The sequence below is a fragment of the Vidua chalybeata genome, chromosome 10 (genome assembly GCF_026979565.1).
Source record: "Vidua chalybeata isolate OUT-0048 chromosome 10, bVidCha1 merged haplotype, whole genome shotgun sequence".
NCBI lineage: Eukaryota > Metazoa > Chordata > Aves > Passeriformes > Viduidae > Vidua > Vidua chalybeata.
The window spans coordinates 24241994-24309242 of NC_071539.1; the positions used below are offsets into that span (position 1 = coordinate 24241994).

At 40.1% G+C, this 67249-nt stretch overlaps 1 protein-coding gene across 11 annotated transcripts; it reads left to right on the top strand.

The window, feature by feature from the left end:
- Positions 1–13611: 13611 nt before the first annotated feature.
- Positions 13612–60400, top strand: PER2 (period circadian regulator 2). 11 transcript variants are annotated; one of them, XM_053952171.1, is made up of 27 exons: positions 14224–14447; positions 20572–20628; positions 21498–21561; positions 23514–23674; positions 26824–26978; positions 30368–30857; positions 31623–31691; positions 34779–34933; positions 35440–35561; positions 37069–37270; positions 38747–38798; positions 40128–40270; positions 40472–40550; positions 44863–44969; positions 45640–45793; positions 45972–46080; positions 46617–46748; positions 47884–47980; positions 48511–48667; positions 48750–48877; positions 50360–50533; positions 50785–51048; positions 51787–52649; positions 54387–54573; positions 55087–55279; positions 56855–57005; positions 57936–60400. In XM_053952171.1, exons 6-27 carry the CDS (start codon positions 30586–30588, stop codon positions 58083–58085), a joined length of 3960 nt encoding a protein of 1319 aa, XP_053808146.1. In that variant the 5' UTR covers positions 14224–14447; positions 20572–20628; positions 21498–21561; positions 23514–23674; positions 26824–26978; positions 30368–30585; the 3' UTR covers positions 58086–60400. The 11 variants fall into 11 exon arrangements, with proteins under 11 accessions (XP_053808143.1, XP_053808144.1, XP_053808146.1 ...); XM_053952168.1 differs by lacking the exons at positions 14224–14447; positions 26824–26978 and adding an exon at positions 13612–13801; XM_053952169.1 differs by lacking the exons at positions 14224–14447; positions 26824–26978 and adding an exon at positions 14041–14099.
- The last annotated feature ends 6849 nt before the right edge of the window (positions 60401–67249 follow it).

The following is a 67249-nucleotide window of genomic DNA, read 5'->3' on the forward strand; positions in this document are numbered from 1 at the left end:
TTCCAGAAATGAAGATTTTCTAATTCACACTGAGTTTTTACATGTTCAGTGTAATAGAAAAGAAAAAAAAAAGCACTTCTGTTGTATAAGCAGTAATGAATCCTGTACAAAAATATCCAAACATTAACAAATGGTGAATAGGAGCAGATGAGAAAATGTATTTAGTGCATTTGACCATATTCTTAATTTTCTTAATGGTAACATGGGTTTTCATTTTAACAGGGCATGGGGAACTTGGGGAACTCATTGCTATGAAATACTGATAGTTCACCAATTTGGTGTACGTTGGACAGATTTTGGATGAAGAAAGAAAGATTTTCAGCGAGGGGAATACAGACTTTAGCAGGGTCCTCTCCTGCCTTAACTTGAAGCAGTTGGTGCTGGCCACTTGTGTGATGGAATAATGGGGCATGGTAACTGTTGCCATGGTTATTCCTAATGAGCAATTAAGCCCTTTGAAGGGACAAGGGTTGGAAGCTGCTTTTCTCCCCTTCCTAGTGCCTACACCTAAATTTTAAATTGCATAAGCATCACAGTAACTCCACATCTTCAAGGCATCGGGGCATTATTCAACAACTTCTCTAATTTTGTTGCAAATGATCTCAGAACACATAAAAGGCACATTATTGTCTCTCCCCACCCCAAACCCAGGTAATGTCAAGATGCCTGTTTAAATGAAGGTTCTTTATTAGCAAAACTATAGATTTGTCCTTGGTAACTCAGTGCACCTGGCAATCAACTGGGGACACTTTTGAGTCTAAAAGGAGACAAAGCAATCACTGATTTCATACATTTCACATTCTGGTCTATGTGAAACAGCAAATAAGGATGAAAAAAGAAAGTTAATTATGTTGACTGGTGCATGTGAATATGATATTAAAGAACACAGGAAACTGATCAAAGCCAAAGTGAGGCTCATTAAGGGAGTACAATGGGCTGGTGCTCCACTAGCACTCTTACAGCAAGGTTGTGTAATTAGCTCAGTTTTATTGAAAAAAAAATCCCAATTTCTGATTTTTTGAGCTTGCATAGAATTCTAGTAGATGATAAAAACAAGTGAAAATGAAGTTATGTTTAAAATAATGGAGATATTTAGATGGGTGTGGAAGAATCAGTAAGATTATATGAAAAATCTATCTCTCATTCTGGTCAGATAGATTTGCATAATTCATGGCATTTCAGGGAGCAGAAAGAAGAACTGCTTACTAGAGATTATTAAATTATGTGGGGTGATGAGCTCTTGGGACATGCACATGCTTTGGAAAGTCAATACAAGACAGTTCAAAGACAAAACAATCCTTGAAGTGACTGCCTGTACACTTTGCTTTGTAAGCTGAAGTACCTGAAGGTAAGTTAATGAATAAGTGCTTGTAAGTGCTCCTGACAGTTTTGAAATGAAAAAAAAAAAAAAGTCTCACATGACTAAAGATGGTCAAAACTGCAATCTGAGAAGAAAAGTTGGTAAACTGCTCAAGTTCCATAAGAAAGAGAGCAAGGCAGTGGTAACTACTGTAGAGCCAAAGCAGCCTTTTTTGCTTTCCCAGGAGTTTCTAATCTAGAGGAACATAATCTTGTAACACTGCCTGTGGTTGGGCAGCTATCATCAAAAGCTCTTGCCAGGCTGTGGTAACCATAACCAGTACATTTTACTGGGGGAATTTCCTGGCAGTGAGCTATTACACTTTCAAGGGGCAGTTTTTGGAATGATTCTGCAGAACTAACACCCTTGTCATCCGAACAGTGTAATTAGAATTTAACAGCTGTTGGCTGACTGCTTTACAAAGGCAAGCAAAGCCTGGTGTTTCTACATCCTGTTGGCCATAATGCAGATGTACTCTGTAGAATGTAGTCAGTGGGTTGGATAATTTGACTTCTAGTACTTACCTAATGACAGACAGGTTGTTCTTTTTACTGGAAAATGTACAATACAACATTAAGCTATTTACACCTTCCCTGGCTCAGCCTAGAAAACACCTGCTCCACAGTCCAGTTACAGCAGGAGTTGGAAAGGCTCCCCAAAACTATCCATTGCATGCTCCTGTGATATAATCTGTAGTGATCCATATGGACAGTGCACTGGAAGAGCTGCCTGGATTGGCCCTGCACCAATCCAGGTTTTGTTAAACTTCCTCTCTAATGATCTAAGAAAGGTGCAGAAGAGAGAAAACCAAAAATTCTCACTAGTGAGTCAAACGACCAGGGAGACAAGGAAGAATTCCTTCTCTCAGATCAGACTGTCCAGTGAGACAGTTCAATTTTGAATAGGATGCAGAAAGGAAGCATCTGAAAGTGTCATGCCCCAAGGAACACTAGGGTTAATAGTGATTGAGGATCTGGGAATGTAAACCAGTAATTACAATGCAGACATTGCCCTGGCAAAGAATACTTTTAATCTCCTTTTAATGTCTGACTCTGAAGACACCTACAAGTTTCAGTGACAAAGTTCAATCATTTTATCACCAGGAAGTGTCTGGATTAGTTTTGCTATCCTTTTACCTGCTTATCAGTTATCATTTCATAACCACACACACACTCTTGGCATGCTTCAGTCCTCTAGAAAGCTCGATCTGAGCTTCATTTCTGAGCTGGCTCAAAACTTCTTTTTATTGTTCTGCTTACTGGGCACAATGTATAGCTCTTACTCTTTTGTTCACTGTTCTTCTTCAGTTCGACTGCCCATGTCCTTGGGCATCCTGACAGTACATCCATGCACATTTGCCAGTTTCATCTTTTCTGATTGTTGTAGTTCTCAGCTCTCTGCCCCGAGTAAAGGTTTGCCAAATGCTGTATGTGGTAGCACAAATGTTTTGGTGTCTGCATTGAAGAAACCTGAAATATCTTACTACCATCATAGAATTTCTCACAACTGCCTTTACCCTTCAGCCCCATGGCAGTCATCCTGATCATCCTGTTACACTTGCTGCGTCTTTTAATCTCTTTTTCTTATCTCTATAGTTTAGGACCAACAAAATTATCATTGCTGAATCAATAGTAAGCGATATCCTCAACAATGAATTTGATCCAAATTTTCTGCCTTTATCACCAAAACAAATCCTATTGATACATCCAGTGCTCAGCCAGATGGCAGCCAGGGGACCTGAGACTGCCTATCAAATAATCTAACAGTTTTATTTCAGTCTTTTGTTTTACTCAAAAGTCTCACAGCTTACATGACTTTTTATTCCCCCAGAGGTTTTTTATACCTAAAGTAAAACTTGCCTACTGCACTCACCAGCTGAGGCATTTCTTGACTACTCAGGCATCTCTTTTCTTTGAATGCCTGTTGAAAATACTGTTCTTTCAGGATGGCTAGGGTTGGCAGCTAGAAGGAAAAAATCCACAGTCTTTGTTAAGGAGAAAAGGCATCTTTGGATAGCTGCAAGCACAAGTATCCTCAAGGCCTGTCTTTAACACAGACAGAGAGCCAGCCCACATCTTCTTCTGCAGCTGAGCCTGGAATTTGAAACTGTATGGAGTGAGAAAGCCAAGCTGGCTGTGTAAGTGGTGGTGCTGTGCCCGTTATGGGCTTCCCTTGCCTATATGTAGATTTATCAGCTCTCATGTAGGATATTGAAGTGACTTCTGTCTGGACTCAATTAAAAATGGCCTTTGGGTCATTAATACACAATTAAGTGCAGTCTGAACACTCCTCCAGCCTTGTACAACACATCATGGCGTGAGACTGGAAAAAGAGGAAGTAAAAGGCACATAATCACTAAAAAGGACCTTGTCAGCATATAACCTGTCTGCTCCTATTTGGCCCAGACATGAGGGAGGAGTCAAAATTCAATCCACTCAAACTAGCAGCTTCTTCTCCTTATTGTTTTCTCTTGGCAGCCCACAGCACAGTCTCTGGGAGCTTTCTGTGAAGATCTGCAGAACCACCTCTGCCCCTCAAAATACCCTGAGACAAGGGTGGGCACATCACTACATATCTGCAATGCCAGAAAGCAGGCTGTCTTTCAACTTTCTTTCCCCATAGATAAATAAGTAAATATTTAAAAAGAAAGGTTGTCTTGATTTTAAAACTGCCTTTATGGAGGGAAAAACCCCAAAAAACAAAAAGTCCCATGTTTTTTTGTTTCAGCTGTCCAGCAGTGCAGCCAGCTGGCCGCTGCAGCTCCCTGAAGTGATTCTGCTGGTGTCAGAGAGCAGAGCCACGACCACCCCATGGTGCCAGTCTGGGAATGTCAAACAGGGGCAGTCGGCGCAGGCAGCACTGCAGTGTGACAGCAGGGGCTCTGTCAGTCACTGCTCACTGCTCTAGTGGATTTAGTTCACAAATGATGCCAACATAGGCTAAGAGGGTCAGGCGCAATCTCAAATGCAAAATAAATTTGGTCACAATTCGTCTGTATGGGATTAAACTGCATTATCCACCCCTTGGGTTAGTTATTCTGCTGTAAATGGCATTCATCTTAATAGTTTTTCAGAACTCCTTTTCGTCTCTTGTACATTAGTTTCTTTAGCCAAGGCTTTGAATTTCTCAAGTGTTTTCAAACATAACTGAATTTTTCTTTGTGGGTTTGTCATTGTCTCATTCTTCCTCTCTGCTTCATCTCACCTGTTCTCTGTTTCATGGTGCTGAACAAAATGTTGTTCTCCCTCTTGTCTTCAACAGCTATTACTTCTCAAGTAAGTTCATTAACTCTTAAATTCTCCACTTTCTCTATGGAAAAATGTAATCAGATGATTTGTGTCTAGCCACAGAAGTTGCACACTTTGCCTAAGCCATCTTTGCATTATCCTGATGCTTCCAGGGCTGCTTCCTACACATTGACATTCTCTGCTTTGGTGTTGCTCAAGATGACTGATCACGTTGTCTTGTTTGTCATTAATAGAATCTTTCAAGTATTTTTTAAAAACAAGTATAAAATATAAATGCACCTTGGTCTTCAAATGAAAGACTGTAAGTTTTTTGTGTGTTTTGGGCCTGTCCTGTGCTCTTGCAAGCATCAGAAAATTCTGCATCAACATGAAGTACCTGTTGATCCCTCCACTGACATCTCCAAAGTCACAAGCCAAGGTGAAGCACATTGCCTGCAGCTGTACAAAGGCTTCCTGTGTCATGTGTTGCACAGGACTGACCTCACCAGCTGAATGGAGCTACTGAACCAGTTACAGATGCAGTCTGACAGTCACAGAACAAACATGACTCATTTAAGAACATTCCCTACCTTCCTTTTTAATAACTGGTTTCTCCAAAGTCAGTAAAGTAGAACTGAAGGGAGAACAAAGAGTTCTTCAGTGAGCTCTGCACAGTGTTCTCACACACCCCTTCCTGCACTGCAGGAGCATGTGTGAAACAAGGGCTCCACAACAACTCCCTCTTCTCTGGTGGTGTCCAGCTCTCACACTGTAATCACCCCCAGCAGCAGATATGGACATGCCAATACTTACAACAGCAATACCATTACTAAGGAATGGATGGTTCTGTGTCCTGGATCTAAAGCCAAAAAGCTTTAAAAATACTAAATGTTGGTGTGCTGCAGAGATCATAATCCATTATTATGATAATGATGGTGTTGAGATGAGAACAAGATTCTGAAAATAAGGAGATTTGTGTCTAATTTGACCATCAAAGCTTGGTTGTGTAACTTCACATACAAGAGTGTTCAACTTTCACACTCAATTTTCTTAAGAATGAGCTAAGAAATTAATTCCTGGTATGCTTTTGCTTTTCCACCTTGCAGTAAATCAATTATCACTTCGATAAAACTTTTGGACAAAGTAGACAATAGAAATTACAATATATCACGGTAAACTTTGAAAATTAGACCTTTACTTGTAAAATATTTTTGATATTACAAAATCTTAACTCCACCAGTGCCATTGACAACAAAGAAAAAAATCTTGATTCTATAAGGGGATCTGAGGCTTTGTTTCAGATGAAGCTATCAAAGTACGCAAACAGTAACGTAATACACAGGTCCTCATACTAGGTCTTCTCCTGTTGTTTCACTTTGATTGTAGTGGACTGATACTACAGGGTTGCCATGGCATCCCAAACTGGAAACAAGGGAATGCATTCACCTCAGTAGCAGTGGCTGTGCTTGGATGGGGCCAGTGCAATTTTCAAGTATATTTTGTTAATAATCTCCCTATACAATTCATTGTACTGTAATCCAACGTGTGGCTGGGGAAAACTTCATTCAAATAGATTTGGCTTCTGTAACTGGCATTTGACATTAACTCAGTGTGAATTGCAAGATTCTCCATCTCACAATTCGAGGTGTAGTGTAAGGGCCTCACGATGTGGGAAGTGCCCTGTCTCTGGTCTTGGGCACTGATTTGTATTTCTGGGGGATCTGAGTCCAAGTTCAAATGATCAAGTTTGTACTCAGGTAATAGCTTATAGATATGGACATAATGAGCTTTAATTGCAGTTTAGAACTTGAGGAGATGTTTTCTCAGTAGTAAGTCAGTGTATGACAAGAAAAGTTGATTCATTGGTTATTAGGTTCCAGTGAAGTCTAAAATCTGTCATTTAAAAAATATTCCCTTTTTTGGTTTGATTTCTGAAGTGCCTTGAAGAGTAGGACAACATCATTGATTAGGCCAAAACACAGCTGAAGTAGATTAGCCCTGTCTTTAACTATGAGCTGTTAAGTTTAGTCAAAACACCTGTTTGCTTTTAATCCTCCTCTTAACGTGTTAGCTAACTCTTGATAGGGAATCCCAGATAGGACTACAGGGAAGCCAGCACAGAGAAGGTGCAAAGTCTTTCTGCAGAGGAAAATTCTCCTCGTTCTAGCAGTGCCATGAGTGGGTGACCGCACAAGGAAACACTTCAACAGACTTCAAGGCACCGTGAATTAGGGGGGCAGCAGCAGCACAACTGCAGCCTGCCCACGCTGCTGTGTGCTCCCCAGCTGGAGCAGGGCACAGGCTCCATGATTCAGCACTCCTTGGTTCCTTGGGTGGGCTTTCCATCCACTCTGTGCCTGTCCAGGGGGTGCCACTAGTACAAAGCTGACTTGGGTATGCCCTCACAGGCTGCCACTACAACGCAGATGTATTCTAAGGCTGCCCCAAGTCTTCCTTGCACTGTGTTTGCTTTACAGAGACCAAGAATGCTATCACTGCATGAGAGGAACCAGTCTCCCAACTAAGCACTGCTTTCTGCAGTGTTAAATGAAGACAGCAAAGGCTACCAGCATTGTTACCAGCCACAGCTGGTGGGTAATGCACAGCAGGAGAGCAGGGCTGGGGAAACAAAGTGATAATTGTAAATTACCCATATCAATAAAAGGAATGAAAGATGGCTTTTTTAGATGTGTTTTTTACACCCACTAGAAAGAAAGAAACCCCAATGCTCCCTTAGTTCTCTATCCAGACCCAAAGAAACTATGAGCAGCATTTTTACAGATGTGTATGGAAGGCATATCTCACAACTAGTTTTTTTTGGCAAGGTAAGATTTCTTTCATCTTTCTGTTTTGTTCTAGTTACTCAATTTTTCTCAAATATAGTTCCTTTGTTTTCCTGTAGCACAGCCTTTCCTCTAAGGAACAACAACTAGCTAATATTACTTAGGATTACTAATTCCTGCATTTTTTTATGTCCTTTAACCATTCTCCTTTAAGAAGTAAGGGTTTGGTTTGGTTTGGGTTTTTATTTTTTCTATTCACTGACTTAAACTACTTGTTGGTTTTTTTTTATTTATTGTGAAGTTGCACAACAAAAGCATTGAATTCCAGAGTTCTTCTACTGCTAATGAAGTATGACATGTTATAAGTGGATAGAGTATGTCTCATTATGGTAATGAGTACTATATTTTAGTGAGTTTCTGTGTAAAAACAGCTCATGTGATTGTTTTGGTTTTGTCTGCTTGTCTGCATCGCTCCATTCAGATGGTAAACTTTAAATTGGCTACTGACAAATAGCAAAAAATCCCAAGGATATTCCAGACAAAAAAATTTCAAGAAATTTTACACCCAGGAAATGGGAAAGATTTCAGCCCTCTTTGGTTTAGTTACTCTCTTAAGCAAATTGCCAAAGCTGTTTATATCAAAGGGATTTATCAAAACACACTTTGTATCAACCCTTCACCCCCTGCTTCTATGTTTCAATGACATGTGCAAAGTGAGCTGTCCTTTATCTTTTTTTCCAATTGATTAGAATTAAACCAAAAGAATTTCTGATCGCTTATCAGAAACTTCTATTTATTGATAGCATCTGTAAAACTTTATTTACTGAAGTCTCCCTAATTGACTTAGTACAAGGGACTTTTGCAATGCCTGATTATTAAAATCCCTGCTTTGTTTTCAGTAGTGTGGCCAGGTACATCAGGTTTTCTTCCTGAAGCAAACTCAGGCAGTCACTAAACACCCTTTCCTGAAAACAAACCCAAGCTTCCGCTGACTTCAGTAGCAGCAACGAGCAGTTCAAAACAGCTCAAGTGTGAACGAAAGCCGGAAAATTAATTGACACAGAGGAGTAATGGGAAATCCAATCTGAAAATGGAGTGTTTTTAATTAAGAGACACTCTCCAGAATTATACAGAAAGACACTCTTTCCCATTTAGAATTTGGCTCTTCCTTCCTCAACAAGTACAAATCACCGGTCTATAATTAGTACTGTTGTGGAAGGAATGGCTGAATGTCTGGCTGGAGTCAGGCCTGTGACTGTGACAGGGATGCTGCACCATTCTAGCTAGTTTGCCACTTAGCATCCAGTTTCTTACAAATGTTTCTGTTATAGTCTGTTAATGTTATCATATTTGTTAAAAATGAAAACAAAGTAAGGAGGAAGGGTGCCTTAATTCCCAGTAGCTGAGAGCAGCAGCACGACTACCTTGGATAACGACTGTCAGTTTATCTGTGAACAAGTCCAGCTCCAATCCCAAGCCAAGACCTAATCCAACACTTTATGTAATGATTATTTAATAAAAATAAATGCTCACTGGTGGGGAAGTCCGTACCCAGATGTTATCTCTCTACCCTTATTCCGTTTGTAAAGGAAGGTATGTCTCACTGTGTCTCTGTAAGAGATTGGTAACATTTCACTCTGCAGCAGTGAGCCCAAAAGCAGATCATAAATGAGACAGAGGGCAGTAAACTGACTCTGGTCAGCAAATGCAGCATTTAAATCAATGCAAAGTGTGTGCATTAGGAACCAGTGGGGAGATGAGGGTTGTTATACACTGTGGTACAGGTACAGAACCATGTCCTAGGCCTGGATGCTCAGGTGTCTCTTGAAGAATTTGGATGTCTCAAGAACACCTGCTAAATATGGGCACATTTAATCCAGAAAGGAGTGCGCCTCAGGTATCAAAAGTGTGGAAATATTCTCTGCAGTCTCACTGCCTTTAAAAGAGCTTTTCAATGCTGTATCCATGCTATATCTGGACTTGGGAATGTACTTTCTCACCAAGGAATATTCAGTTTACAGGCAGGAAACAAACCCAGGGAGTTTTCTGAGAGATTAACAAATGGAACTGGCTTGCTGAGGGGCCAAGGAAGCAGCAGAGTGGGAAAAGGAACAGTCAAGACCACATAGGCATGAGTACTTGGTGGCAGTGGTGCCAACCCCTTGATGGAAGTGAAATGCTAGATCAGCTCAGAAATGCTGTGAAAGCTGTCTTTGGCATAAATGGCTGGATGCTTTTGAATGGTGAAGCCCAACCTTATGTAATCACTTTCTTTCAGGGCAGAAGAGGATGTATAAATCCAACACAGCAGGCAGGAATGAGGATGCACTTTCCTGCTTAGCATCTCTTACTAGCTCTCTTATGCTAATCTAATGACATGCAAATTTCATTTTAAGTGCCTAACTCTGTAATTTGATGTTCCTCTTGGTCTTGGATCCTCACTCTAGCTCAAAATATGTTCTTTGATCCTGTTTTGGTTTGGCTTTTGTCTTCCCACAGCTGTGATGTAATCCAACCAAAAACTTCTTTCATGGGATATTTTCAGTCAAGTTGGTTTCCTAATCTAACTAACAGTACAATTGCATAATCACTGATTTTTGACTCAGTGGAGGTGGTAGGACTGTTCCTTTTGGTGGATGTGTAAGGACTTTGATCACCTTAGGCAGACCGTGAAATCACAAACTATCACTCTCTGAGTTATGCAGGAAGCTTTAAACCCCTTTTCAGCACTGCGAATTCAATTTCAAGCTCTCTTCATTCAGCCTTCTGTGTGGCTGACTGCAGAAGATGAGTTGCTAATACACACTAAACAGCAGGATCTCAGACCTGGAGTGCTCTGAGCTTTTGCTTCTAAAATCATGCTCATGGGCTTGGGGATAAGCACAGGGGAGGTACAGTTTGTATCCTTCTAAAAGAATTCAGACCTCCTTCATGTGTCAATTTCAAGATATTTGGAACATAAAATTACACTGCATTTGCCAATAGAAACTGAGTTTTATAAGAATAGTAAGAAAACAGTAAGAATAGGAACAGAATGAAAACCTACATTCCCCAGAAGTTGTTAGCAAAGGTTTTCTGTCTAGTGACAAGCAGACACTTGTGCAGAGGACTTTTGAACTGCAGCATATTTCAGGAACCTGCTGCTTGAGTTGAAGCTCTTTATCGCGTTTTTTACATTCCTTTACATTTTAATCAAAGCATTTTCAAAACTGTATGATATTGCTGTGTATTTGTTGCAGTTCGTTCATACGCTCTGCAATGCTTTTAGAAAAACCTGTCCATATATTTATTGGTGATGAGCAAAGTGGGTTTTTTCCTTTCCTCCTCCTTTGTCTGTATGGAGAGCAAGTGTGATGACTTTTGCTCATTAGCAAAAAAAGCCTTTCCGGATCTTTGCAAGAATCAATGACTGTCAGCGTCACTGTAAATGGTGAGTAATTAGACCTAGGAAATGAAGAATTAGACGTGGGCTCCAGCTGTAAAGTATTGATTGTTATTTTTAATAATACACAGTTCCGTCAGTGCTGTGGAGTATCTTTGAACAGGCGGCTTCTACAAGTGGATAGGGAAGCACAGTTTTTCAAAAAGAGGAGCCTTATTTCCTTAGCAAACCTAAGCAAGCAGTCCTCAGGTAGTTTTTCAGGTGGTCTCAAACTATTATTTTTCCATATTGAAAGTCTTGGATTTTTCCCCCTTTAAAAATGTAGGTACTGTCAATACGTTGCTGCTTATCAGAACTGACTGAATTGCTTCAGTTAAGCAAAAATTCTACTTTTTATGTATGCTGGGCAAAGGTTCGGCATTTGCGTGTGTGCCTAACAATCTACTGCTGTACGTGTGAGAAGCAGCGGGATTCCATAAAAAGCCCCACAAGGAGCAGCATTTTCCTGGCGGGGCCGCACGAGGGAGCCGGGCAGCGCTGGAAGCTGTGCCCCAGCTCGCCGGGGCAGAGCCGCCTTGGGGCAGTGCCAGTGTGGGACCTGTGTGCGAGGCACACGCACAAAGGGCTCGCTGAACATAGCAGTGATTTGTTCTGCCATGCTCCAAGAGTTACAACTGAACGCGCGCGCACACAAAATAAACAAAGCTGGGAAAAAACCACAACCATTTAAATGCTTTTCTTACAAGCTTTGTGTTCTGTAGAACCATTTGTGTGTGCATATAGGTATTTTACTCCTGCCTATCAGACAAAGTCACCTTAAAAACAAACATGTAGAACCCATAAAATTTTGCAATAACTTTATTTTGCTCTATTCCTTAGTAGACGAGTCAATAGCAATATTCACTCCTTTGGAAGCCATGTGCATGCACTCTTGTTATTTCAAATTGGAGATGTCTGGAATAATTTGTATCTACACATATGATTTCTCTTGTGCCAATTTTCTGGAAGTTGCAGAATTTGGATCGAACTTGTTCAGAGTGCATAATTGCATTTTGAATAACACAGCTTACCCTGTTTTTTGGTACATTAAATATAAAGCTGTAACTACTAAAAGGTGATATGAATAGAACTTAAAAATTATTCCCATAAGCTTGACTGAAACAGCTGACTAGTATCCCTTTAAATAAGCAGAACTCAAGTAATGCCTCTGGTAATTACTAGGGTGGAAAAGGTACAGGCTATTTGTGGTGGTGGGGGTTGCCCTTCTGCCAGGACTGGCATGTCCTGCTGCAGGGGGGAATGTGTGCCCCGGGAACTCATTTAGCTCTAACACAGTGCCATGGTTTGCCATCCTTCTCATATTTGCAATCTGATGGGGTGGGGGACACTGTGGATCTCAAGGTTTTGCTTTGGTTGAAGTGCCTTAGTTGGAGTCTGTGGTAAAAGACCAAAGCCCTTAGCACACAGCCAGGGACAGGTATTTTTGGCACGTAACACGAGAAACAACATCCCATGGAAACCAAGAATATTATTCTACATCCCATTAACCCTAAAGCAGAGAACTTACAAAAAGACAATGAAATTCTGGATGTGAAGACCTACCAACAACAAGTTGAGCAAACTACACAAAGACTGCCTAATTAGGATTAATCTTAAAATTAGACTCCTCAGAGGAGCACAAACTAAGAATGGTATCCTGGTAAGCTTACTTGTGCATTGCAACAAATCCAGTTGCAGAATCTGGTCCTAATGCTTCCGCTGCCCACCCCCTCTCCTCTCCAGCCGTTAAATACTCTACAGTCCTTTACTCACAGGCTGTTTCTGTAACAGTCAGAGCATAAATATCTGTGTACCTAATGGACTTATCCTTAACACCGCAGTGAGGGAGGGAAGTGGCATTAACCTCATTTTGCAGATAAACAGTGGAAGCACTGATGGTTGTCCTGTGCTTCATCCTATGGAGCAACTGCATGCATGCAGTGAGTGTAAAACGCTGTCAGCCTGAATGTGGCTTTGGCACATCCTCTGTTCCTTCTTTGCAAAGCCATCTACTACAGTGGAGACAGAGGAAGCTCAGAATATGCATAAAGTAACATGAATTTCTCAGTTACTGATTGCTCTGCTTAGCCTTGGAAGATGTGGAGACTGGAGCAGGGCCGCAGTGTTTAGCCATGGGTTATTGGCTTATCTCACTGAACTGCTCAGGTTCTCTCACCAGGGTAGCGTGGATGGTGCAGGGGCCCGAGTGCGAACCTGTGCGACCGATGTGTAAGAATTCATTAAATTCTTTATTACTGTAAGATGGGAAGTGTCGATGGTCTTCGAATGTTTTGCTTGAACAGAAGCGGAAAAACTTCTTTAAACAGAGAAGTTTTTAAACATGACTCTTTAAACAGTCGGAATGGAAAGCAATTGTATGGTAACGTGTTACCATGGAGAAATAGTGTTGCCGAGAACAGTATATACGTTTAATAAGAGCTCGGAAATTCTTACTTTAATCATTGTTGTAGCTGTTCAGACCGATGCTGCCGGCCGGTGCGGGAGAAAGCTGCAGCCCTACGCTCTGCTGCGCTGCCCTTTGCTTTGTGACCCGGCGCCTGCTGAACAATACGCAGAGGCACTTTCGAAACTTCAGGGCGTGCACCCAGCGCGGGCGACAGCACCAGGAAACGGGATACGGGCGCTGCTGCCTTATGTAAGCGAACCGAGCGCCGGCGGGGTGACCCCCGAGGGCTGCGGAGCCGCCTGCGCGGGCGCTGTCCGGGCGCGGGCCGCCCCCGCCCTCAGGGCGGGCCGCGCCGCGCGGAGGGGCCCGCTCCGGGCTCGGCGCGCGCGCCCCGGCCGCCAACGGTCCTTGCCCGCGCGCGCGCGACACGTCACGCGCGGCTCCGAGCGGGCGGGGGCGGAGCCGCGCTCCCTGAGGGTGTCACGTGACCGCCGCCCCCCAATCCATCCTCCTCGGCCCGGCGGTCCCGTGGCGGCGGCGGGCGGGGGGCGCGGGCGAGCGGAGCTACCGCGGCTTCGGCGGGAGGCGGCGCAGGGGCTGGCGGTGAGTGCGCCGCGGCGGATCGGGGGAGGGGCGGGCCGGCGGCGGGGAAGGCTCTGGAGGCGGCCGCGGCTGTCGGTGGAAACATGGTGCCACACGTGAGGCTTATGTAAAGTGAGCGGCGGCCCGCCCGGCCAATGGCAGCGGCGCGCGCCCCGCCCCCGCCCGCGCGTCCCGCTGGCGTCACGCGGCCGCGGCCAATGGGAGCGCGGGCGGGGCGGGCGCGCGGCGGCCGGTCACGTTTCTGCCCGTATGAAGCCCGAGCCGGGACGCGCCGGGCCGGCGGGACGCGCCGCGCGCGGTGAGTGGGGGCCCGCCGGGCGCGCTCCGCGCGGCCCGAAGGGGCCGGGGGACCCGTGGGGAGCGGCGGGAGGGGGCGGCGAGCGGCGGTCGCGGGGGGCACAGCTCTCCCGCTTCCCCCGCCCGCCGGGCCGAGGTTACGTAACCCTCGCGCCTGGGCTCTCCCGTTGCCGGGACGCTGCGCGCGCGGGTCGTTCCTGTGCCTCGGGGTCCGTCCCGCTGCCGGCCCCGGCCCGCCGGGGAGGGGGCACGCGGGGCTCCCTCAGAACGGCGGCTGTGACACGTACCCCCCCCCCCCCCCCCCCCCCCGCTCCCCGTGAAACCGCAGCGAGGGAAGCGGCGGCCGGCTGTGAGTCGCTCGCCGGGGCGGGGTGCGGGGCTGAGTGCGGCACGGCCCCCGCCCGCCTTGGACGGGGAGAGCGTCCGGGGGTGGGGGCACAGACACCCCCACCCCCAGCGGGGCTGGGACGGCAGCTGGGCTCTCCGAGGGGCGGCCGCCTGGGGCCGGGCAGGGGCGCAGCGGGGGCGGCGCTGGCCCTAGCCCGGAGCGGGGGAGGAGGCGGCGGGACCGGATCCGGTCCCCCGGCGGGGCTCCGCTCTGCCGTCCCCGCCGGCCGCGGGCTGCGGCCGCGTCTGTGCGAGGGGGTGTGGAGCGGGGGGAACCGGTGGAGAGCACGCGTATCCCATAGGAGCGCTGAGCGGCAGTGCGGGGGGACCGAGCTGGGTCCCGCTGGCCGGGCGGGCTGCTCCACGGGAGGAGCTGTGTGGCAGTGAGAAACAGAATCTCAGCGCCGCTGAGATGTGTGAGCTACAGGTAGAGTAGGCAACAGGTGCTGTCCATTTGTTTCTTGTGTTGCCTATAGTTGTAAGGACGCACTGTTCCTTGAGACGGTGTGGTTGTGCTGCTGTTCACATTAGGTGCATAGTATTACATGCATGATTACAAAACCCTTTATGTAAGTACAGTTTCATGCAAATAGGTGAGCAGCACGGTAACAGTCAAGCTGACGCTTTACATTTGACTTTTCGTAATAGGGTAAGCATTTCGTAAAGGGACAGCATTTCTCTGTGTACCATAGGAGCTTAAAAAGGCCTCCCAGGAGGCTGGTGTGAGGTCTAAGATACTTGGGAAACTACAGTGCTTTACAAGTGTATTCCAGTGAAAAGGTAAGTTGGCTGAGACACTGCATTGATCTGGATCAAAGAAACAGAATGATTAAGTATGGAAAAGACCTCTGAGATCCTTAAGTCCAACTGTTTCATCCATATGTCCAATCTAAATCTGCCCTCTTGCAGTTTCAGACCACTGTCTTTCATCCTGTCACCACATGCCCTGATAAGAAGTCTTTCTTCATCTTCCTTGTAAGTTCACATCTTTCTTTTCCAAATGCAAGACTTTGAGATTTATTGTCTTGGACATCTGAGATTGCATAGCTATCAAAAGTAAAGGGAAAGAAGTGGAAATTCTCTAATGAATCTAGTGGTAAGAGTATCTATCAAGTTAGAAGTAGAGTAAAAACCTGATTAGTAGTAAGAAAACCTTCCAAGTTGCCACTATTGTTTCAGCCACAGTTTGATTTGTGTTAGGGAGAGTGCCCACATTGTTGCACTGTAACATCGAGTTCCTTCTTGCTTATGCTTGTACGTGTTTGAGTGCTTTTATGATCTTTCTGTTTTGCCTTTGTCTCTGAAACTTGCATTATTTCTGCAAAGTGGGGAAGTTTCACTGAAGGACTGGACTGTGTCCTTGCTGCATGCAAAGCTAGATGTTAGCCTTGTGATGACAACACTATCCTGAGGTGTGGAGTCCTGATTCTGAACTCTGGAGGTTGCTCACCTCAGTAGTAACACACAGAGGACAAGAGCTGGCCTTTGGCCTGGAGTAGAAGAAAAAAAAAAAGTCAACCAAAACCTTCAGGTTTTGACTTAAGGTTTTGGTGAGGTTTTGGCCATTTCAAGTGTGTATTTCAAGGCAGAAGGAAGATACTTTAGCTGGATGTCATAAATGTCAAACACTACAGTGAAAGAGGATGGTCTGTCCTGTAAAGAAGTGGTTTGGCTTGATGTAGTTTAGAAGGCAAAGGCGTGGAAAGCAGGTTTTTTGCTTTTGTGCACTTCTTCAGATTTGGCAATTTTTTTTGTTTCATTTATAATTCAAAGACTGCATGGTTTTGCTTGGAATATTTGTTTATTTGTCTATTGGTGGGACTTGTTATAGACTTCCTATATTCATTTTAGCAAACAAATTCTGTTGGTGAAAATCTAAGTAATCCTAATTTTTACAGTTTTCTGTTATTCATTTTGGATTTCCACAGAGAGGCATTAAAGAGGCAGCATATTCTTGGCATAATGCCTTCTCTGCTTTTTCTTCCTCCAGTCATTAAAGTGTGTAACAACACAGTTTACTTGATAAACTTACTTAAGCCTCTCCCTGAACAATACGCTCTTACAGTAATAAGCTTTTTTAGTAAACTGAGATATTGATGGAGTTTAGCCTCAAAGTATGAGAACAGAATGAAGTGGGGAAAGTGATTGGCAGTAGAGTTCTGGATGATTCTTCTACTTCAGACATTTATTATGACCAGGAAGTGTTTGGCTTAGATTCAGACTGATAAACAGTTTTCTTTTTCCTGGGTTCTTGCCACACCCTTATTTCTCTTAATATCTTTACAGTATTAGAATATGCTTTGCTGCATTAAAAAAAAAAATCTTTTGCTGCATAAAAAAAAAAAAAAAATCACCTCTGAAAGAATAAGGAAATTAGCAAGTTACCATGGGATGAGGTATATTTGTTACGGTTTAAAAGCAAGAAGACTACCAGTAGCCAGTAGAACAAGTAAATTATCACTGGTCTAGATCAACTGTAGTGTTTTCCATAGGGTTGCTATGGTTGGCCTATGTTAAAAGGAACGTCATGTTCTTAGCAAGGCCTTGTGTAATAGCTGGCTTGAGTGTCCTGTAGACACTGTATTATACTCATAATATTACCACATCTTAATTACTAGATAATCAGGTGTTTCTGAGGAGGAATTTTTGTCTCCAGTTTTGATTGCACAGCTATAATTCCTCTATAAGGATGGAGGATTATTGAGATTTTTAACTGGATTATCTTACTGCATTCATACTTTCCACATTCAGCTACATCCCTGTAGTGCAAGTTCTAAACTGCCTAAATATTCATTATGTTAACTTAGCTTGTCAAGCACTGAACAGCAAAGGAGTCAATTAATACCCATATTATTCTTTATGATATTGTTGTGCTACTCAAAAGGGCTTTTACTTGTTCTTTTGCTTATGGATGATGTTGGATGCAGAAAGCATTGGTCTTGAAAGTAATGCTGCTGGTGTTTTGTGTCCTGTGTAGAAAGTGTCTGTCTGCTTTCCTGCTTTAACTGCTGCCTTAAACCCTGCTGTGGGGTCAGACTGGAATATTATTGGTTGCTGTTGGTTAGTGAAGAAGGTTTTTTTTTAAGTAGAACTGACTTTTTAGAAGTAGAACCAAAGCTACATTGCCTTTGCTTGTAGAGCTCTGCCTTCTGACACTTAGAGCTTTGTTTGTGAGGGGATGAGGGTGTTTTTTAGACTTCTTTCTGTGAAGTATGTTTAAAGGACATGGGAAAAGAGAAGGTAGCAGTCAGAACCACAGTTCAGAGGGTGATAGTTTTCCTATCTCTTGCTGGGATTTCTTGCGGCCCCAAGCTCCTTTTGTGAAATAGTGTGGCAGAGACGACCAGAATGAGGAAGAGTGGGATGATTTGAGTGTCTGTGAAGCGAGTGGCAGTCTCTGCAGTGACACTCTGAGCACGTTCTGTCGTGCTGCCGGGAGCCAGCAGCCGTGTGTAGTAGGCAGGCACTGAACACATGGGACCCCGCATGCCTGGGCGTCCATGCTGGGATCTGCTGCTCTGCTGAGTGGCTTAGCACATCACCAGGCACGCTCGTGCAGCCTGCCTGTACTCTGCCTGCCAGCACTGGGACATGGGCAGGCTCTGGGCCTGTGCTTTGTGTTTCTAGGCTACCTTCAAGTGTACATGGGATCTTTGTCTGAACGGCTGCACTGGGCTTGCACCAGCACGGAATCCTCTCACTTGGTGCTCTGTCCCTCATGAGGAGTTACCACGGGGCAGCAGCAATACGCTGAGTTTCATGTGAGCTGCCCAGGTAGTGGTTCTGAAGTGCACTTTTTGTTCCTGCTTATCCACATATGAAAGGGAAGTTATGAGACTTTGTGTATGTGAAAGCTTTTGTAAAGTCAAGAAGTTTTTGTACAGATGTTCTGGTGATCTGCTGCTGCTGAAGTGGTATGTGGTAGTCCTAGAGGAGCCTTATGAGTTCTCTTATGTTTTTTGGTAGTCCGATTTAGACAACTTTGCTTGTAGAACACAATCAGAAGTGAGGCTAAATTTATCTTCCACAACATATATAAGCATGGAATATGGTTTTCATTTTTCCTTCATTTTCTCCCAATAGGAAGGAAAATTTTATTGAGGATGCTGAAGGGGTAGTGACTAAAAATGGTGCTTACATGGAACATGAAATAAACAGAAAGCATTTCTTGGGGCAAGAGGATGAGGAGATTCTGCAGATGGTGTGAGCAGGCTGCAGAAGTTCAGTAGAAGCAGTACCAGTGTTGATCCTGACAGGATTTGGTGCTGGGAAAGAAACTTCATCTGTATGCCAAAATGTCTGGGAAAGACTGTCATTTCGCTTCCACCTATTTTTGAGCATACCATGCTAATTCTTAACACTTATTTTTTCTTATAGGTAGAATAGGTAGAGATAGGCGGAGATTTCCTTATATAGATGGCTTTTTAAAAGTAGAACTGACTTTTAAAAAGCAGAACCAAAGCTACATTGCCTTTCTAACGTCCTGTCCTGAAACAGAGGCAATTCACTGTTAAATAACACCTGCAATTTATTGTAATTGAAGCTTAGGGAGACAAGGTGAAGTGGTGAGGATGTCTAGTACTTGTCTTTTTTCTTGGTTTGGCTTCCTATCCTCCTTATTCCTTGCAGCTTTTGTATCTTAGTACAGTTTTTGTGCTTGACCTTAATTCATGTACTTTTATGTTTCTGCTTAGTTTCTTTAATTGTACAAAGATCTTCAATGTATAAAAGCACTTACTTGATTTCAGTTACATCTCTGCCATGGTTCTCCTGTGACTTGAGCTCTTATTTCAGTACTAATACATCCAACTCCTAGGACAGGTACATGGTGTTTGTTAGGTTGCTGCACTTTTTGGAGTGGATTGTTGATGCGATGGGGACACGGATTTATTTGGCACAGCATCTTCCAGAAGGGGACTTTGATTCTGACTGAAATGTTGAATAGGCTGTGAACCACGGCAATGTCTGAAGAGCAGCATTAGCCTAGAATGACAGTAAATGTGGTGAAAGTATGTCCTTTTTCTTAAAGGAGAGGAGGAAAGTATGTCCTTTTTCTTAAAGGAGATATGCAAATATACTGCTTAATGGGGATGTCAACAAATACTAAAGTTGATGTATGGTATTGAGATACTTTTAAATCTAGTTTCACCTATAATAAAGGTGAAATACATGACTGCATGGCGGGACATTATAATTTTTCTCTCCTTTCTGTAACAACACTTGGCAACCTTAAATGTATAATTTTCCCCATTTTTTTTCGAAAAGGGGCAAGAGTTGACATGCAAAAGTTAGAGTTCTGACTGTTGATGTTGTACTTAATTGTCTCTCCAGTTCCACTTGGGAAGACAGTGGCATTTTCTGGTTACAGAGAAAATAAGGTGTTTTTTAAGATTCACACTGCATACAAATAATTTTATGTACCTTTAAGAAGGCACCTTTTTTTAAGACTGGAAGCTGGAAAGAAGGATGTCTAGAAATCAGCATGGGGCATGTGAAAGAGATGGTGTTTAGTGTCTTTACAGGATGTCTCAGCACAGGCTGCTTTTTGGGTTTTTTTTTAATGGCAAATACCCAACCTGTTGGCAATTACACTTGGCTCTGTGCCAAGTCTCTTATTCAAGGTGAAAGAATCAATTTGAGAGACAATTTCTATTTGCTCTTGGGGATGATCAGTTCAGATCCACATTGGACTCTTGAGCACAGGTGGTGGGTTTAACAGCACAAGGAATACTTAGCTCAAAGGGTAAAATAAGCTTTATTTCTAGTCTGGCAGAAATGAGAATTTGGGGTGGTTTCTTCTGTTTATAAAGGGAACAGAATTCAGTGAGTAGTTATTCTGGGCATTGCTCGAGGAACCAATTTAGAAGTTAGGTTACTATAATAAATACTTTTATCAGTAAAATTTTGTTTAATTTCCTCTCATCTTGTATTTGTAGTCCTTATAATTGTTCTTTACCTGTAGAGGACATATTTTGCATGATTTGACTTCTATTACATTATGAAATGGACTTGATTTATCTTTTATTATAAAACTTTTATCTTGCTTACAAAACCTGATATACTTTTTTCTTGTTTTTTTTAAATAGGAATATATTGATGACACTTTGAGATTTGGAAAGACCATGATTAGTACATTCATTGAGGTGAGTGTTTTATGTTGTACCCAAGAAAGTGATTTGTGATATCAGTTCTTTCTTAATGACTCTGAACTTGGGAGTGTGGGAGGTGTCTCTGTGATTTTTGTTATTGCTCTTTGTGTACTTCCTTTGAATTGCAATGTCAGAATGCCCAAAAATAGGGATCTTCAGGGCTTTAAATTTCCAAAGACCTGTTGCACAAATCATGAAGTACATGGAAATGCTATGGCTTCTCTAAATCTTTATGAAAATGGAATTTAGTGTAGTGTCAGTATCAAGTGGTGCATCTGCATTGTTTGCTGGGCAGGTGTTTATTAATAATTTCCATCTTTTTGATTGCTGTTGCAGATGTTAAGGAACTTTGAATTATGAGGAAAATTTTGGGGTCCAGAAAACCAAGTACCTGCTGTTACTTAGATAATCAGAATGATAGCTCAGGAAGAAAAGGGAAAATATTATGCTCCTAACCTGAATTTAAAAAAGCCAATCGTAACTTCCAACAGTATTTTGGTCAGTTCTGCTCTGCTTTGAAAATAAAGAAAAGTTGATTGTTATTGGAGCAAAAAAAAGGAAACATAATTAAAGGAGAATAGTGGAGGAATGTAATCTGTGATGTGAAGAAAATTGATAATTGCTTTCATTAAATGTGATCTGATGATGCCACAGTACTGGTCCTAGATAGGAAAGACAGCTAATCTGGATAATACTGTAATATTGCAATAGAGATGGAATTGTAACTGAGATTTTGAGGATTAACACTACAATGTCTGTTCAGTCTAAATGATTGAGAAAAAAACCCAAACAATCCTGTTTTTCTATAGCTGGAAAATGTGATCTGAATAGGTTCTAAAATCTGACTCTTTTTAATGCTGCAGGTGTGACTTCAGTTTTCTGCAGAAAGTGAACCTGGTTCAACTTGGTTTGCCTCCCATATCACAGGTGTGTTCCTACAGCAGGGTTTTCACTCCTTTGTAATATTTGAAGTCTTCTGTGCTTAGAATAGAGATACATCAGTATGGAAGGAAATGAGGAAATGTCACAAGTTCCGTCTTCTTTGTGAACTGAACAAATTAGGCTTCCTTCTGTGGAAAACACTTTACTGGAGATGCCATCTGTAGATAAACTCTTTTAGTGTTTTGGGACTTGGGCATATTCAATCACCTGTACATTTCTTCTGAAAAATTATAGAAAACAGGTAAAATTGGCTGCCTCTAATTCTGTTCAGACTGTTTAAATACAAGTCACTCAAACCAGGCATTTGTTGCAGATAAAAATCCTGTTGGTGTAGATTTGTCTTACTTTCTGTTAAATTGCAGAAAGGCTTATCATGAGAATTTTTAGTAGTTTACAAGGACTATTCTTTCTTAATGTTTTAATGTCTTCTTAAATATGTTAAATACATGAAACCAATATGATACACAATTAAAATGGTACATGCTGCCACTGTGAGTATATTTTCAAACTTAGACTTCTGAAAACCTTTTTAACTTTTTTTTAATTGAAATTTCATAGGGAGTTGAGTTAGTGTAAAGGAATTGCAAGAGCTGTCTTTAAACAAGGATTTAACTGGTGCTGAAAGACATTCCACATTTTCAATGTTCTGGCTAAAAACTGTGAAATCTGCAAGTAGTTCTGGCTACAGCAATTTCTAACACTTCTTTTGGTCAGAGATAAAGCCTATAATTTAAATCCTGTATTATCAGTTTATAAAAACAGAAGCAAAACATTTAAAGAAGCAGTGCATACAGATTTATATCATAATATGAGTATTTTAGAACTTGTATTGGCTTCATGATGTCACGCAGGACGGAATGTTGTGAATAAATTCTTCCTTTAGTCTGGCCAGCACAAATGTACTTTCAACAGTTGGTAGGCGTGCAGCCTGTTAAATTAAGGCATGTTAGCATGGCTGTCTTCCAGAGTGGTTAGCTTGGGATTTGAAAACTGTTCCAAACCTTTCTTCTGCGTATTCAGATGAAGCACTTAGAATGATGTAATTGTCTGCCACACAAATGTTGGTCTTCTGAACTTCTGATTTCTTTTGTACCATTTATTTGTGCCACATGGCAGTGGCATGCACCAACAGACTTAGTTTCTTAGATTTCCTAGAACAACTTTCAGTTTTTTTGTTTTTCATCAAAATTCCCAGTGTCTCTCTTGAGAAACTTTTTATTAGGAAGAATAATAATGTTAATGGGCTTTGTTAGTACAGACTTCTGGCCATAAAGAAACACTTTTTTAGGAGTGTGAGTGAGTACTGGAACAGATTGCCCAGAGAGACTATGGAATATCCATTTTTGGAGATAGCCAAAAGTCATCTGTTGGTGGTCCTGAGCAGCCTGCTCTTAGGTGACTCTGCCTGAACAGGGAGTTGGACAAGGTACCTCCAGAAGTCTCTTTTGCTCTCAATCATTGTGTGAATTGAAATTTTGTAACTGCCTGGTAAAATCTTTAATGCTCTTACCAATCCTACTGACAGGGAGCCCTAACATTACATTGCAACCAAAACTTGATGAGCACTTGGAGCTCCTGCTGACCACAGCAGGCACTTTGTTCTGTGCCTTGCTGGGGAGACCAGCCCTGTGTTCCCAGTGGCTGTGTCAGACCATGCTGACTGTACATAGTGTGATACCACTCTGATTGTGAATCCTAAGGGTTATTTTATCTAGTGAAGAACATGCTATTACTTTAAAACTCTTTAAGACCTTATTTCAGAGCAAAAGTGTTTAAAATGCAAATTTGTGTCTTCTTCCTTTGCTGTATGACAGTTTCATGTTTAACCAACATTTATCTACATAGGAGTGACATAGCTGTGAGCATCTCTCTGGTATCAGTTTGAAGAGGACACTGTTGGGGGGCCCAGGTATTTCTTTTATATTTTATAGTTATAGAGGTGTCCGGACTCTGTAATGGTCAAAGATTTCCAGTAGAAGAGGATGAGACAAGAATTAAATGCATGTGGGAGACTCTGGACCTAGGCACCTCATGCTTTTGATGCTAGCTGGGAGGGAGCTTGATAAACACTTTTGCCACCTTTTCATAGAAAAAACAGGTAAGAAACACACATAATTATTATGATTCATAGTAGTAGAAAGATGCTTCCCCTCCTGCTCCTCTAGAGCTTATGCAGAAAATATATTGTTCTCTGTTTGTTATCTTTAAACTGGGGTTTCAGTCATATATATGTACTCATTCCAAACAATATTTTGGGTATAAACTGGGAGTCAAAACTTATTTGAAGCTAAAACATTTTTTAGCCTTAAACCATACTTATTCTTAAATTCAGGTTTGAGTTTCTTCAGCAAGGAAACAATCTGGTTGGAAGCATCCTCACTGTGGATGCCAGGGCCCTGATCTGATGCTGACTTCTTCCTGTGTAGGTGCTGCTATAAATTCAGGGTGGCACTCGGCTGGTTCTGGAACAAGGCTGTGTCTTGATCAGTTCCCTTTGTAGAGTGGCAGCTGAGAGCAGTGGTTAATGAAGATGACCCTTATAAGAGTCTTGTGTTCAGGATTTTCTTGAGCTGAAAGGTGAATCGTGATCAAAAATTTGTGAAATTAATATTGCGAAATTCAGATTTTATGGGAACATTTCTGGTATACTAGATGTTGATAATTTTATTGATACTGACATCTCATTGCTTGTTTAGAAAAAGAGCAAAACTTGTTCATGATTACTTGGCGTGAGTTAAGTAATCTAGTAAAAAAGTTCCCTTACTTTTTTTAAGTAAAAAGATCTTGCAAGAAATGATTGAGCATCTTTGTTATTGTTTCCTATAATCTGAGAATATTGCCATCTTTTTCTTTTCCCCCCTTCCTAGAAAAGTCCTAGTGAAGGTATTCTTTAATTGCTTGCCAGGAAAACACGAAGCTCTCAATGTTGGTGAAGTTGCACAGTTGAACAAGTCACTTCCTGGATTATTGTTTGTTTTCCAACATTTTCTCTTAACATTTTTTGACTCCTAAGCATTTAATTATTGTCTAATTGCACAGAGAGAATGCATTCATTGTAGATGTTAATTTTCAATCATATCTAGAATTGCATGATCTGACTAAGCCCTTGCTAGTTATTTGTCATCTAAATAAGAAAACTTCTATAATTTTGCACAGCAAAAATCCAGAAGACATTTGGAATTCCTTCTTGTTGATAAGATCTTCAGTAAAATTTAATCCTGACCATTAGGAATGTCTCCCATAGGTTCTAGTACAGTTAAGAGTACCTGAATATTCACATGTCTATAGGCATAAAATATAGTGTGGATCTTGCTTTTTTGGGAATATTGGTAAGTTGATAGTAGTTGTGAATTTACACTCAAATAATGAGATGTTTGCCTCTTACTCAGTTCTTGAATTGGATAATTTTGACTCTGGATTGTTGGTTACTCATCCTTTATATGCCAGTACTAAACATGATAGTTTTTTGTGTGAAAAGAAATCTGGAAAAATCTGTTCTCTGAATATAACCAGATCTCTGCTGAAACAAGATTTTTGGGTTTGAAGTTACTGTTCCAGAAGAAATCTGCCTCCTTGGTGTTCTACAACCCTTCTTAAGGGTGTTTTTCAAAAACAAGCTCAATTACTTTTTTCAGCATTTGTCCATACACATTTCAGTGTGGTTTTTTTGGTGATGTTCAAGTTCAGGCTGTTTCCTGTGTCTTACTGCAGAATAAAGGAGCAACTGTAGGTACTGAATAACCAGAAGACCTTTGCTGCATATCTAACCTGGCAAATCAATGCCTACGTTTGTCCTTAGTGCTCAGTGGAATCATGGTGCCTTTCACACACTGCATCAGGATCTTAGAGAGCTCTAGTCTTTGCCAGAGGGAATAGAATTGGGTTTTTTTTGAGCCAACTGCTGTAAAACCAAGCTTAACAGGTGCCAGTTTAATTTTTAAAAAGTTTTTATTTATAGAGTCAAAATAGACATCCCTTAAAAGTTTAGAAGATGGAGCAGAAAATAAAGAAAAGCCTGGCTTCTTTCAATATCAAACCTAAAAGAGCTCTTTGTGTTTCCATGTTGAGATGCTTACTGAACTTGGTCTGGGATGTAATTACCTTCCTCAAACTGGTAACAAGAGAGAACCTCAGACTGGGAAAACATGCAAGCTTTTGCCTTCCAGTGTTGTTTGGTTAGTGATTGGGAATTTATTCAAGCATATGAGTGGGATGAATATGTGCAATTTATTATGTCATTTTCCCTGAGATTAGTTTCAAAGATAATTAATCTCTTTGTGCTGTCTGACCGTCTGTGCTCCTGAAGTGTTCTCGCAGTGCTGGTGTCTGCATGCAGATGTTCCACTTAAGCTCTTTCTTTGCTCAGAGTGAAGTCTGGCCAGCTGCATCACTTCTTATCTAAATTGCAGAGCATAGTGGAGGGTTATTGCCAGCCTGAGCTTTTTTCACAGTTACTTCTATCTCTTCTAAGAAAATATCTCCAAAGTTAGGGCATATATTAACATCATATTATAAATTAAAAAAGCACCAAAATTCCCCCAAAGAGGTAAAGTCTTTTTTTAGGAAGAATTCCCTTTCTTCAGAAGCTCTTACAAGTTTATCATAATATTTTTCTTGTTCCTTCCTCTTTAGTCTTCCTGTATTCCTTACTCTGGTATGTGCCTCTGGCACTGAGGCTTTTGAGATTTTGAAATTGAAGAAATTTTGTGCAAGACTGACTTTCAGTGACGTTAGTCTTCCAGTCTTGCCTAAGGAACCCATTCCAGCTCAAACTGAGCCAGTTCTTTTTGAAACATACCTTTACAGATGACGAATTTGTGTTTTCTCCATTACTCAAATACTCGTTTTGTTTTGTTTTTTTTTTTTTTTCTGGTTTGATTGTCCTTGTGTCCTTGTGATCCAAATTGTAGTCACTCTAATGTAGTTATTAGGTGTGGACAAAGCTGCAGAAGTTCTGGCATGTTGTTAGTTAGAACCAGAAGTAATATGACTGAATTGCTTCTTGACACAAATTTCTGCCAGGTATCAAGAGGAAAAAAATCCACATAGTATCTTCTAAGGGTCAGTATCTATTTCTTTTCTGTTGGTGGCTCTCTTAATTTGTACTCATTGCTTAAATTAATTTTTTTTTAAACCCTAAAAGCATGATTGTTATTGAATCAATCAACTCTTGTTTCAGGAGTTACAGGAAATTCCTCAAAAGTTATTGGATAGCATACAGATTTATTTATTTATTTATTTATTTAGGGAACCATTCTCTCCCACCTAAGGAAACACTGCTGGAGTTTCCTACAGATATCTGGCAGAAGCTAGCCTGAGTGTCATGGAAAGAAGGGAGGAGATGATATTTGGAGGTGGAAAAAATTACTCACCAGAGGTTTAACAGCTCCGATTTTCAAACTGTAAGACTCTACATGCTAGCTATGGCACATTTTCATTGCCTCTTAGGCTTCCAAAGATTACAGAAAATACTTTGGGAAAATAATTTTCCAAGGAAAGGTTGTGTCAAAAAAGTATTTGTGAACAATTCTCATGGCTGGAAATACTACAGCACATGTAATCCTCTCTGGCATCAGAATTCAGGAGAAGAGGTTTCTTGTGCCTAAAGACTAAACCATAGCATATGTACATCAGAGTAGGAAAGCTGGGCCCAATTATTGCTCTTTCTATAAATAGCACAGTTTTGCTAATACTGCATTACTGCTATATTGGGCTAATTACCTTTAGAGAATTTAGGGCTATTCTGAGAGTCTATCTATGGTAGCTCATACTTATAAACCTATCAGTAGCGATTTACATAGTTTTATTTATATGAGTAAATATAGCAGGCCAAAGTTGGGGTCTTTTTTCTTTAGTTTTTTATTTTGTGAGAGCTCTTTCCCCCTATCTCTAAAGAAAACATACGATTTCCTAACAGACAGTGGTGTTTTGATTATGGCAGTATTTTTTTCTCATGTATCTAAAGCTCTTTCTAAGTAGCATTTTGTCAGGAAAATAGGAAGAAACTCCAAACTTGAGTACAGAATATAGGATGAGAAATTGTAGATCTTACCTTACATTTGTACACCTCAGGCCTCCTTTAAGGTGTTGCTGTGAGTGCCTTTTTTCTTAAAGCTTCATTTGAATCATGATGGGGTTAATTACCTTCACTCATGGAACTCTCCATGGAGCTGTACAACCTCCGTGTCCTCTGAGAAGTAACAGGATAAATGACACGTGGGAAATGGCTTTTGAGAGTGGCTGCAGTTACTTAAGCAGACGTGCTCCGATTTACACAGCAATGGGAAGAGCATCCCCTGGGTGCAAATGGATCAACACATTTATGTGGAAAATGAATTTGTAGAGAATTCTACAAGATGGCCTTACAAATAAGATGAAATACTTTAGAGAAATAGAACTATGAAAGATGCATTGTAGTAGGACTTGTGAGAAGTAATTTTAGATGATTAGCTTTAAAACATTTACAATATAATGTGACTAAAGCTGAAAGGCCAAGAAGCATTTATAATGTACTGTAATTAGGAAATAGTTGACTTCTGATTGTGATGGTGTGAATCTGTATTGTCTCACCCTTCTCATGAGAGTGAAAATGGAATAAGGCTGTTCAAAATGCCTCTCAGTTGCCCCATGTCTGGGTCAGAAAAGGGCTTAATCCTACACCTTGACAGAGCACTCCTCCCCTGTGCAGTCCCAGGAGGTTTGTCCATGCAGGAATTCCCCGTGCCACGTTCCATGGTGCTCTCCGCGGTGCTTTTGGTCCCTGTCACACCCAGCCAGTCTGGCTGAGCTCGGCCGTGCCCCTGCAGCCCTGGACAGCCCTGGGCCCACGGACCCCGCGTGGCCGGAGCCGCGGAGCTTCACTCAGAGTGGCCCCAGGAGGGCAAGGGACGTGTCAGCTCCTTCTGGCACAGAGATTAAATCAGAGATGAACCATCTGACCCAGTTAATCATTGGCCACCAGAGAATGTGCCATTGTGACATAATCCTGCAGTTTCATCTCAGAGTAAATACTCTTTTATCGCATGCTCTGGTTATGTAATTTTCAAGACAGAAGTGGTTAACCTTAGTCCAGGGAAAAAACTGTCAGAGCTCCTGGGGGGTAATTCAGTGCCTGGGTATAGTGTTCAATACAAGAGCATCACAGGAGGTCTGCTTTATCTGCATTAAAATACCTGAAGGGATAACCTGCAGAAGGAAGAAGTATATTTTACTCTACTGAAAGGCATTTTTCTATTATCACTTATAATAATATAATTCACTTGTGAATTATGTAATAATATATAATTCACTTGTGAATTATATACACCTATAATTATTCACCTATAATTCACTTGTGAATAAACTTGTAAGGAAAGAAAATTATTTATAACTTTATACCATTACTGATAGCTTAAATGAATGTCCTTAAACTATACTTTTAAATGAAAGCAGATATCTTGGATATTATTTGGACCAAATGAGGAGACTAGTGATGTTTTCTGGAAAATGCTAAATAAATGTAAAATGCTTGGAAAAACATCAATTAGGAGGGTAAGAAAATACTTTCATGTGGTGTTGCTTTGGAGGGAGTTGAATCATGGGGTGTTTTAAATTACTATTGTGAATGTTTTCCATTACAGTCTTTTCTCAAATACCTAGATATTTGTTTATTTGTGTTTAAGACAAAACTGCTGTAGTTAATATTAACAAAACTTGGTTGTGAATTATTTTTATTCACTGTTATCCCAGTCAAAGGTTTATTAGTTAATAACTGTAATCTTGAATATTTTAAAGGAACAAAGAGAAGGAACACACATTGTTTTATTGTCTTGAAAACAACAAAGATTCCAACAAAGAATCTTAGTTCATGGTTTTACATTATTGTTGTCTCTGAGTTGCTGAAATGGATGAGGATGTGAGTCAGATTAAATATGATCTTTTTAAAAGATAGATAAAGTTTAACTGCTCTCCAGTACTTCTCTTTTGATGATACTTCAATATTGGTCTGTCCTTGATTCATCTCTGTATACACTCTGATTTTTGAGCCTGGTGCATCAGAATTTGGTTTAAAAGCAGGGATATGGGGTTTTTTTTTGTTTTGTTTTAACTTACTTTTCCAAGCAATTTTTATCATAGCCTCCAGATTAGTGGTAATCAGTAGATAAAATTATTCTCAGGGTTATTCATGCCTTAGAATTTTTGGTGGTGGTGCTTAGGTGTGTTTATGTGTTTAGTTTCCTTGTACCTGCTCTATGTTCTGTCTGCTCACCTACATGGCTATTGTATAAAGAAAGAAATGAAGAGTACAGCAATTTTCCTTCCCAACTGATCTTAAAAAAAAACCCAAACGCCAGTATAAAACAGAAGACCAATCCAAATTACCTCCAAACCAAATAAGCAATGGTCTGATGTCTGATTAGAGGATTTTTCTTTATCAAGGTAAACTGAAAGGCAGTGGAATGGTTTCACTGGAAATCATAATAGCGATTATCCAAATCTGTGCAGCAATACTGACAAGTATTAAGTAAAAAAATAGAAAACAAGGAAATATGTGAACTCCTCAGGAGTTTTTCCATGTTTATTCAGTTTTCTTTCTTATGTGTGGGTTTTTACTAAAAAATAAATACCTTCTTCATGATAAAACATTGTGAGATTTTCAATTTAACTGAAACATTTCACCATTCAAATGCTGAATATATTAACCATCATGTCATTTTTTTACTTTCTTCAAATCAAATATCAGTGTAAATTCCAGTTTGTCAGCAAGGCAAACAAGAGAACAATTTTTTTTTTTCTTCCTTCCCTTCCTCAGATTTGTGCATCTGTACTTCCAAACAGAATTTATACAGAGGGAAAATTCTGAATATGGCTTGATTTGCTCTTGGTCTTGGCAGTGTTTCTGATGAGTGTCCCACGGACTCTGTCACGTTCTGGGGGCTCTCCTCTAGCACTGAGGAGCAGAGCCCTGAGCAGCAGCCTGGCATCAGTGGAAACATTTCTCTGTCATTCTCCTTAAAAGAGCAGCTCAAGATGTGTGACTATTCTGGACTTCCAAGTGACCACAGCCAGATGATTGCTGAAGACTCAGAAATTCAAGCAAAGCCTGAACACTCTCATGAAGTTCTTCAGGAAGATATTGAAATGAGCAGTGGTTCCAGTGGAAATGACTCCAGTGGAAATGACTCCAGTGGGAATGACACAAATGAAAACTATTCAAGTGGGCATGATTCTCATGGTCATGAATCTGATGAAAATGGGAAGGATTCAGCAATGCTCATGGAATCTTCAGACTGTCATAAAAGGTAGTAGCTATTATTACATACATTTCAGTTTTATTTTTGCCTCTAAAGACTTTTTACATTTGAATCAATATTTCTGAATAATAACTAAGGTATGAAACCTCTTCAGCACGGAGCTGAGTGTGCTACTTAAGTTGTACTCTCATGTGAAGTAAATTATGTAATATATTTCATAAAGAAAAGGTCTATGGTGTTGGTGTTTGCATTGCCAGCATAATTTGCATCTTTTTTCTCATCACTGAGTGTTTAACTTGCATTATTCATTTATTTTCTTGTAAACCAACTTTTAAAACCTGATAAGAATCAGTTGATTCTTATGTGTGAGGATGCAACCATGCTGTTTTAATATTTTCAATAATAGTTTACTGGACAGAGCAAAACTATGTTAAGAACCACCTCTCTAGTAGACCTGTGAGGACCAAGGTGTTGGGACTCAATGATCCTTATGGTCCTTTCCAACTAAAGCTATTCTGTGCTGCTTAGATAAATGTTTACAGCTTTAGTGCCCATTTGTTGTACCATGCAGAAACTTTTCAAATTTGGGGGTCAGGGTTCGGGGCTTTTGTGTGTTTTTGTCAGGGCGTTTTTTTGGTGGTGGTTTCGGTTTTTTTGTTTGGTTTTTTTGTTTGGGTTTTTTTGCTTATTTTTTGGATTTTTTTTTTTTTTTTAGGTAGCCAGTCATTAATAGGAAAATAAAAAGCTACAATGAACAACAAATTTTTTGTTAGGTTTTCAGATATTAATCTTCTTCTCTTTTCCTTATTCTAGTTCAAGCTCAAATGCGTTTAGTCTGATGATTGCAAACTCTGACCACAATCAGTCCAGCAGTGGATGCAGGTAAATTAATGGACATATATTTTTCAGTAATATGCTAAATGCTGAAAACTAAATAATGTTGTATTTTGGGTTTTTTGTTTTGTTTTGCCTCAACCTGAATGACTACACAAGACATCCTGTCTTTGATTTCTTCCTGTCCGTAATCAGTCACATCTCATATTAACCACTTGATTAAATTAGAGCTTTTTGTTGCTGTTCCATGCGAGTTGTGTGGTAACCTTTGAAGTCATATTACTTTGTTTTGATTTGGTAGCTTAGCTCTGTAATTTTTTTTGTGGATCCTTTTGACTATTGCTTCAGTTACAGTGGGGTTTTGTAGCTCTTAATTTTTTTTTTTGCTCTTCAGAATTTAGTCTGAACCTGGTGGTTTGTTAAGATCAGAATTCACCATTGAGCTGGGTTGTTCCTGGGTGTCCAGCAGCTGTATCACCTGCCTCTCCTGTGTTCCATTTGCTGGGATTCAAGGCCCCAGGGTGTAATGATAAATGATACACAAACACCTGCTGCAGGAATGAAACCCTCTGTATGGACTCTGCTTCTGTACCTCATAGCCCTGAAAAGCCTGGTAGCTTGAAGGCTTATATTTAGACACTTCAGAGTACCCTGCTGACTTGTTTTTTTAAGTCAACTTTTAAGTCAGATCAGGAGATCAAAGCCTGGTCCTGAGTAGATCAAAGCTATCTAGCTAGAGCATGTTGATGTTAAGACCCATATCTAAGACCTGCCTACTTAAATGTTTTTCTACCTGATGCAGTTCCTAGAAAAGTGGCAAATTCAAATTACTCTTATGCACCATTTTGTGTGTGTTCAACTTATTTTCTGTGTCTGCCTTGCATGCACCTGGAGATTTTGTTCCATGCTGTATTTTCATCTGGAAATTGTGATCCAGTGTTTATGTTGCTTAGTGTGAAAGAGTGAGCCAAAGGCATTTCTTAATCTTTGTTTCCCATTGATTTGGTTTTCTTCGCTGTGAGATCTTGGAGGGTTTTAGTTAGTACAGTTTTTTTGGTGTTTCAATTTTAAATTTTATTAATAGCTCCCTGCTCAGAAATAATTAAGAATCCAGATAGCAGTGTATTCTCCCCAGCCATCGGGCACTGTACTAGAGGGTTACAGAGCAGAATCTGATCATCATTTGGGAATGGGAGACTGAAGATATCTAGAGAATGATCTTCAAAGAGAAGACTAAAATAGTCTGATAAACTACATATTTTTGTAGGCTTGATCTTTGATTCAGACTACAGGGTTTGCGTTCAGTATCAGTGCCAACCAACAACTCTAGTTTAATATCTGTAGGTACCTTTCCATTTACTGTCCACAAAAAGCAAAATGAAAAGCTCCTATCTTTATAAACTTGCTTATTCTGTCCTCTGCAAGTCACACCTTCCCTGTGGCTGCCTGCTGTGCCTGGTGCTACTGCACGCTGGAAAAACATTCTGGAGTTGTGGAACTTATTTTCTAAGAATGTCCATCTTCCGTATTTGCTGCTGCCGTAGGCTAATTTGGAAACGTTTCTCTTTTTGCAGAAGAATCTGACCACTGTTATGAAGCAGTCTCTACTCTGAGAGTACAAACCAGCAGTATGCTCAGTTATTTCATAATCTTTCCTCTCTTTTTCCCTACTGCCAGCATGAAGGGTTCTTCTATGAAACTCTGTTAACAAAGCCCTGTTTGATTGCAGCAGTCTGAACTGTCAAGCCACGTTGTACACGTGATTTTAATACACAGTATGAACATCATGTTTCCCAAGGGAGTACTATAGTCTTTTGTTTGATCCCTTGCCATTAGTTCTTGGTACAAAATGGCCAGTGAGTAAATGAACGCTGTGTGTCTCACAGTGCATTGTGATGGAAGCAAGAACAATGTGTATTCTCTAGTACAGCTTTGTCACTTTGCAAGCATTTTTGGTAAAATACCCAACACCTGTCAGATGATTTATCTACCTTTTCAAGCTCTTAAAACTTCTCAGAAAAATGTTCACAAATCCTCTTGAAAATTACTTGGCAGCTGAAGCTGCTTTTCTTGCCACTGCAGTCAGGCAGTGCAGTTGCCAGGACTATTGTTTCCACAGCAGTGCCCAGGGTAACTTCTTACAGATTATCAGCCATGACAATCAGGTGTTAAGAGAAGACCTTCCTTTGGAAAGGGAGAAAATTTCAGGAATATTTAAGGACAACTCTATAATCCTGTTGATAATTGTGAATGAAATGATCAGCTTTTAAAATCTCCAATGCAAAAGACAAGGTGAATTATCATTTTAACTCCTTCCTATCCCTCTGCCATCCATCTTTGTTAACCTCTCCCTCACTTCCCTCACCTCCTTTTTTCTTCCTCTGTGATTGTGTCAGCATCTCTCAATAATGGGGAGAGATACCAGGAACTGGAAAGGAAGGTGATGACTTGGCACTGATAGTCTCTGTAGTTTGTCCTTCTCCACTGAGACAGCTCTTCTGAACACGCACCTGAGACCTGTGAATGCAGCTTCTGTCTCCAGCCTCCTCTGATCTTTTCCTTGCAAATTCAGTCACGGTTTCCTTATCTTATTTAATGTGTTGCCATGCTTAGGTGGGATATGTTATTCAAAGGATTTCTCCATTTGTTTTGTTAACTTGATGCTTTCCCACTGCCATTCCCTTTTCAGGGACCTTTCTTAAGAGAACCTGCTCGAACAGGAGGTGAAGACTTCAATGGACCTCCTGCTTCTCTCCTTTGGAGTCCATGAACATTTCTGAGTTTGATTTTGAAAAGAACTAAGGAAAATAACACTAAAAAGGGAAGAGGGGGGACTCTGGCAAAGAAAAAAAAAAAGAAATTCTGTGGTGCTTGGGCATATGTACTGCTGCACATACAGAGCCCATTTTACAAATACACTCCAAGTGGTGGTAAATCTTTCATTTTAAATGGTCACGTAAGAATTTCCTTAAGTTATGGAAACAGATACTGAGTGAGTACTGGCAAAGTCAATGAGATTAGTGGTAGAAATTGATGTGGGTGACAAGTGCCAGAGTACATTTGAGCTTCTCTGAAGATGATGTGTCACTTCAAGCACTCAAGTGATGTTGTGTTTTTTGTTTTTTCATCTTACAGTAGTGAGCAGTCCACTAAAGCCAAAACACAAAAGGAATTGCTGAAGACACTGCAGGAGCTGAAAGCTCACCTTCCTTCTGAGAAGAGAGTCAAAGGCAAATCCAGTGTCCTAACGACGCTGAAATATGCCCTTAAAAGCATTAAACAAGTTAAAGGTAATAAAGTGTGGTACTGCCTAGATAATGCCAACCTGGCTAAAGTGAAACTTTCAAAATAGGAGATTAAATAAACTTGCTCTACACAGAAAACTGTACTATGACTGAAAACCTTTCTAACCAAATATTTTCATGTTGTTGCTATTTGTTGGCTTTTGTTCCTTTGGGAGTTGAAGCAGCTCTCTAGAGGCTTGATGGTTTACTGCTGTTTGATTGAGTTAGAAAATTGACTTGAAAACAATTTACGGTTTCATACTGTTTGAACTGTTAGACTAAAATACGTGACCATTCATATATGGGTAGATTAAGATGTGTACATTTGTTTGAGTTCCTGATGAGGAAGCTCTACCAGGGAAAATGATGTATTTGGAATAATGCCTAGATTTCCCAACTGCCAACTTCCCAACTTCTGCATTTATGCCAAAAAATATTTTTGCCATTTACTACTTCTGGGCTGGGTGTTTATTGATAATCCTGATTATAAATTGTTTGTTGTTCTCATGTAGCCAATGAGGAATATTACCAGTTGTTGATGATTAATGAATCCCAACCTGCTGGTCTCAATGTATCATCTTACACAGTGGAAGAAGTGGAGACTATAACCTCAGAATACATTATGAAAAATGCAGTGAGTATGGTGCCTTGAGTCTCAGTGTGTATTGAAAATGTTTCCTGGAACTGGAATTCTCAGGCATGCCGCCTTCTTACAAGGGAAGGGTTGGTAACTGGGCCACAAAGCTGAAGAAACTGCCTTTGTGCCCCTAAGGGGATGTTAAGAAACTGAACTTTTTCAGACTTTGCAAACTTGTTTCTGTCAGCTAGGTGGGAAAGAAGTAGGCTTGAGCTCTGAATTGTACCTTGTGCCTGGAGACAGTGGTGTGACACATCTTTTTGTCCAAAGTGATCCTGAGAGGCATCATTAGGTTTCATTTCAGTGCACTTGCAAAAGTTGGAGAGTTAACTTTTTCCAAATTTTAGTTGAGGCACATGGTGAATCACTTCAGCTTATTCTTATAACTAGGAGTTATTTGATGTTTTACCAGTTAGTATGACTGAAGAATGACAAAAGTACTGGAAGCACTGTGTCATTTTCTGTGGGATTTGTCTGGTCTTTGCAACTTTTACAGGCTTTCTGTGAGGTCCAGTGATGCTGTGTTCTCATAGAGACAAGAACAGCTAGGACCATCACTGAAGTTCTAGCAGTGAAATGATAACTTGAATGGTTTTTTAAATTACATTTATTTCCGTATTACTAGTATTTTAGGAATAAGTTATGGAGTCTTCAAAAAATAATGGCATCTAAATGTATTAGACTACTTCTACTATTTTTTTGAGCTGCAACCTCTGTTTGAATATATGAAGTCTGAATTCTCTAAAACTAGAGCATGGTGAGGGATGTTCCATGCTTGAAGTAGGTGGGTTTTGTTGAATCTGTGAATAGTAAAGGCTGCCTGCAAGGTGAAATAAATAGGAAGTGTAGAGCACAACTGAGAAATTCAGCCAAATATCATAAACATTGTTCAATTAATGTGAATACCTCTTTGTGAAAGCAGTGTTCTGCTGGCAGCTCTTCAGTTGCTGTGCAGTGTTTTTGAATGCAGAACTAAAGGTTGTGACGCAGGGAGCTCCTCTGTGGCAGGAAGAAAAACAATACAAGTGTGTAGGACTTCTTCCCACCTGTGTACTCATTATTTTTTACCGAGTGGTTTGAGCCCTTTTTTCACTTTTTGCGGATGCACCAGCTAACACAAACAGCCTTTCAAAAATGCCTGAATTTCATACATGTAAATCATGTCTGTAACAAGCACAGGGAAAATGTGAAGTTATATAGCTGGAAGGTCATTAATTCTTAATTTGTAAATTCATTCTGCATCATAGAACTGTAGACAATGATATTTAGGGCTTGTAATGCAGTAAATAGTAGTGTATTATTCTTACTACATAATTGAAAAATATTCTGTCTACTTGATGAGCAGGTTCATTGTGTTGAACTACATCTGTAATAAAATTAAATTTCCTTAATTCTCATTTTGAACTTACTAATGTTTTTATATGTTAGATGTTTTTCTCAGAAATACATGCTGCACTGAAGAATGTTTCAAACGGTCTAAGTAATTTGATATTTTTGTTTTTAGGATATGTTTGCTGTAGCTGTTTCTTTGATAACTGGGAAAATTTTGTACATCTCTGATCAAGCTGCTTCTATTCTCCGCTGCAAGAGGGGTTATTTTAAAAATGCCAAATTTGTGGAGTTCTTGGCACCTCAGGATGTCAGTGTGTTCTATACTTCTACCACGCCATACAGATTACCATCATGGAACATTTGCAATAGAGCTGGTGAGTGGGCTCAACAGCAGATACTTCTCTGGCCTTGCAGTCACACAAATTCAAATACTTGAGCTGATTTTGAATGTCCTTCCATCCTTCCCCATCACTTCTGGAGGTTGTAGCACAGGGATATTGTTAGAACACCTCTGAACAACACTGGGTGTACAAATCTATAAATCAGCAAGACTTGTCTCTTGGTTAAAAGTTTTCTCAATGTCATTATTTGTCAGTTCTCATTCCCCTTTCCGCGAGATGATGAATGAAAACAAAGTAGGAATTCATGCTGAATGGTGAATTTACTTTCCACTTGTACTAGCAATCAAATGGAAACAATTTTTCTTCACATTTTCTCTTCTCCAAGTGTAAAGGGGACAGTACTCTGTCTCTTTCCTTTTAAAATTGTTATGATTTGAATACTGGACACCTTGATTATGGTGTAGAAAAAGATATTTCAGCTGTCATCACTGTGTGCTCACCAAGTGCAATCACAGCTCTCTTCTTCCAGCCTTAGAAAAAATATATTAGGCATAATTACTGGTGAAGGATCAGATTTCTCAGGGCACTTGGTATTTGTTTGTGGTAGGACTGTTTTACTCATGTACCTGCAGCTGTTAGTAATTGAGAAATATCTGCCAACTGCTTCAACTAAACACGTGAATTCAAGGTCGGCTCTAAATGTTTGAAATTCCAATCCACTGCATACTAAATCTGTGAAGTAAAGACAGGGTGTGAAGCATATTTAATCTGAAAAAACAATCAGCAATAAACATATGCTAAGCAATGCATACATAAAACAGGTCAAAAGGGACCTTGTGAGGTCTCCAGTGCAACCTCTGGCTCAAAACAGTGGTAAATGATATAAAATCCTAATTACTCAGTTAGGCAGGAATTTTATTGGTTTTGCTTTCTTGTTTATGTACAGCCTCAAATTTAAAAAATGCAGTAAGTAGACATGTGCACACTCTCTCATGTATTAGCTGCCAGACAATATAATATCCAAAATACTGTGCACTGGAAGCCTTTGAAATGCCAGAGCTTCCCTTGGAAATCAGTGTGTGGCTGCTCTGGAAAAGGAGGGAAATAAGCTTAAGACATGAGAAGAAGCCTTCAGGAAAAAGAGAGAAGAGGAATGCTAGGAAATGTATTTGGTGGTCAGATTTGTAGTCCTAGATAACCAGACATTTCTGGTCATTGCTATAAAGTACTGTGAAAATGTTGATAAGAGTAAGCAGCTCAAAGTGGAGAGCTGTTTAGATATGTTTAGGAAAAAGACTTGATAAACAAGGAGCTGTGATTCACATGCCAGCCTCAGAATCTCAGTGATGTTCAGATTTAGTTGCTTGTGATATACATTCTTTAACCAATACATATGGAGACTTCAGGGCACATTAAAAAAATGTATTATCTAAGGAAAAGTTAATATACTAAATATCATCATCTTCTAGTAATTTGTAACTTGTTATGAAATATGCTTAATATTTCTAGAGTCTTCCACCCAGGATTGCATGGAAGAGAAATCTTTTTTCTGTCGCATCAGGTAAGACAATATTGTAAAGCTTAGTGTTGTGTTATGAAACCAAGCATTACATAAGTATTTGACTTTTATAAGAACCATATGGTTTGAATATTTCATGCTTTTTCATAATGTGATTATAAAGCAAAACATATGCACATCCTTGAGTTGATTAAGTGTAGCAGCTACAGAGAAAAGTGAACTGATTTCGGCAAGTTCCATCTCAGAAGTTAATCTCTGTGAGTATTCACCTTTGTGCCATAAAGGAAGGTGGTACAGCATCTCCTCCTGCTCTGGAAAGCCTTTGGCTCATGTAAACAGAACTGTTCAGCACCTGCTTCAGTCTCCTTCATTCTAGAAAACCAATGGCTCAAATTTATTCAGGTTTCCCCTAGGAAGATACACGCAAGGGCTACTGGACGTGTCTCTGTTGCAGTTAATAGAGGACACAATTATTTGGTTTGCTTTTCTTCTTTCTTTTTCTGCCCCAAAGCATTCGTCTTTAGTTTTGGGGTTTTTTTATTTATTTAGAAAAGCTGGCAACTTAGTTCATGTTCTTTCTTGTGCAATTTGATTTATTTATGCTTACTGCCTCCCTGGCAGCATTTCTGAAGCAAAAATAGTGGATCCAAGTATTTAGTTACTTCTGGAGTAAATAAATACTTATTATTGAGGTATGAATAAACTTGAAATGAATTGGAGGTAATGCAGTGCTCCAGAGCGTTGCATTGGATGTACTGTAGAAGTACTGCTGGTGTTACTGGAGATTTTTTGTCCAACTAACACTGGTTTCAAAAGCTTTGCTTTTATTTAGCTCTGCTGTTATAAACTTAATACAACTGATTTTTCTTTGGTCACTGTGTAAATGGTTGTTGTTTTCATAACTATGTTTGCATTCTGGTTAAGCAAACACCTGTTATTAGATATTGAGCCTTCACTGCTTCTAAACTGGAATAAATATTGATTAAAAGATGACCTTTGTGTTAACTGAGGGGATATAGCAGTCTTCATAAAAAAACCCTGTAAATTCATCCTTCTGAAGGACAACAAAGTGACTTAATTTTATTGTGTGAGCTGGGTTTTCTATCAAACTTCCATGTAATGCTGTTGTGGATATTTGTTTCAGGCAGCAGAGAGAACAGCACAATCCACGTGGAAGTTGGTACACAAAGGATACCATCAGAATTAGGTTCTCTTCCACAAAAAAATAAAAAAATCAAGCTAAGATCTTGGGTGCTGTTTTAGTAGCTAATATGCAGTTCTTGTGTCATGAGGGAAATACAGTGGATAAATTAAAATTGTATTCAGCGTAAGATGAATCTGTTGAAATAATTAACTCTCTTTAATTATTAGTGCAGGAAAGGAGCGTGAAAATGAGATTTGCTATCACCCATTCCGGATGACCCCCTACCTTATCAAAGTGCAAGATCCAGAAATAGCAGAAGACCAGCTTTGCTGTGTGTTGCTTGCAGAAAAAGTCCATTCTGGTTATGAAGGTAATCCTTGAGTGCAAAAAGACTAGTTTGCTTTCCTAAAACTAAGAACTGTTGAAGCTTTATTAAAGTGAAAGAGAATTGTGTCTGTTCTCTGTCCTTGCTGCTTCCCTGTATGCTCTTGGTCAGAATTTTGGAGTGGCAGCTTGAAGTAGTATATATGCAAAACCCCCAGTTGCTAATATGCTTTTATTTTTCTCTCAGCACCCAGAATTCCTCCTGACAAAAGGATTTTTACAACTACGCACACACCGACCTGTTTGTTTCAGGATGTAGATGAAAGGTAACTTACAAAAATTATTTTTCAATTTACTGATGAGCAAGCTATCCAATATCTTTGCAGGATTTAAGGTGTCTATATGGGGTTAAAAATTATGCAACTACCGAAGGGTGTTTAACTTAAGAAAAGTACATCCCCCCCATTTTCACTATGCATGAGAGCACATTAAACTGGTATTTAAATGCCTGCTAACAACTTGTTCTTCTGCTTTCCCTCCCTCTTGGGAAATTCTGGACATAAATTCAGTCAAGGAACCTATTTCAAAAGAATTCCTGTGCTGCCAGTTATTACCTGAATGAGACATTTAGGTGTGGGTTTTTAAAGTTTGATTCAGCAAATATGCTGCTGTTGCTCTCTGCTGGCCCAGGTACAACTAGAGGTACAGCTTTTCAGTGCAATATTACATCTTTTTTAAAAAAGGTATATAAAAATGGTTCAAATTACACTGGCTGAAGACTTCAAATTGCTTTGACAGTCATGAAAGCTGGTTAGGTTAAGTATTTGCATCCTAAATTAGAAATAAAAATGCCACCTGTGATCTTAATGTATATACAAAGACTTTAGGAACTGAGGTCTAAACCAAGCTTTCATAGAATCATTTAGGTTGCAAAAGACCTCTAAGATCATCAAGTCCAGCACTAAACCCTGTCCCTAAATGCCTCATCTGCACATTTTTAAATACCTCTGGGGATGGTAACTGCACCCCTTCCGTGGGCAACCTGTTCCTTGACAACCCTTTCCATGAAGTAATGTTTCCCAATAGCCAGTCTAAACCTGCCCTGAGGCCTGTTCCTCTTGTCCTGTCACTTTTTCCCTGGGAAAATCAACTCTCTCACCCTGTTTGCTGTTGTCTGCAAACTGATGGAGGGTGCTCTCCATCCTCCAGGCCAGATCATGGATGAAGACATTGGGCCCAATCCTGAGCCCTAGGGACTTGACTTGAAAAGAGAATTCACCTATTCCTGAGCTGAAAACACTACCTTTCCCCTTCCTTTTCCACTTTCCTTGATATTTTCTTTGTGATGGTTTCTGCTATTTGGGCTGTATATTGCACTGCATTTTGATTTTTTTCCTCCTTAGCAAAAACTAAGCTACAGTGGTAACACCTGACTGCTGAGATTCTCCCATTTGTTTTTAAGCATTCCAAGAATGCTAAAATTTTCTTTGTAGGTTGAGATGGGGGGGGATATCTTCAGATGGAGTAAGAGTATAATGGACAATTTTGAGATTCTGTGGAATTTTTGGGTGGAAATTTAGCTTCTGAAAAAATACTTAATTCTTGGCAAAATCCTTAAATGCAGCAGAAGAGAGAGGGACTGGGGAAAGAGGTTATTGTGATGTTTAACGAAGATGGAGTCAAGCTAAAAAGAGCATGTTTGACTTCTGAAACATTGTGGCTGAGTTCCTGTAGGATAGACAGTGTAATGCTGACTAACTGTTTTTCCATGCTGTGGTTTATAAAGTCCCTCTAAACAGCTCAGGTTGATAAAAGAACTACTTGATCCACTGTAGTTCTGTCTTCTCCATGGATTTTCCTCTCTCCTTTATTTCCACACACACTTCAAGCCAGCTGCAGAGTGGGTTTATCTTTACAAAGAGGCTGAGGGCTCTGTGTATCCACAGCTCAGTGATGTCCAGTAGTCATTTAACAGAAATGGCAAAATTGCTGAGTGGAGAGCCTTGCCCTTATTCTTGGGCTTGAGTGGAGCAAGTCCAGTAAATCCTTCCTTGTGAATCCTATGGAAGTTTCTTTCCTGTTCGTTTGATGTTACCACTTGTTCTCAAATACCATTTTCTAACACTTGCAGTGAGGGTTGATTGCATCTTGGTCTGAAATTAGGACTTTGTGTCATTTATTTCTGTTCTTGTGATTGTGTAGTTGATTTTGCTTTTAATTATTTAACTCCTGAGAGCATTGGCAGTCCAATAAATGTTTACCAAGACATGCATATGCAGTTTGTTACTCTTAAGCTCTTCAGGGTTTGGTGGAATACGCAAAGCAAGAGATTCTTAAAGAAAGCAGAGTCTTAATATTTAAAAAGGTGCAACTGAGCACCTGCTGTTGACTGAGTGTTGTTCATAACATAGCCCTGAAACTGTTGCTTGACTTGCATAAAGTTAATTTCTGTAATCAGTATGTGTTCATGGGTTGGAAAAATGCATATTTGTCTGAACTCTGCAGGTTGATCTCTGCATAGAGTATATTAAGTAAAAATAAATATTTTCTTGATATTAAATGGATCATTCCTATATGTATTTGTCTTAATATATTTGATACTTCATGCATTTAATGGGTGTAAGTAGTTCACAGTGAAATGATCTTTGTAAATTAATTTAAAGCAGTTCTGTGTGTAACTTACAATAATAATATAAAGATACTTCTTATTCATGTTTTTTGACACTTTAAATGTCATTCTATAAAACACAAACTAAACTTGGCGGCGTCTCCTCATCAGCCATTCTTATGCCACACATGTATTTGCATTCGTAAAATTAATTTATTAACTTAACCTCTGAATTTTTATGAGTTATTCATTATGAGGATGAATTCATTATAATGATGCCAAGATAACATTCTCAAATACAGCATTATATGAGCACAGAAGTGCTGGTTGGAAGGGACTGCTGGAGGTTGTGGTTCCCTCCTTTTGCTTGAAATGAAACCTTGCCCAGTCCTGGCTAAGGTCAGCTGTGGCCTTGTCTCAGTAATGCCTGAAAACCTTCAGAGACAGAGATTACACAATCCGTATGGGAAACCTCCTGTTTTGCACTGCTCTGTTAAAAACCTTTTCCTAACATCCAGCATCAGCTTTCCAGACTCCAGTCTGGGACCATTGCCTGTAGTTTTATTGTCTGGCACCATCAAGAAAATTTAACTCCATTTTTGTGACTCTTCTTTCCAGCAGTGTGGGAAGCTCCTGGATCATTTTTCACTTCCCTTTTCATCAGAGCAGGCAAGGCCAGCTCAGTCTCACATTCTAGATCCCTGACTTTCATAAAGCAGGTGGCAAACAGAAGCAGTGCTGAACAAAGCCTTCTTAATGGTGTTATTTGATGAAGTCCTGGCTGATGCTGTTTGGAGTTGACTGAGATTTTAAAGTCCTCTAGCAGAACAACTTTTCTCATGTGCTTTGAACTTGGCAGCACTTCTAAATGTCAATGTGTCAAAGTGATCTGGTTTGGTATGAGTTCCATGCCAGTTTCTGCTCTGTTGCTTTAGTTCATCTACAAGCTTTTAAGACTGATTATTAAACTAATTGCTTTGGTAGTAAGGCATTAGTTGCTATCCTCTTTTCCCTCTCAGCCTCTTTACTGGAAGGGTATGCTTGATGTTTTGGGGAACTGATGTAATTCCAGTGGGTTGTTGGAAGTGCAGTGTTGAAGGCGTTTGCTGCATAATGCTTTTGAGTTCCTACATGGCACAGATCCCCTGTCTGGTGCACTGGGGCTGAGTTCTTCATTAAAGCTGTTCAGATACTCAGGTATCTCCCTGCCCTTGGACCTTTGGCAGTAACTGGGCCTGGGGGAAGATGTGCAGCATTTTGAGCTTACAAGATGACTTGTTGGTATCTGGTAACTTAAACATCACTTGAGTAGTGTTGACTTAGTACATTTTTTTTCCAAAGCACATTTTCAGTGGTTAACCTTCAGGGTAAGGTGCAGAGTGGTATTTGTGAACTTTCACTCTTTCTCCTTAAGGCAAATGCTTGAAGTGTTTAGTAAAAATTATTTCATCACATAAATTAGTTTTTCACATCACTAGAAGTGGTCATGGATAATGTACAGGAATTCAGTGCCATTGCTTTTAATTCTCTGGTTAATAAACTTGCTCCCTTGCAGCTCCTCTGAGCTGAACTCTTCACCTGCCTGTGAGAAAGTTGTCTTGAGTGCTGGTCAGCTCCCCTGGTGCTAATTCAGCTGTGGTAATCCTGTGATCCTTAGCTATGGCTCCCAGCCAAGGGATTGGGGTACTATTTACCTTCATGAGAGTTTTACAAGATTTAACTTTATTAATGGTCTTTTAAAATTGGGGTATTTATCCTCTAAAGTTCGGCAGCAAAAAAAAAGACAAAACTGCTCTAGCAGACTCCTTGATTTGGTCTCTAACCACCACCCCCCAAACAAAGCCTCCCTTGTCCTAAGTGTATGACTTGTTAACTTGGCACTGCTTTTTCACCAAATCTAAACTTAAAATTATTCTCTCTCTTCACAGGAAAAGCAGCAAAGAAAGCTTAAAATTAAAACATTTCAAACATGAAATGTACATTTATTCTACTTGATTTTTATTATGTTTTCTTTGTCTTTCTTTCTCCAGAGCAGTACCTTTGTTGGGATACCTACCTCAGGATTTAATAGGAACACCAGTCTTGGTGCATCTTCACCCAAATGACAGACCCTTAATGCTAGCAATTCACAAAAAAAGTATGTAACCTCTTACTGTGGCAGAAATACACATTTTTTTTCTTGAACATAATTATAATGACTACAAATACCTCAACAAGTAGTAAGAGAAAATTAATTGTGACTTAGATTTTTTTCCAGAAGTAAATACTAAATCTTTTACTGCACAACTTGATTCTTAATGCAAATCCATGAAAATGAGAAATCAGTTTTGTACTTTCTAAGAAGCATACATATCTATTGTAAACAAATTGACTATAAATGAGTATTTAATACATAAATGTATGAAATGAATGAGAAATAAAGAAAAAGGTATGAGAATGGTGTGATAGGAGGTGTCATATCTTACATGATGCTCTTTCTTATTTCATGGAGAAGAAAATAAGAACCATTCTGGCAAAGTTTGTAAAGTCACTTCTTCAGCCTTCTTCAGTTTGTTGTATTCTAAAGGTGATTTTCTTGACCATAGTCAGTAAATTATGAAGATCTGCTTATTCTGGTAGCTCAGTATTTCTAAATGTATGAATGTGCCCAGTATTTGTTCCCTCAAGTGTCATCTTCCTCCATAGTGAGGAAGTACATTGAATGTCCATCCCCTCCATGAATGTACAGTTCATTGTAAAATCCTGAATTGTTATGTGGAATTGTGCCAACATTAATCTGAAATTTCTGTTTGAATCCTTCATTGCAGTTCTTCAGTATGGAGGGCAGCCTTTTGACTATTCACCAATCAGGTTTTGCACTAGGAATGGAGATTATATCACCATGGACACCAGCTGGTCCAGTTTCATCAACCCTTGGAGTCGAAAAGTTTCATTTATTATTGGGAGACACAAAGTTAGGACGTAAGTCAGGATATTTTTGTTTTCCTTTCCCTTAGGTTTACCTAGAGATCCTTAAGATGAGGGAACAGAATAAGCATTAGATTCTGTGTAGGATATACAGGTGGTAAATTGAAACTGTGGTCTCTGTGGTTGAAACACTTGCATTTGCAGTGAGCTGGTGTATGTTTGGTTTGTGCAGGGGTCCCTTAAATGAAGATGTCTTTGCTGCTCCCAACTACACAGAGGACAGAATCCTTCACCCCAGTGTTCAGGAGATTACAGAGCAGATCTATCGGCTCCTTCTGCAGGTACAGCAAGGGCTTTGCTTCTTCCTGCTCACATCCTGCTGAGGAGAGACTCTTTGTCTTGCTGTGACATTGCCTTTGGCTGCTTCTGCTGTATTGGAGTTGTTGGCTACAATCCTGGGAATTCCTTGCACTCATGATTACCACACAAGACTTACTGATGTTAAAGCTCCAGTTGATATCTTAAGAATTTTGTGTAGTCATGAAGTCCTCCAGACAAACAAACAAAAGAAGACCCAAAAAAACCACCAAAACCACCAAAACAAAACAAAAAAAAAAACAAAACAAAAAAAAACCCAAAAAAAACCCCAAACCAAAACCAGAAAAATAATGAAAACAAAAAAAAAAAAAAAACAAAAAAAAAACAACAACAAAAAAAAAAAAACCACCAAACCCTAGGGAAAAAAAATCCCCCCAAAAAACCAAGTAACAAAAAACCCAGTGTAAAACAAAATCTCTTTTCCTGACATGGAATTACTGGTGTCCTGAGGGGCGTGTGTGTATACATACATACTTTTTTTTTAATGTTGTTTTAACAGCCTGTACACAACAGTGGATCCAGTGGCTATGGAAGTCTGGGTAGCAATGGTTCACATGAGCACTTGATGAGTGTGGCATCCTCCAGTGACAGCACAGGAAATAATAATGAAGACAGTCATAAGGATAAACCAGTAGGTTTTTAATTTTTGTCATTCAAGTATGTGGCACAAAACATACTAAGTGGGGATTTTTAACTTTTAGAAATAACATTTTCAAACTAGAAATAGGAGAAAGGATAAAGAAAATGCTATTTTTTTTTTTTTGTTTAATATAGAAAACCCTTTTGTCTGAGGGAATAAGCATTTCTGGTGTAGATGAAGCCTCAGGGTACTGAAGCACAGTGATAGACATGAAAGTCAGTGTTATAAAGAATTTAAACCTGTACAGTGTGTTCACTTCATCTAATGTCTGTTAAATGCTATATGCTGTGTTTCTTGGAAGACCAGCCAGATATGTGAAAGCAGTTTCTTTTGGGAGGGGAAAGTCTGTAATTTACTCTTTTCCCAAATAAAAGTAAGAAGATTAAATGCAGTAATACCTGCATAACCAAGGGGTAGCTTGACCCTGATGGCTTTTCATGTTGCAAAAATACAGAATTTATATAGAATGAAATAAACTGAATGGAATAAAACAATTTTCTAGTTTGTATTTAGAACTTTACTTTGTGTTTAATTCTGACAGCCAAACATTTCCCTTGATAAGTTGCATTGCTTTTAGGCTAATTCTCCCAAATCTGATTTGTGCTTCTGTGATCAGACTTTGCAGACTCCTGCTCTTGCCAAGGTGGTCACTTTCCTGGCTTTCAGTTCTTAAACACTCTCAGGATTTCTTATTTAACAGGGAAATAGATGCCTGGCATTCCTTCACTATTTCCACAGACAGTGAAGGCTGCTACAGTCCAGTTCTGTAACATCCTGTCAGTGCTTGGTTAGACTTTGAGGTTTTTTACCAAGTGATAGGTTGGTTTTTTTTCCTGAAGACGTCTTTGTAATGGATATTTTATATTTTCCTATCCAAGTTATTCAGACAGATTAAAAAAAATACAGAGTAATTGTTTACAGGATACATACTTTAAATTTCTTCTCTTTCCAATTCCAAATTTCTGCAGCTGCACAATAAAATTGCATATATACATATTTCTCCTGTGATCAAACTAATTGCAAGATGGAGATTAACTGAGGTTAGATTTAGTCTACTGAGGAATCACTATGCATAATGTTTTATGTCAAAATTAGGAAATAACTGTTCTTCCCAAACTGCTTTCAGGAGGTTTGTCAATATGCCCGTAAGGTCAAGAATAAAGGACAGCATATTTTCACTGACAGTAAAGCAAAACTGGACTACAAGAAAGAGTCTTTGGCAGGTAAGACATGAGCAGTTCCTAGTCTCTTGTGCTGGTGCTTTGGATAATATGGCAGCAGGACTTATTTCTAGTTGAGCTCTATCCAGTGCATAAAAACAGCATTTTATCAATTCAGATTATATTGTCCTGTGTCTCCCTGTGCCCAGGAAATATTGTGTTTGGCTGTATTGAATCAATAGTGGTTTAACACAGTTAAGGCATGGCCTAAAGCTGTTGTCTTGAAATAATTTAAGTGGGCACTAGAATTGTCCTCATCCTGAGTGTGTTTCAACCCTAATGATATATATTCTCTTATAGCCATAGTGTCTATTACCTTTGGATCCATATGCAATATAATTAAACTTTATAACTCCAAGCACCCATAAGGACAGGGAAATGTTTACATAATAGTCCTTTATTCGTGCATTACAGTGGCTAATTTGTGACCTGCTAAACATGTAGAAATGAAAAACTTTTACTACTGTTGCTTTTGGTGGAGTTTGTAAGGATTTCTTGTCTTAATTGCATAATAGCAGTATCTCTTTCCACAGAGAAACAGAATACTGCTGGTGGTCAGGTGAAAGGTGTAGGGGGAAAGGATACTGCAGGAACAGTTGCTCCAAAAAATGTGACTACTGAAGAGCTGGCTTGGAAAGAACAACCTGTGTATTCCTATCAGCAGATCAGCTGTTTGGACAGTGTCATCAGGTGAGCAACCTGTGAGTAAATTACTCTTGACCTCTGGACACAGGACTAGTATGTCTAATATTGCTAAATCTTTGCATTTTAGGTACTTGGAGAGTTGTAATGTGCCTGGTACAGCAAAAAGAAAATGTGAGCCTTCAACAAGTGTTGCATCACTGAGTTCTGGAGTTCATGAACAAAAAGCAGCTGATAATTCTATCCAGCCATTGGGAGGTAGCTCTACATCACAGTTTTTTCATAGCTATGTTTTGCTGGCAGGCAGTTGGATGCTATTTCTTTGCAGAATAATGATAAATGTATCTTGGGCATGACCTCATAGCTTCTTTCTCAGTGTTTTATGTTGGTGATTTAACTTTCATCATTAATATCTTCGTTACAGTTAAAATACTGAGTAGTTGATGCATATCATATGCATATCTGGATTGTAGATGTAATAAACTAATTTGTACTGTGCAAAATACAGTAGGATTTTGAGGTTCAGGACTTGAATGATTATCAAATGTAGGAAGTTTATTTCACTGTTGGGACTTGTAAGAACAATCAGCTGAAGAACCTAGCTGCTAATTATTTGCAACAAAAATATGCATATTACTTTTCTGCTTAAAAAAAAAGGAACAAGAGAAGGTTAAATGCATTGGACTGTTCTGTGTTTTATAAGATGTTAGAACTCAATGTTCATCCATGAAGACAAAAAGCTGAGGATTACTGAGGCAAGCTGTCTAAAGAGTCTGCTGCAGACAGAAACATTTAGTTAATTTTTTAGGCCTTAGATGTAGCATTTGACATAGTCCCTTGTCTGGATGGGGAGCTAGATGAAGATTTATAACTGGTTAATCCAAGGACTGTGAGATTGGTAAAGAACTATATGCAAATGAGAGATTTGCTCATTCTACCTTGTCATTATATGGGGCTGAAGGGAGAGTGTCCAGTGGAGTTTCTCAAAAATTGGTTGTGGGAATGATCTTGGCTATTTGATGAGCTTCAAAAAGAAGTTCTAATGCAGCTTTTAGAATCAAATTAGAAGGTATCAGTAGACCAGGAACAAAGAGTCCTACAGCAGGGATTGAAATGCTGTAATTTGGAGTCTCTGTGGTTCTGGTTGGCAAGAGATGACATGGGTCACCAGCTCTTTGCTCCAATGATGTCTGAGACAGATGAAGTCACCAGTCAGGAAAACGGCAAACTTTGGATCTTAATTATGTGTTACGGAAGTATTCCTATGAGAGGAGGAATGTTTTAATGCTGTTTTGTGAGGCACTGCTCTGACCTCTGCTGGATTACTGTGTGTAGCTTTCAGGAGAGAGAATTTTAAATAGCTGGATGCTCAAAACAAAGCTCTTACAGTAACTAGCTAATGAAAGAAATCAGTGTACAACGCTGTGGGAGCTGGGGAAACTTATTCTTGGAAGAGGCTAGAAAATTTCTTCCAAAACTGTGCTATGAAAGAAGAGTGGAGACCAGAAAAAGAGGAAAATACCCTTTATTGAAAAGGTTTGGTTTGGTGGTATATGGGCGTAGAAGATTGCATTTGTTGCTCCACAGTCATTCTATTCCTGGAATGTATAAAGTAAAAAGCTCACTTTTTTGTCTTGTCAAGCACATTTTGGCCTTTACTGTTTTGCAGCCCTAGCAGCATGTAACTTGAATTTGCTCTTGTTTATGTTCAGTAAGCTGCAACTTTATTACTTTTAACAGATCCTGCTGTGTTGAAGGCTTCTGGTAAATCGAGTGGTCCCCCAGTGGTTGGTGCTCACTTAACATCTTTGGCTTTACCTGGCAAGCCTGAAAGTGTTGTGTCTCTCACCAGTCAGTGCAGCTACAGTAGCACCATTGTTCATGTTGGAGACAAAAAAACACAACCTGAATTAGGTAGGATTTTGCTAATATTTTTTTCTTCAAGATGGCAAGTGCTAGCAAGTTCAAATTTCAGACATGTGAACAGCTGATGTCTGCTTATGATTTACATTTTCTTACAGCCAAGATGTTCTTAGGAAGTGGAATAAATAGGGATGGAACGTGTAATCTTAAACTTGCAGCAAAATTATTACAGAATTGTAATACCTTAAAAATGCATGTACATTTTCTTTGCTTCATCTTCGGTATTTTGCCTTCTGTTCCAGTAGAAATGATAGAAGATGGTCCAAGTGGAGCAGAAATCATAGATGGCCAACTTCTTGCCCCTCCACCCAGCTCTGCGCACATAAGTCAAGAGAAGGAGCCGTTTAAAAAACTGGGACTTACAAAGGAGGTCCTTGCAGTGCATACGCAAAAAGAGGAGCAGAGCTTCCTGAACAAATTCAAAGAAATAAAGAGATTTAATATTTTTCAATCACACTGCAATTACTACTTACAAGATAAACCAAAAGGACGGCCTGCTGAACGTGGTATGGCAATAGTTTTCACCATAAAACTTGTATTTATATCGAAAGTCAGTCCTGTTGGGAAGGCATTTCCATTTTTAGTGTTTTTGTGGGGCCGGTGTGAACAGTGACAGTTGCATGCTATTTTCAAAACCCACAGAAAAAATTTCTGACAAATCTTTCTAAAAGATTAAAGTGGAATATTGCTTTTAGTGTCACAATGGACATTTTAGTAACTAATATTTTGATTTTTGTAAGTTCTCTATACTATTACTGTCATGCATCTACTCTCAAGGGACAAAAAAATCCTGCTTTAGAATGTTTGCTTTACTGTATCTGTGCTTGTATTCCCTTGCTTTTCTTTTCCTTCTGTCTTGCCATCTGTCTTTTGTTCAGATTTGTGGTTTTGTTTTGTTTTCAGCTCCTTTGTTTTCCAGTTTTCCCCATTCCACTGTTGTGTAATTGGTGAGACAATTTGATAATTGTCTGGTTGCCTTTAAGGTAATAATGTGATCAGCAGGATGGAAATGGCAGAGACTAGCAGTAACAGTGGGATTGTTTTGTTTATTAGGCCAAGGAGCTCTGGATGGCATTTTCAGAAGTGCTTGATATGATCTGTCGTTGTTCTCATTTCAGTCTTTACTTGACTTGGAACAGAAGTGAGACACTGCTAATCATTTTTTTCAGATTTTTATCTTAATTTTTTAATTTAAATAGTTACACAGGTCCTGTATAGCTATATTTTTATAACCTTTCTTACAGCTTTTCCTTTTGCAGGTGGCCGTGGACAAAGAAATGCCACTTCTGGAATGGATCAGCCTTGGAAGAAAAGTGGAAAGAACAGGAAATCAAAGCGCATTAAACCACAGGAATCTTCGGACAGCACAACTTCTGGAGCTAAATTCCCCCACCGGTTCCCCCTCCAAGGTTTAAATGCCACAGCCTGGTCACCATCAGAGACGTCCCAAGCCAGCTACTCAGCAGTGTCCTTCCCCACTGTCATGCCTGCGTATTCCCTTCCTGTTTTCCCAGCAGCAGGGACGGTGCCACCGGCTCCTGAAACTTCAGTCTCTGGTTTCAGTCACTTGCCAGACTCTGCAAACACTTGCTCTGTGGGGCCATCCCAGTTCTCTGCACCCTTCATGACCCCTGTGGTGGCTCTTGTGCTCCCCAACTACGTGTACCCGGAGATGAACAATAACTTACCTCAAACGCTTTACCCCGGCCAGCCCAACTTCCCTGCCCATCCCACCTTCTCCTCACAGACAGTGTTCCCTCCACAACCCCCCTTTGCTACAGCCAGCCCCTTCCCACAGCAGGCTTTTTCGCCAGCACAGCCATTCCAGTACAACCCCCCAGCAGAGACTGAGAAGGCTCCTGTGGCAGAGCCCCGCAACGACCCCTCCCGTTCCTGCACTCCGCAGTCACCGGCTCCTCAGGACCAGGCTTCACCACCGCTGTTCCAGTCCAGGTGCAGCTCTCCTCTGAACCTCCTACAGCTGGAAGAAACCACCAAAACTGCCGAGAGCGGAGCTGCTGCGGGGGTGCACGGAGCTCTGGGCGAGGAGGGAGCCATAGGCAACATCAGGACAGCAGACAATGGCAGTGGGAAGGAATCCTTACCTGTAAGTCTGGGTCACAACCCCTTCTCCTGGCTCTGCTGCATCATTTCCAGTCCTTTCTCTTCCAGGGCAACTTATTAACAATAGACAGAAGTTACATAATGCCTGGAGCTGGACTCACAATTGTAGTTGGTAAATTCAAACTTCAGCAAACTGGACAACTGGACAAAACATGAAGTCCAAACATTAGAATAGCCTGAGCCTTTAAAAATTAAATCTACCTCATGATTCTTCTAAAGTTACACTGGGAAGCTTGGAAATATACCCTGAAAGAGTTTTGTTCCATTTCATTGAAGAAAATAGGAATATGGATAAGCCCATTGAAAACCACTGAAATAAACTAAAATAATGCGGGCACTTTAATTTTAGCAAAAACATTTGTGCTAGTGAATTTGTGTGCATGGCAAAAACAATCTGTAAGTGGTCTGAAAGAAGCTGATTTAAATTAAAACCACATCTGTGTTTACAAACAAACAACCAAAGTAAATTAAGAATTCATCATTTCTTGCAGACCATAACTTTATTTTTGTTTTGTTTGTTACACTGAAACTATGCTGAACTATTTGGTAACTTTAGGGGTTTTGTTATTTCCTGGTTCGTTTCAGTTTGATAAATCAGTCGAACAAATAAATTGAGATGGAGTAATATGTCTGTAAAGGTTTCCATGGTAGATATATGTAAACTACTATTTGTGCTTTCTAAAGGCACCATAGAGTATTGTTATAAATGCTGTTGGGATGGAGCACCATCCTATATTTTTTTTGGCTGCCTCCTTCCATTATTCAGGAATGTAGTCAGGGTAAAGTCAGTTCTTTCCATTATTATATGTTTTGCTAAGTTCTGTCAGCCTTAATTGCTAATATTTAATCGTCAAACTATTTGCAGTCAAGTTTTGATTTGGTTAAAAATTAGTGTAGTTAATGTTCCTTGCATTAAAAATATACAAATAAGTGATCTTGCCTGGGAAGCACCTGGGAACATTTTCTTTCTACTCTCAATAGCACTCTTCCTTCTTATCTCAAGGAGATGGAACCGTGAGGGATGTTGCTGCAAATCCTTTGAGGTAGATTATAGTAGGAGCAATTGCTAGTATGTTGTGAGTGCCTTGGGTAAAATCTGACTTGTCCAGGACAGGTGCTGCCAAAAATGAACAGGAAATATGTTTCTCACTTTCTCATGAAACCATATTCATAATTTTTTGGAGAGAAATTTGGTCGGTCTTACTGAAGGACCCCCTGTCTGCCTGTCAGTCCATTCATTATTCCTTGGCATATGTTATTGGTGACTGTCTTTGAATAATCATGCAAACATTAGAATATGAAGTGAAATGGATTTATTACTAATCATTTACATGATTAGTAATCCAGCTATTACATTTAGTAATAAATGTATTAATGAATAAAGCCCATCTCATATGCCCTTTTCATACCAGTTGATCCCGTCCTCTTTGTCTCCTCTAGTTTTGTGTAGAAATGTAGAAATTTTTTTTCTAAGAGAAATGTTGAACTAATTTTGTAAGATGGTCTTGGGTTAAAGTTCACGTTGATGTGTAAGTATAGAGGAGTGCTGACAACTTTGTAGCCTTTTACTTAAGTGGACATTGCAAAACTATGAACTGTTTATTACCTGGAAGCATAATTGCTGAGAATTTAAAGTAACAAAGCTATTGCATTTAGTAATAAATAGCTTTGATTTTTGGTGTTTGGGTTTTTTAATATTATTTTTTCTCCTTATCACTAGGCTGAATCTCCAATGGATGCTCAAAACAGCGATGAGCTCTCCATGTCCAGTGTCCTGCTTGACATTTTACTGCAGGAGGGTGCATGTTCAGGCACCGGCTCAGCCTCTTCAGGGAGTGGTGTGTCTGCAGCTGCTGAGTCCCTGGGCTCTGGGTCCAATGGCTGTGGCATGTCAGGGAGCAGAACAGGTAACTCAGGCAGCCAGAACCTTCCTGGCATTGCACAAGAGTTTGAGGTATTGCAAACACCATGAACAGCAAATGAAAAGCTTTATCTTCACTCCTTGTTGCATAGTTTGTTCTTGATTTCTTTCTTACTGCATTACTCAAATGCTTTTCTGTTGTGCTTGATTTACAGAATCAAACCTTTTCTAAGTGTGTGTAAAACAGGCATTAAGGTATTATGCAGGTATAAAGGAATAATAAAAAGACCATACTCCTTCATGTTAATTTAAAACTTTTAAATTAAAGTGAGCTAATTATTCTGTTGAAAATTAATGGAGACTTTACTTAAGAATTTGAGTTTTCAGAAGATTAATGCAGTTACTCAAGGTTGGAAGTTCCCTCTGTTTATAAGAAAAGAAGTAGAATAGTGGTTGTATTTATACATTCAGTTCTCTTTAATCTTCTCTACACTCAAAAACATTCAGATAATCCATGTATTGGACAATTTATAATGAAATGTTAAATCTCTGTTTACAGGTAGCAGTGAAACTAGTCACACCAGCAAATACTTTGGCAGCATTGATTCCTCAGAGAATCACCATAAAACCAAAATGAAGACAGAAATGGAGGAAAGTGAGCACTTCATCAAGTATGTGCTTCAGGATCCCATCTGGCTGCTGATGGCCAACACAGATGACACAGTGATGATGACTTACCAGATCCCCTCCCGGTAATGCCAGTGGCACAGCCCTTCACACATTCTGTGCTTAGGGGAAGCAGAATGTACAGGAGGAAAGCAGCATAGGACTCTCCAGCTCTGCAGAAATAAACTGGTTTTAATGTTTAGCTCAGTGTCAAGAAAAATTCTTGCTTCCTTTATATGTTTTGTATACTACACAAGAATTCCTCAAGAAGAAATAATTGTTTAATTAGGCTTGGCTGTATTTTTACGTCAATTTCCTGAGCTGAAATGAAGTGTGTGTGTTTTTTGGAAGCTGTTCCATAGTTGGTGATTTGTTACTACTTGCCCAGAAATCCCTGGTGAATGTGCTTAGATATAGGCATGGTCTAGCCTGGAAGATCTCCAGTCCTTGGCTCTTGTCCTTGAGATGCCACATTCAGTGGAATGCTGCTCTTGGACTTGTGGATTTTTTTTTTTTCTGAGTTGTTAACTTCCATGTGTTCATTCTGCTCCATAAATTAGGATAAGGAAGTAGAAGGTAAAAATTATAAGATTCCTAATAAAATAAACTTACTTTAAAAAATAACTCACTAATTCAGTAGCAAAGAGCAGATATAGGGGAAGAAGGGGTGACAAGTCTGTGGATTTTTTTTCAACCTACTTGTTTATATTTCTTGGGAGCAATGAATGGTGTTCTGAGAAGAAGTGGAGGTTTCAGTAAAGACAAGCCTTTGAAAGGGAAGGTAAACAAGCTTTCAAAATACAGAAGCACAGGCATGATGGGGAAAGTAAAGAATACATTGTAAGAAGTTTAGCTTTTTATTTTCTAGTTTTAAAAATACTTTGACATTTCTCAGTTTTTGTAGTCTGAAGTGTTGACAGCCATAGGTGGGAATTCCAGTAACCCATAAAAGCAGCAAAGCCTGCCAAAGAACAGGATATTTTGGTAAGAAGAGTTTTGGGCATCACACTCATTGTCAGAGTGTGATGCCCAAGGAGTGAAGTGCAAATCCAACCTGTTCTTAGGTATCCTGTAAGGAACAGAAATTACTTTGGGTTTTTGGAACTTGCTTTCTATTGCCATCTTTTATAGAGGGATACAGCTCGTAAATGTTGCTGTGGGATGGGTTTTTGTAGATTCCTGAATGGAGATGTAGGGCATTTGGAGGGAGAGGGAATTTTGGCTGCTGAAATAGAGCTGTTTTCTAATGTTTAGTTCATTCTTGGTGACCTTCTTAAACACATCTTACTACTCCTGCTTTATCTCCTGTGCATCAAGTGTCTGCTTTGGGTTGTCTCCCACTGAAAGGGGCTTGGACCTGCAGCAGCAGCAGAGGGAAACTGGAACTTTGCTGGTTTCACTGGTGGTGCTGCCTGAATTGCTCTAAGAAAACTGTTCTCACTGATGGGATTTGAAAAGATAGTGAGCCAGCAGAGATGTCTGCAAATGCAGAGAGCAGCTGGAGTAATCACATTTCATTTTCTTCCAATACAAGATTTCTAAGGATAATGTTCTGGAACAAAAATTGTCTTTAAAAATGTTAGTATTTGACTGTGTAACCTCGCGTAGGCATGAAGCCCAGAAACTGATGAAGCTCAATTTCTAAATACATTTTATTTTAGGGATTTGGAAACAGTTTTAAAGGAAGATAAGCAGAAATTAAAGCAAATGCAGAAACTACAGCCAAAATTTACAGAAGAACAAAAACGAGAGCTTATTGAAGTTCATCCATGGATCCAGCAAGGTGGACTGCCAAAAACTGTTGCTAATTCTGTAAGTTTAATGGGTTAATTACTTTTGCGTGTATAATAGTGCTTAAATTATTAGCTGCCTGTGTTAGACTCTTCCTTTCCTGTTGCTATGAAAGCTTGGTCAATTATGCATAGGAAAAAAAAGAAATTCAAACTTCCACGCAGTGGTTTCTAGCTTGATTCAATTTAGCATAAATCTTCTTTCCAATGGAGGAAATTAAAGTCCTGGTGAATACAGTACAAGAAATTTCCTTCCTCTTTTTGAATTTCCGTGTCACTCTTTGAAATGCTTCAGCAACACAGCAGAAACTTTTCTACATAAAAGTCTCTCCTTTGTGCAGCAATGGATGCCCATTGTTTTCAGAGTACAAAATGAATGGCAATACACTCCTCCTTTTTTCTATCAGACTTCTCACTCAGGATTATGATTCCTCTAAGTAGTTTAATGGCTTGAAAGGAGAAAAAAAAGGAAAAACCCAACAGAACAAAGCATTCATGCAATTTTATTTGTTGTCTGTGTATTTTACTTACACACAAATATCTGATTGCATTTTCTTTTCCTTAAGCTTTCTATCATTTGTGGCTTTTTATGCAAAAACTGTCAAACGCAGAGGCTCTGTTTGCACATGAGTGTTTCAAAAGTCATTGTGAAGGAGTTGCAGTGGAATCCTAATCGTGGTGTTAATGTTACTGCAGCATGATCCTACAAGCACCCACCTTGTGATCTGTGGCACAGCTGCTTTCAGTAGAGTTCTCGAGTACTTTCACTGATCTATTGTACTTTATAAAATCATGGTGTGTGGAAAAGTTGTGGAGTAAAATACATCTGGTAGCTACAGCACAGGTGGAAAGGTTCTCTTGGAATCAAGGATTGCATGCAGTTGGACTGCTGCTTGGAAAAGCTTTTTTTAAATTTTACTTATGGGTGCTTCTATTCTTTTTTTCTTTTTAGGAATGTATTTTTTGTGAGGACAATATACAGAGCAATTTTTATACATCATATGATGAAGAAATCCATGAAATGGACCTTAATGAAATGATTGAAGATAGTGGAGAAAACAACTTGGTTTCCCTGAATCAAGTCAGTGAAGAACAAACATAGCCTTTGAGCCTGTTGTTTTGAAAACTGCTTCAAAACGACAGTGAAGGATCTACAAAGGTTTTAATCTTTTATCCAGCAGGATGAATGCAGTTCATAAAAGCAAATGTGTTTCTCTTGCTCTAGAAGAGTCATTTGTGAATGAATCTCTTTTTAAATGGTGGCAATCTCTTCCCAGTAAGGACATTGTTGAAGATGGTATAGCTTTTCTTTAAAAGACTCATTTTGCACTTACATGCCTCAAGTATTTCTTTATAAACTATAGAAACTTTCATTGATGCCTACTGATTTTTGTAGAGTGGGTTAAGAAGTGCTGAAAATCTCCTCACGTACATACTGTTCTTCAGATCTCCTTTTGGTGATGGTTCAGCATTATAAATTGTTGAGCAATTTTGCTTAGTGGCTCTTTAGCATTGTTCTTAATATTTGAAGTGGTCCAGCAGAGTAGAAGAAATAACCTTCAAGGAAATCAATTCACACTTGCCCTTCTCATACCAGTTGATCCCATCCTCTTTGTTTGTCTCTTCTAGTTTTGAATGTAGGAACTCTTTTTGTCTAAGAGGAATGTTGAGCTGATTTTATAAGATGGTCTGGTATTAAAGTTCATGTTGATGTGTAAGTACAGAGGACTGCAAACAACTTTGTAGCCTTTTATGTGAATGGACACTGCAAAACAATGAACTGTTTATTACCTTTGAAGCATAATTTGTGAGAAATTTTTACTCAAGAAATTCTTATGCTTAAAGATTTTAAAAACTTAAGACCACAGAGGATGACTGGCCATGCTCCAGTGGCTGTTAGACAGAGCTTGGGGTAACTTTAGCCTTTATTTCTGACTTGTTCTGTCAGGAGGGTTGGCCATCAGTTTTTCCAATGTGGCTAAACAACCATCAAATTTGTATGTGGCAAGAGAGAACTAGATGTGTCTTGTCATTTGAAGATAGTTCTTTTAAAAAAGAAGTGATTTTGAGAATAGTGTTGACTCACTCTATTTGATTTACATAATCTCAAATTTAGGGTGGCTGGAATCCTTTGCTGTCGAAGATTTCATTTTAATGCCTCTGAGATTGTATTGACTTGAATGTGTGTACTTTATGTTCTTGTGCTGTTTATGTCTGTTGGACGTGGGAAGAGAATATGAGAGAACACCTGTTAATATGTTAAAGGACTAATTTAGTCCTTTAAAGCAGTTTAGTTGCTGTGTTGCTAGATGTCAGCTGTAAGTCTTGGGGTGAAAAATGACGAAAGTTAATTGAATTAACTTCGATACGTTAGTCTTAAAATATTTTTTATGGGAAGCATTTCCTTTTTTCGTATGATAACGTTTATATTCATTGAAATTTAAGGTTATTTTCATTCTATACAAATATTTCTCTTTGTATCCAGAGAGGATGTGAAGTTAGATCTGACACCAAAAACATGCAAAAGTGACTGGTATTCGCTTAGCAGAAGAAATAATTTGTTTCAAGTAATTAGTTCTTAATTGGAAAATTTGCACTGGAGACAGGTTCTGCAGGTAGCAAAGTGTGTCAAGTTGTGAAATAAGCAGAATCACAATTTTAAAGAATGAATAAGTATTTTAAATGTAGTGTGAAGCACTACCCAGAAGATCTGATGCCTGTCTTTAACAGTTCAGCAAGATCAAACATAAATATTTGTAAATAACAAGTGAATGAAAAATTTTCCAGTGTTGGTGTTCACGTCCGATGTATTAAATGTTTTAATCATAAATGGAACAGTGCAGCTATACCAGCATATTAAATATATTTCATTTTTACATGGAGACACAAACATGGACCAGGGTTTGGGAAAAATAAAAGCTTTATATAAAAGGAGTGCATCATCATCGTCATCCAAACAATTTTCAAAGACTTCTCAGCCACTTTGAACTTCTTTGCTTTAGCATGCTTTTTTTCCCTATGTCTTTTTTTATTTGTCCTCATTTCTTTTATTATTTCTTTTCAATGACCATCTTGTAACCATAACTTAGTGAAAGGAAGAGAAAAGTATATTTAGAGCATTTTGTGGATGTGCTTACTTACGGACTTAATCTTGCATCCTTAAAGTGTTTGCATTTACAGGGTGGTATTAAAATATTTTCCTGTAACTTTAAATCTACATGCCTCCATTTATAGATAAGATTCTGAAGCTGTAATTTTTCCAAACTGTTGTAATATGATTTATTTGTGATGACACTTTGTCAACATGTCAACAATGTTTTCTGTACACTGTGCAATATATTTTGGTTTTGCCACTTGTGACTAATTTTTATGACTTTGCTTTTTAGAAAACTGGTAAATAAAACAGATATATTTTTAGTTGCCTTTCTGTTCCTTGAGGCTTCTGCTCCAAGTAAGAAGTCAGAATATGTGCTTTACTGATGGTATGTGAGCTGGTATTTCAGACTACTCTAGAGCTTGCTGTGATGTTAGCTCTGCCTTTCTGTCCTGGAGTAAAATTGCTGCCAGCTTTTCTGACCTCTAAGTTGAGTGGTCACATGGAGATTGAATCTTTATACTGAGGAGTTGTTCTGAAATCATGTGCAAATTTCCTGGAAGAGCAAGTGCAGCTGGGCTCTGTGTTGTTCAGATCTGCCACAAGACACCTTTGTTGTGCTTTTTGCTTTGTTCAGTGTCAGCTACAGCCCCTGAGCTTTTACCGGGCTGGCTTAGGGACAGAGAGTTCCAGTTATGCCCCCTGCATTTGCTCTCAAAGTGATTTTCAGTCTTCTCTCGAGGTGTGAGGGGTTGCCTTTGAAAACTGCTGGAACCTTCCAAGCTGCAGAGCTTCCCTCTTCATGTTTACTTCTCTGGTGAGTGGAGCAGTGCTGGAGCTCCAGGCTTGGACTCCTCCTGTTCTGAAGGGACTCAGGTTATGAGACCTTCATTAACTTTTTTTTTTCCATGGCTGTGTTTTGAGAGGTTTGTGGATTTGGTCATAAAGGACCCAGATCCTTCTGTGAGCTGCACAGTCAAGGTGTTTGGGTACCACAGAACAGGTCAGCACACAGGGGAGTTGCCTTCACACCAAGGGCACAATGGTGGTGGTGTGCACTTCATTGCCAAGAGCTGCGTTTTAAAACATCCTTGTTGAACACATGAGCTGCTCTTTGCAGTCCTCTGAATTAACCCTAAATTTGTGGGCAGTTCTGTGTCTGTCTGAAAACACTGCTGTCCAACAGCAGCCAGGTTCCTTGCTCCAGGTCAGCATGCAGAGAGGAGAGATGTGTTGGTGGAGCTCTGACAGAGCTCCAAACCCAAGTGTCACCCACCTGAACGGGGTCCCTGTGTCACCCTGTGCCACTCCAGAGGAGCTGGCATTTGGATGCAAGTTCTGGTAACTGATAACAAGAACCTTGGGAGCACTGAGGTGCTGCTGGTGGGATAAATTACCAGGTAACGTTTCACACTCTTTTCTGCTTTTGGTAATTTTTTTTTCAGTTGTAAATGTAATAGGAGTACGAGTTAAACGTGGCTTCAGGTATTCACATACTCCTCCTTGTGTGTGTTCTGTCAGCCCCCAAGCCAAGGGCTTGTCCTGCAGAGCTGTTGGGAGGAGCCTTTGTCCGAGTTTTTCCCACCTCAGCGGCCCCTAGATGTCACTGATGTCCTGGGATTATCTTTGGCAGCATTTCCACCCATTTGTCTTTATTCAGCTTCCTGTACGTTGGGGCTGTTGAGTTTGCCATGACATTATTTGATGTGAAGTGAAAGCTCTGTGGCTTGAATTTCGAATAAGATGATGAGAAAATTCATACTGAAGAGCTGTTGGCCCAACGACAGTGAATGCAAACATAAAGCTCTGCTTGGAAAAGGGAAACAGACTGCTGAAAGCACCAGCTTTTAGTCCACTTAACAGCTGTCATGAATTTAGAGGTGAAAAAAGATGCTGTCCTTACTGAAAATTAAGATCCTTGATGGTTATTTTGTCTTTAAGAAGGGTGGAAAGAACCCAAGGCATTGATGAGCCTCTGACCCAAAAAAAGAGCACGGTGAAATGAGTTGCATGTTTCTGGCAAAGTAACAAACATATGACTTGAAGGAGGATAAGGTTTGTAGGTGTAACTTCCAGAAATCCCATTGTTTAATTGATCATAAGTGCTTAGGAGCTTAAGAAATGTATTCAGTATATTGAACAAGGTAATCAATAGCTCAGGAACTCCATTTTCTCAGGGGCTGTGGAAGAGGACTTTATTTTCAGGGGTGCTACACAAGGTGTGTAACAACCGTGTCTCTGCTTCCCTGAAACAAAATACCAAACAAACAAAAAACTGAACCCAAACTTCTCCAGGCTTTCCAAGTGGAAAAGTAACATAAGACTGGGTAGAAACTGAGGCAACTGAACTCTTAATCATAGAGTGTCTTGGTGTCTGTGATAAAACATGAGCTCCACCAGGCTGCTGTGTGTGTGTGGTGAGCTTTCGTTCCCCAGCGTTTCTGGCTCTGTAGCTGCAGACAGAGAAGCTGCTGTGGCAGCACATGAATAGTGTTTAACCTCAGTGCATAATGCAGTGTGAAAACACTTGCCTCTCCCTTGGAGAGAAAACGCTTTTCAGCTGAAGGACACGTTGTGAAAGAGGCCCCGTGCGGTGAGGCAGGTGCTGAGGGATGCCCAGGGTGGGACAGTGCAGTCTGTGTGTGGCAGGAAGGGGGAAAGCTTTGCTGGGGCAGCCACTGCGCCCTCAGCCCCAGAGGGATGTGCTGCTTTGCACTCCATTTGTTTTCGTTTGTTTTGGAGACAAATACAAGGGTGGATTAAAATTCCCTGGTATTCCAGGATTTGTCAAGGTGTACTTCTCAGTCTGTAGTAAAACAGGATATAGTGATTTTATTGCTCTCTTTAAATTGTTACAGTGGTCTAAAAGTAAACTGCTTGTGTTGTTGTTGCACTGCCTGCTTCAAAAATTCTACTTCTGTCCAAGAAATTATTGGCTGTGCTTTTCCTTTTTAAAACCCCTGACTATTGCTTGCCAGAGGTAAGGTCCACTGCTTTCTCTTCTGTTGTCACCCTTGGAAATCTGTGGCCTTTTTGCGCATGCTGCTGGATAAATTCAGCAAATGTACTTCTCTAATTGGCTGTAATCTTTAATTTGCTTATCTGTAGGAAGCAGAAGGAGGGTTGGGTGGGTGGCTGTGCACAGCCTGCTCAGGTTTGCAGGAGCGCTGGGGCTGGAGCAGCTCCCTTTAGAGGAGCCTGGTGGGATGGGCTCAGCTCTCAGCTCCCAGGTGAGTGGTGTGGGTGGTACGCAGGATTTCCTCCAATGATTTCATCTGAGCCATCTGTCCTTTCTGCTTGCTGTCACTTTTGTTCCTCCTGACCCCTCTCTCCAGCGTTTGAGTGTTTGCAGTTTTGTTGGGAGCCGATAAAGACTGAGGCTGACACATACACTGGGCCCAGGACTTTCTTTGTTCTTGTGTTAATAAACTTCTCTCACCTCCTTTAGCCTTCAGTCTCAGTTTTGAATACTGGCAGATCTGTCCTCACATATTTTGGTTCAGTTGCGTTTCTAAATTTGCTAAAAACCAGGGGTTTCTGATGAAAATGGTTAATTAGATTGCAGAGTAACAACTTCGTGCTGAGCAGTACCTGCAATGGTACTGGTTTCTTCTGGAGTCCTAAAATATACAGTTTGTTTCTGCAGCAATACAGGATTCTAGGACATAAAATCACATTATTTTTCTCTTGCAGTGAGAGAACACATGCCATTTACTATACCAGTATCAAATGGTATGTAAGCGAACCATTTTGTATTTTTCATTGTTCAATGTAATAGCTATCTTCTAGTGTAGTTTTTCTTCCTGTTTAGGCTAAATGAGGTTTCAATTTACTTTAAAAAAATAAAAAATAAAAAAACCCTCCAGGAAATAATGGTGTTGAAAAAAAATACATGTCTGTCTTAGGGCATGGAAAAGCCAGGAATGACCTGGAATGGCTCTGGCTACAGGAGGATCTTTAGGGTGGCTGGGGGACTCTGCCTGTGCCTCCAGGGTTCTGCCTGTGCAGTTCCCAGCCTGGGGCCAGACCCAGCATCTTCTCTGCTGCAATGTGTGCATTTCAAAAGCATATGGCTGCCACAATGCGGGCAGCAGTGACAATGGCAGGAATGTGGCCATCGGGAGTTATTTCCAGTGTCTATATGCAGTTGTCTTCACAATCCTCCTCCTTTTTTGTGTTCTGAAGAGCTGTGCCTGCCTGTGAATAGGGCAGAGTTTGTCCCAGCTGCTCAGAGCAGGGCTGGGAGGGGAGGGGAGGTGGGCAGAGCCTTCTGTTCAGAGCTGATTTCTGGGGGATGCCTGCCTCTTCCTAAACCCCACATCCCTGAGGCAGCAAAGCTTCTGTTCGCTCCTGGTTGCCTCCCTCCTTTTTTGAGACAAATCCAAGTATAAATATATTTATTATAGAATTGTGCTGAAGTTTGTTAACTGCCAAAGCCACGTGGCAATACTGAAGGATTCCCATGTCGTGTAAAGAGCTGGGAAATTCTTCCATTGTCTTTTAGCATACAAAAAGATGGTTACTGAACTCTTTTCAATAAAGGCTTCCAAAGCTTTGGATGTAGACAGGCAGTGAATTTCATATTATTTTAGTAATAATTACATTGCATTACATGAGCAGTGAATTTAAATGAGTTCAGCTATAAAGACCTGATTAGGAGCACACATATGAACAACGTTGTTTTTTATTAGTCCTGCCAGTCCCCCTAAAATACCTGCCCTGTATGTGCTCTACCATTATGAGGTGATGCTTAAGTCTTAAATTTTAATAATAAAATTTTCAGGGATTTCTGGCTTGGATTTTTAAATAAAATCTGTTTGCTTGTTTGGCGCTTTTTTTTTTTTTTTTTTGTCTGATAGTCTCTTAGCTAACAGGTGGGATAAAGGTGTCTGTATCTCAATCTGAGAAAACCATTTCTAGTCTCTCATGGATTTCATGGCACAATGATAGAAATTGAAGCAGACTGCACACTGTAAATGGTTTTACAGGTTTCACTTATTGGCAGAATTCCTTTGATGAGATGATATCTGGTTGCCTTTACCACCTCATGTAGTGTTCAGGGGCCTGTGAAGTTTATGGTGTTGTCCTTCACTCCTTACCCTGACAGGATGGCTCTACAGGTTGAGTCTTTTTGGGTGGATTTGACAGGATCAGAGGGCTCAAAGGCTCAGAAGTTGTGGAACAGTGCCCATGGTGCCTTCTGAAGGGACAAACTGCAGCCTTGCAGGGGAGGTTGGTGTACCTTGGGCACATAAATCCTGCATGGCTGAAGGAGCTGCCAGTAAATCAGGGGGAAAGTGCAGCACTGGTCTGAGAATGGTCTGGAAATGGAGGTGGCATTCGTCACCTTGATCATTCACACAGTCCAGCTCGCTTATCTGAGCTCTTCCAAAGAACACTTGTAAAACTTTCAGATGTAAAATTTGTCTTTCAGTTGAGAGGAGAGAAATCTGTACCATCTGTTCTGCAGGGTGCTCCCAGGAGTGTGGATGCAAGAGCCTTCCCCAGATTCTGCAGATTTTATCAGCACACAGTGGTGACTTGAAGCTGCTAGTCAAAACTTCCCGTGAGTAAATGGCTGTAATTAAATGCATCCCCAGCCTTCCAAGCATTGTTTCTGTACTGCTCAGGCTGTTAGATAAGGCTGGGGTTGAGCTGTGACGCCTCAGCTATATATAGAAGGTGACAGCTTGCTGCTTGTGGAAACATTTGGGCTGTTGCACTCTGGTTTGTGACTTCCATGAAAGAATTGGAGGAAGAGGATAATAACACAGCTCCAAAGGGCACTGCCCCTTTGAAACTGCTTAACACTACCTTTTTAAAAAACAGTTTTATCAACAGCAAAACGCAATTTTTCTTTCTTTGGATGAGATACAGGAGTTCCTTGTCAGAGAGAATTTGAGAAAGAAACAAAGATGAATCGCTTTTGAGGATGTTTGGATCTTTAGGAACAGTTTAATTGAAAGGAAGTGAGGAGTTGTTAAAATACAAGCAGGAAAGAAAGACATGGGGCTAAATCTGTGTGTGTCTATAATCTGTGACCATAACAAACAAAAAAGCTGTTAAAACAGGGAAGGTTGGAATTGCCCTGTGTCAAGACAAAAAATAGAAAAAAACATTTGAGGAGGACAGAGAAAAGTGATGTTTAGAGCTTTTGGCAGAAGAAGCTAGAGCTGCAGAACCCAACCCCACGAAGGGCTGTGTTCAGCTGGGCTGTGTGCTGAGCTACACTGTCAGATCAATACAGACCTGAACTCTGAGGCAGCATGAGTCAAATCAAAACTGTGTCCAGGCACTTGAGAGTTTGGGTTCTTTGAAAACCAAACCCCAGATAAGTAAATGGGCTGCCTGAATCTCTTTGCAGCTTTATTCAGAAAAATGTCTGAAATACCATTGTCCAAACAGTTCCTTAATATCAAATGTTCTCTGAAAACAAAACCAGTAAGTACAAAACACGTATAAAATGATACTCTTTTGTTCCAGGGGAAGGACAGGGGAAGTGGAGCCCTTCCTCTTTGGAAGGTGTGTGTTTGATTTGATGCTGCTCAGATGCCATAGTTACAGGCACTACAGGAAACAAACCCCGAGCACCAGGTGGGCTCTCCCTCTTTCCAGTCCCCATTTCCCTGCCCATTGCTGAGATTCTAGCAGGAGATGCAGCAAGGTTGAAGGCTCGTGTGTTTCAGCATTAAAAAGGACCAGAGGTCAAAATCTTTTAATTTGGGCCAGAAAGCCAAATCTCCCCGTTACCCTGTAGGACTCTGCTGCATTTCTAGGGGGATGCAGTGTGAGCGGCAGTTTTGGTTTGGCTTCTCACCAACAAGAAATGAAGGGAAGGTGAAGACAGCACACTCAGTGGAGACTTTCTCACAAACTGGTATGTTTTCCCAGCAGTGGTGGGACAAACTGGGCTCCACAGCTAAGCCCCTTCCTGCCTGGGCAACCACGGCTGTGCTCTCGTGGCAAGGAGCTGTGTGCCCTGTGCTCAGTGCCCGTGGGCGCTGCACTGGAAAAGTGACAGAGGGACTGCTGGAGCAAAGAATCCTCCTGTTTGTGTCCACAAGATCTAAAAGTACCTGGCATGGCCTCCAATGTGTTCAGGGAGGGAGGTGATACCTGAGAATTCCCGTGGTGTTGCCAGCACTGCAGGAATCTCTTTGCCCAAGGCAGGC

Coding starts and splice junctions, on each gene's coding strand:
- PER2 (XM_053952168.1), top strand. CDS start 30,586: ATGTGTGACTATTCTGGACTTCCAAGTGACCACAGCCAGATGATTGCT. Junction 30,858..31,622: donor TCTTCAGACTGTCATAAAAG/GTAGTAGCTATT, acceptor TCCTTATTCTAG/TTCAAGCTCAAATGCGTTTA. Junction 37,271..38,746: donor GAACATTTGCAATAGAGCTG/GTGAGTGGGCTC, acceptor TAATATTTCTAG/AGTCTTCCACCCAGGATTGC.